This window comes from Aulonocara sp. 'chitande type north' Nkhata Bay, linkage group LG6, assembly GCF_057382095.1.
Source record: "Aulonocara sp. 'chitande type north' Nkhata Bay isolate Kocher_YH1m ecotype deep benthic linkage group LG6, A_spYH_male_GT1.1, whole genome shotgun sequence".
NCBI classification, from domain to species: domain Eukaryota; kingdom Metazoa; phylum Chordata; class Actinopteri; order Cichliformes; family Cichlidae; genus Aulonocara; species Aulonocara sp. 'chitande type north' Nkhata Bay.
The window spans coordinates 9,727,614-9,798,204 of record NC_141349.1 but is presented as its reverse complement, the minus strand read 5'-3'; the positions used below and the strand labels follow the sequence as shown (position 1 = coordinate 9,798,204).

General features: G+C 36.4%; 1 protein-coding gene and 1 pseudogene across 1 annotated transcript; both read right to left on the bottom strand.

Moving 5' to 3' along the window:
- Positions 1-45,206: 45,206 nt before the first annotated feature.
- Positions 45,207-46,631, bottom strand: LOC147327229 (ras-related C3 botulinum toxin substrate 2-like; annotated as a pseudogene).
- Positions 46,632-48,576: 1,945 nt separating this feature from the next.
- Positions 48,577-64,040, bottom strand: LOC147327228 (somatostatin receptor type 3-like). The gene is made up of 2 exons (XM_086294871.1): positions 63,948-64,040; positions 48,577-50,121 (listed from the first exon to the last, which is right to left on the bottom strand). The coding sequence occupies exon 2, from the start codon at positions 50,054-50,056 to the stop codon at positions 49,274-49,276; it is 783 nt and encodes a 260-aa protein (XP_086150997.1). The 5' UTR covers positions 50,057-50,121; positions 63,948-64,040; the 3' UTR covers positions 48,577-49,273.
- Positions 64,041-70,591: the final 6,551 nt, after the last annotated feature.

Below are 70,591 nucleotides of genomic sequence, written 5' to 3'. Positions count from 1 at the left end.
TGTACTTAAGTTTGGCCCCTCATCAAGAACCAGTTGCCTTGGGGAGACCATACCAGGGGACAGCATAGCTTCTCCTCCTCAACTGCGATCATTCACAGAAAGGAAAGGAGCCAGTGTAGGTGGTTTGACTGGCATCTGAAATAGGAGGCCTCCAGAATGTCTCCTAGACGAGCTGGTAAGGGCAGACCAAACACACACTGGACACATTATGTATCTCGGCCGGCTCGCCGTGGTATCCCAGTATTCGCTGCCTGTCTGTTGTCAGACGCATTTGTGTGACCATAAATACCACTTAAGTGGGAAAAGGAACTTCTGGACATCTCTGCTTGGACTGCTGACTCAAGTGTCAAAAAATGATTTGATAGAGGAACTTGTATTGGAAAAAAGAGGAGTAGGGTATTGATCCCTGTTGATTTACCCGTCAGTCTACAGTCATACCTTTACCTATGACTAAAATCTGACACAAATGAGCATCTTCTGAAGGATGTCTGACCTCTGCCTTAGAAACACGATGAAGAGCTGAGTTATTTGGAAAGCTACTCGTTTACACCGAAAGGCACCAGAGTGGCGGCTCACTGTTCTCCAGGAAGAGCAGGAGTAGGTGGCTGGGGAGGGGGACGTCTGGGCATCATGACCGGACTCAGATAAGCAGCAGAAAATAGATGGAAGGAAATCAGGTTTAGTAATATCAGTTTTATATTCTTTAATCTTGTACACCGTATAAATGCCTCACATTTTAATCAGGCTTCCTGTAGAAACAAGATGCTGCTGCGTCTCTGCTCACATGGAGAGGCAGAGGTTGAGGTTGTGTGTGAGAAATATATTACTATGAATTACTAGGCTAACAATTACACCAAACTGCCAGGCTTGACACCATCTGAAAAGTAAAATGAGCATAAAATGAGCAGCTTACCCAACCCAAGTTAAATAGTATCCCACAAGTAGCTCATTTTACTTTTGCTCCCCCAACTTATTTAATCAACCAGCCACAGTGTGGAGCTGACATTCCAATCAAGCTTAATCAAACAATTAAGCTCTCTCTTTCATAGATATAAATAACTGCTGCTAGCTATGACGTTTAAGGAGTGAATAGTGAACTTCTTTTAATGGTGTGTTTAATTAATTTTATTTAATAACTTGTGACCTTTGAGTCCCTTCCTTGCAAGAATTATGGCCAATGACGGAAATGTATGTATTACATTTAAATCAAATCAAATCACTTTTTATTGTCACATCACATGTGCAGGCACACTGGCACAGCACATGCGAGTGAAATTCTTGTGTGCGAGCCCCACAAGCAACAGAGATGTGCAAACACAACAACACAAACGAGCAAAATACAAGAATGGCCAACCTGAAACTAATAAATATATGCACAATATATAATAGTGTATGCATTTCTGGATGTGTATACTAAATATTTTCCTACGTGTGTGTGTGTGTGTGTGTGTGTGTGTGTGTGTGTGTGTGTGTGTGTATACACATTTTTACAAATTAAATAGTAAAAAAATAAAATAAAATAATAATAATAATAATAATAATAAAATATATAAAATATACAGAGTTGAATATGTGCAAAACAAGTGGCATTTATATACAGTGTGGAGTGCATAATGTTGAAGTTCCAGTAGTGAAGCTGAGGTGTCTATGACGTGTTCAGCAGTCTGATGGCCTGATGGAAAAAGCTGTCTCTCAGTCTGCTGGTTCGGGACCGGATGCTGCAGAACCTCCTTCCTGATGGAAGCAGTCTGAACAGTTTATGGCTGGGGTGACTGGAGTCCTTGATGATCCTCCCCGCTTTCCTCAGGCAGCGCTTCCTGTAGATGTCTTGGAGGGAGGGAAGCTCACCTCCAATTATCCGTTCAGAGCACCGCACTACTCGCTGGAGAGCTTTGCAGTTGTAGGCGGTGCTGTTGCCATACCAGGTGGTGATGCATCCAGTGAGGATGCTCTCAATGGCACAGCGATAGAAGGTCCTGAGGATGCGGGGGCTCATGCCGAATCTTTTCAGTCTCCTGAGAAAGAAGAGGCGCTGCTGCGCCTTCTTCACTGTTTTGTTTGTGTGTACTGACCACGTAAGATCCTCAGCCAGGTGTACGCCAAGGAACCGGAAGCTGCTCACTCTCTCCACAGCAGCGCCGTTGATGGTGATGGGGGTGTGTACTTCTCTGCACCTCCGGAAGTCCACTATCAACTCCTTTGTCTTTGCGACGTTGAGGGTGAGATGGTTGTCTTGACACCAGTGGGTCAGGGCGCTGACCTCCTCCCTGTAAGCCGTCTCATCACCGTTGGTGATAAGACCCACCACTGTAGTGTCGTCCGCAAACTTCACAATGATGTTGGAGCTGTTAGTGGCTGTGCAGTCGTAGGTGTAGAGTGAGTACAGGAGAGGGCTCAGTACACACCCCTGTGGAGCACCAGTGTTCAGTGTGATGGGGGATGAGGTGATGCTGCCCAGTCTGACCACCTGGCGTCTGTCAGACAGGAAGCTAAGGATCCAGCTGCAGAGGGAGCTGCTCAGTCCTAGATCCTGCAGTTTCCTGTCCAGCTTCGAGGGAACGATGGTATTGAATGCTGAGCTGTAATCTACAAACAGCATCCTCACATACGTGTCTCTCTTCTCCAGGTGTGACAGGGCAGTATGTAGTGTCAGGGCTATGGCATCATCAGTGGACCTGTTGTGGCGGTATGCAAACTGTAGAGGGTCCAGTGAGTCGGGTAGTGCAGAGCAGATGAAGTCCCTGACCAGCTTCTCGAAGCATTTGCTTACGATGGGGGTCAGGGCTACAGGTCGCCAGTCGTTCAATGAGGAGATGGTGGAGGATTTGGGTACAGGGACGATGGTGGCCATTTTGAAGCAGGCTGGGACTACAGACAGAGAGAGGGAAAGGTTGAAGATGTGCGTGAACACTCCAGCCAGCTGAGCCGCGCATGACCTGAGGACGCGGCCGGGAATCCCGTCCGGACCAGTAGCTTTGCGTGCGTTCACCTTCCTGAAGCACTTCCGCACATCCTCCTCAGACACAGTGTGCGCACTGACGTCATCCGCGGTGCGCACACTGTCCGGTCTCATGGTGTTCGCTGTGTCGAATCTAGCGTAGAATACGTTTAGATCCTCACACAGAGAGGCCGTGGTCTGCGGTGTGCTGGTTTTCCCTCTAAAGTCTGTGATCGTGTTTAGTCCCTGCCACATACTCCGAGGGTTGTCAAACTGTTGTTCCACCCTGTCCCTGTACTCACGTTTGGCTGCTTTGATCGTCTTCCGGAGTTGGTAATGTGCGTGTTTGTAGTCCGATGTGTTCGCGGAGGCAAAGGCGGTGTTCCGTGCCGCCAGTGCCGCGCGAACATCTCCGTTAATCCAGGGTTTTTGATTTGGGAAGGATTTGACTGTTCTGGATGGGACGACATCTTCCACGCATTTCCTGATAAATCCACAGACTGAGTCTGTGTATTCATCAATGTCTCTGGCGGCCACGTGAAACATTTCCCAGTCCGCGTGATCAAAACAGTCCCGCAGCGCAGACTCCGATTGGTCCGTCCAACAGTGCACCGCCCTCCGGGTTGGAGCTTCCTGTTTCTGTTTAAGATTGGAAAACAATGTTAATGCCACAAACGTGAGTTGTCATATACATCTGTGAGTTAATCTGCACAACCGTGTGCACATGTGCTCTGTGCATGTACACACACAAAGAATTGACCTTCGTTCCTTAAATTTGTAGCATTGCCTCTGTGCTGACTGATGGTGCTCAGTGGCTTTTGCTTCTTGCTTTTAAATCAGATGTCACTCTCAACATAAACACAAGCTACAGCAGCCAAGCAGTCTTAGCTGAGGAAACAAAGATACATTTCCTCATTTAATGTAAAATATTGTGGTGATGTTATGTTATATTAGGCAGGCAGCTGCCCAAATAACACTGTGACAATCAAAAGTATATCTATTTTGAACGCCTCAGCTGGAAAAATTCAAAATGGTTTGTAAAGTTGGCCACAGGTCTGTATGTAAATGGGAGTTAAAACATTGCTTCATATTTGGATATGTATGATGTTAGTGTTTCTAAAATACTAAAAAATGTGTTTATTAACAAAGTAAACTAAAAATAGACATTATTAAACTTTATACTTTTAACTACAGAATTGAACATAATATGAGATAATGTGTTTCCACTGTGGGAATGATGGATCCAATGACAAATAACTTTCAGATTAGTAAAGCTATATTTTTAATCTTTCTAGTTTTCCATTTCTATTTAGATGGTTTATATTTATATTTAAAAGGAACAGGATCATAACAAAATAACACCACTGCAAGTGTAACAAAAATATGTTGAAATCAAATGGTATGTTATTTGAAATCAATATGAAACAATGACACATGCATTTTATCCAATTTTTTTTATTTATTTAATTTTTCCCAATTGTCCAAATTAGTCTGTGATTTGCCTTATTGTCCAACAAATCATATTTATATACAAATATATGTGACTCTCAAATATGATTTAAATGGATCATTCCTCACTTGATGACGAATTATCCATTTAAATATTTGCAGAGTCCTAAACTTGATGCCAGTGAACTTATCAGCGGTTGGTTTTAAGAAAAAAAGCCCAAAAAATCCCCTATGAGCAAGCACTTGGCGACGGTGGGGAGGAAAAACTCCCTTTTAACAGGGAGAAACCTCCGACAGAACCAGGCTCAGGAAGGGGTGGCCATCTGTCGCTGCCGAGTGGGCTTAAAATGTTCACTGTCCATCCTCCTTCTGACAGGAACTTCCTACAGACCAGGTATGAAGGATGCCTGAGTGGATATACAAAACTCACAAGTTCCTGGCTCTCACGGCTCCTCTGCAGAGGGTTAGTCGAAGAAGGAGGGGCATCGCGAGGGGCGTCGGGGGACGGGGGACTGTGCCTCACTGCCCTCCCCTTCTCCAAGAAACCCGTCTTCAACCGAGCCGAGAGAGCCGGGAACTTGTGAGGTGTGCATGTCCTGGTGAGCCTCCACCGTTTTATGGGTGGGTGCAGCCTCGACTGTACAGAGACAGACCAGACCAGCTGCACCACACAGACACTTCAAACCTGATCTGTGGACAATAAACAGACACACACAGACAGACAGACACACATACACACAGACAGACACACATATATACACACACACACACACACACACACACACACACACACACACACACACACACACACACACACACACAGACAGACAGACAGACAGACAGACAGACACACACACACACACATACATACATACATACATCTTACTATTAAAAAAATAAATAAAGTTAGGGTTCCTAACAATTAGCAATACAAGACATACATACACACATAAACATTACAAGACGTAAAAACAAGTCAAAGATATTTGCAACAAACAGACCTCAGTGCAAGAAAGTTACTTAACAGCAATTGAAGACATACATACAGACATAAACATTATAAGACATAAAAACAAGTCAAAGATATTTGCAACAAACAGACCTCAGTGCAAGAAAGTTACTTACCAGCAATACAAGACACAAGTACAAATATAAACATTATAAGACATAAAAACAGGTCAAAGATATTTGCAACAAACAGACCTCAGTGCAAGAAAGTTACTTACCAGCAATTGAAGACATAAATACACATATAAACATGATAAGACATAAAAACAGGTCAAAGATATTTGCAATAAACAGACCTCAGTGCAAGAAAGTTACTTACTAGCAATCCAAGACATAAGTACAAATATAAACATTATAAGACATAAAAACAGGTCAAAGATATTTGCAACAAACAGACCTAAGTGCAAGAAAGTTACTTACCAGCAATCCAAGACATACATACACACATAATCATTACAAGACATAAATACACACATAAACATTATAAGACATAAAAACAAGTCAAAGATATTTGCAACAAACAGACCTCAGTGCAAGAAAGTTACTTACCAGCAATACAAGACATAAGTACAAATATAAACATTATAAGACATAAAAACAGGTCAAAGATATTTGCAATAAACAGACCTCAGTGCAAGAAAGTTACTTACCAGCAATCCAAGACATAAGTACAAATATAAACATTATAAGACATAAAAACAGGTCAAAGATATTTGCAACAAACAGACCTAAGTGCAAGAAAGTTACTTACCAGCAATCCAAGACATACATACACACATAAACATTATAAGACATAAAAACAAGTCAAAGATATTTGCAACAAACAGACCTCAGTGCAAGAAAGTTACTTACCAGCAATACAAGACAAAAATACACACATAAACATTATAAGACATAAAAACAAGTCAAAGATATTTGCAACAAACAGACCTCAGTGCAAGAAAGTTACTTACCAGCAATGCAACACATAAGTACAAATATAAACATTATAAGACATAAAAACAGGTCAAAGATATTTGCAACAAACAGACCTCAGTGCAAGAAAGTTACTTACCAGCAATGCAACACATAAGTACAAATATAAACATTATAAGACATAAAAACAGGTCAAAGATATTTGCAACAAACAGACCTCAGTGCAAGAAAGTTACTTACCAGCAATACAAGACATAAATACACATTTAACAGCAATACCAGACATAAATACACACATAAACATTATAAGACATAAAAACAAGTCAAAGATATTTGCAACAAACAGACCTCAGTGTAAGAAAGTTACTTACCAGCAATACAAGACATAAATACACACATAAACATTAGAAGACATAAAAACAAGTCAAAGATATTTGCAACAAACAGACCTCAGTGCAAGAAAGTTACTTACCAGCAATATAAGACAAAAATACACACATAAACATTATAAGACATAAAAACAAGTCAAAGATATTTGCAACAAACAGACCTCAGTGCAAGAAAGTTACTTACCAGCAATGCAACACATAAGTACAAATATAAACATTATAAGACATAAAAACAGGTCAAAGATATTTGCAACAAACAGACCTCAGTGCAAGAAAGTTACTTACCAGCAATGCAACACATAAGTACAAATATAAACATTATAAGACATAAAAACAGGTCAAAGATATTTGCAACAAACAGACCTCAGTGCAAGAAAGTTACTTAACAGCAATTGAAGTCATAAATACACACATAAACATTACAAGACATAAAAACAAGTCAAAGATATTTGCAACAAACAGACCTCAGTGCAAGAAAGTTACTTACCAGCAATACAAGACATAAATACACATTTAACAGCAATACCAGACATAAATACACACATAAACATTATAAGACATAAATACACACAAAAACATTAGAAGACATAAAAACAAGTCAAAGATATTTGCAACAAACAGACCTCAGTGCAAGAAAGTTACTTACCAGCAATACAAGACATAAATACACATTTAACAGCAATACCAGACATAAATACACACATAAACATTATAAGACATAAAAACAGGTCAAAGATATTTGCAATAAACAGACCTCAGTGCAAGAAAGTTACTTAACAGCAATTGAAGTCATAAATACACACATAAACATTACAAGACATAAAAACAAGTCAAAGATATTTGCAACAAATAGAGCTCAGTGCAAGAAAGTTTCTTACCAGCAATACAAGACATAAATACACACATAAAGATTACAAGACATAAAAACAAGTCAAAGATATTTGCAACAAACAGACCTCAGTGCAAGAAAGTTACTTACCAGCAATACAAGACATAAGTACAAATATAAACATTATAAGACATAAAAACAGGTCAAAGATATTTGCAATAAACAGACCTCAGTGCAAGAAAGTTACTTACCAGCAATACAAGACATAAGTACAAATATAAACATTATAAGACATAAAAACAGGTCAAAGATATTTGCAACAAACAGACCTCAGTGCAAGAAAGTTACTTAACAGCAATTGAAGACATACATACAGACATAAACATTATAAGACATAAAAACAAGTCAAAGATATTTGCAACAAACAGACCTCAGTGCAAGAAAGTTACTTAACAGCAAGTGAAGACATACATACAGACATAAACATTATAAGACATAAAAACAAGTCAAAGATATTTGCAACAAACAGACCTCAGTGCAAGCAAGTTACTTAAGAGCAATTGAAGACATACATACAGACATAAACATTATAAGACATAAAAACAAGTCAAAGATATTTGCAATAAACAGACCTCAGTGCAAGAAAGTTACTTACCAGCAATACAAGACATAAGTACAAATATAAACATTATAAGACATAAAAACAGGTCAAAGATATTTCCAATAAACAGACCTCAGTGCAAGAAAGTTACTTACCAGCAATACAAGACATAAATACACACATAAACATTATAAAACATAAAAGCAAGTCAAAGATATTTGCAACAAACAGACCTCAGTGCAAGAAAGTTACTTACCAGCAATGCAACACATAAGTATAAATACAAACATTATAAGACATAAAAACAGGTCAAAGATATTTGCAACAAACAGACCTCAGTGCAAGAAAGTTACTTAACAGCAATTGAAGACATACATACAGACATAAACATTATAAGACATAAAAACAAGTCAAAGATATTTGCAACAAACAAAACTCAGTGCAAGAAAGTTTCTTACCAGCAATACAAGACATAAATACACACATAAACATTACAAGACATAAGAACAAATCAAAGATATTTGCAACAAAAAAAACTCAGTGCAAGAAAGTTACTTACCTGCAATACAAGACATAAATACACATATAAACATTACAAGACATAAATACACATATAAACATGATAAGACATAAAAACAAGTCAAAGATATTTGCAACAAACAGACCTCAGTGCAAGAACGTTACTTACCAGCAATACAAGACATAAATAAACACATAAACATTATAAGACATAAAAACAAGTCAAAGATATTTGCAACAAACAGACCTCAGTGCAAGAAAGTTACTTACCAGCAATGCAAGACATACATACACACATAATCATTACAAGACATAAATACACACATAAACATGATAAGACATAAAAACAAGTCAAAGATATTTGCAACAAACAGACCTCAGTGCAAGAAAGTTACTTACCAGCAATGCAACACATAAGTACAAATATAAACATTATAAGACATAAAAACAGGTCAAAGATATTTGCAACAAACAGACCTCAGTGCAAGAAAGTTACTTAACAGCAATTGAAGACATACATACACACATAAACATTAAAAGACATAAAAACAACTCAAAGATATTTGCAATAAACAGACCTCAGTGCAAGAAAGTTACTTACCAGCAATATAAGACAAAAATACACACATAAACATTACAAGACATAAAAACAGGTCAAAGATATTTGCAATAAACAGACCTCAGTGCAAGAAAGTTACTTAGCAGCAATACAAGACATAAATACACATTTAACAGCAATACCAGACATAAATACACACATAAACATTATAAGACATAAAAACAAGTCAAAGATATTTGCAACAAAAAAAACTCAGTGCAAGAAAGTTACTTACCTGCAATACAAGACATAAATACACATATAAACATTACAAGACATAAATACACATATAAACATGATAAGACATAAAAACAAGTCAAAGATATTTGCAACAAACAGACCTCAGTGCAATAAAGTTACTTACCAGCAATACAAGACATAAATACACATATAAACATGAAAAGACATAAAAACAAGTCAAAGATATTTGCAACAAACAAAACTCAGTGCAAGAAAGTTACTTACCAGCAATACAAGACATAAATACACACATAAAGATTACAAGACATAAAAACAAGTCAAAGATATTTGCAACAAACAGACCTCAGTGCAATAAAGTTACTTACCAGCAATACAAGACATAAATACACATATAAACATGATAAGACATAAAAACAAATCAAAGATATTTGCAACAAAAAAAACTCAGTGCAATAAAGTTACTTACCAGCAATACAAGACATAAATACACATATAAACATGATAAGACATAAAAACAAGTCAAAGATATTTGCAACAAACAGACCTCAGTGCAAGAAAGTTACTTACCAGCAATACAAGACATAAATACACACATAAAGATTACAAGACATAAAAACAAGTCAAAGATATTTGCAACAAACAAAACTCAGTGCAATAAAGTTACTTACCAGCAATACAAGACATAAATACACATATAAACATGATAAGACATAAAAACAAGTCAAAGATATTTGCAACAAACAGACCTCAGTGCAAGAAAGTTTCTTACCAGCAATACAAGACATAAATACACATATAAACATTACAAGACATAAGAACAAATCAAAGATATTTGCAACAAAAAAAACTCAGTGCAAGAAAGTTACTTACCTGCAATACAAGACATAAATACACATATAAACATTACAAGACATAAATACACATATAAACATGATAAGACATAAAAACAAGTCAAAGATATTTGCAACAAACAGACCTCAGTGCAATAAAGTTACTTACCAGCAATACAAGACATAAATACACATATAAACATTACAAGACATAAATACACATATAAACATGATAAGACATAAAAACAAGTCAAAGATATTTGCAACAAACAGACCTCAGTGCAATAAAGTTACTTACCAGCAATACAAGACATAAATACACATATAAACATTACAAGACATAAATACACATATAAACATGAAAAGACATAAAAACAAGTCAAAGATATTTGCAACAAACAAAACTCAGTGCAAGAAAGTTACTTACCAGCAATACAAGACATAAATACACACATAAAGATTACAAGACATAAAAACAAGTCAAAGATATTTGCAACAAACAGACCTCAGTGCAATAAAGTTACTTACCAGCAATACAAGACATAAATACACATATAAACATGATAAGACATAAAAACAAATCAAAGATATTTGCAACAAAAAAAACTCAGTGCAATAAAGTTACTTACCAGCAATACAAGACATAAATACACATATAAACATGATAAGACATAAAAACAAGTCAAAGATATTTGCAACAAACAGACCTCAGTGCAAGAAAGTTACTTACCAGCAATACAAGACATAAATACACACATAAAGATTACAAGACATAAAAACAAGTCAAAGATATTTGCAACAAACAAAACTCAGTGCAATAAAGTTACTTACCAGCAATACAAGACATAAATACACATATAAACATGATAAGACATAAAAACAAGTCAAAGATATTTGCAACAAACAGACCTCAGTGCAATAAAGTTACTTAGCAGCAATACAAGACATAAATACACACATAAAGATTACAAGACATAAAAACAAGTCAAAGATATTTGCAACAAACAAAACTCAGCGCAAGAAAGTTACTTACCAGCAATACAAGACATAAATACACACATAAAGATTACAAGACATAAAAACAAATCAAAGATATTTGCAACAAACAAAACTCAGCGCAAGAAAGTTACTTACCAGCAATACAAGACATAAATACACACATAAAGATTACAAGACATAAAAACAAGTCAAAGATATTTGCAACAAACAGACCTCAGTGCAATAAAGTTACTTAGCAGCAATACAAGACATAAATACACACATAAAGATTACAAGACATAAAAACAAATCAAAGATATTTGCAACAAACAAAACTCAGCGCAAGAAAGTTACTTACCAGCAATACAAGACATAAATACACACATAAAGATTACAAGACATAAAAACAAGTCAAAGATATTTGCAACAAACAGACCTCAGTGCAATAAAGTTACTTACCAGCAATACAAGACATAAATACACATATAAACATGATAAGACATAAAAACAAATCAAAGATATTTGCAACAAAAAAAACTCAGTGCAAGAAAGTTACTTACCAGCAATACAAGACATAAATACACACATAAAGATTACAAGACATAAAAACAAATCAAAGATATTTGCAACAAACAAAACTCAGCGCAAGAAAGTTACTTACCAGCAATACAAGACATAAATACACACATAAAGATTACAAGACATAAAAACAAGTCAAAGATATTTGCAACAAACAGACCTCAGTGCAATAAAGTTACTTACCAGCAATACAAGACATAAATACACATATAAACATGATAAGACATAAAAACAAGTCAAAGATATTTGCAACAAACAGACCTCAGTGCAATAAAGTTACTTACCAGCAATACAAGACATAAATACACATATAAACATGATAAGACATAAAAACAAGTCAAAGATATTTGCAACAAACAGACCTCAGTGCAAGAAAGTTACTTACCAGCAATACAAGACATAAATACACACATAAAGATTACAAGACATAAAAACAAGTCAAAGATATTTGCAACAAACAAAACTCAGCGCAAGAAAGTTACTTACCAGCAATACAAGACATAAATACACACATAAAGATTACAAGACATAAAAACAAGTCAAAGATATTTGCAACAAACAGACCTCAGTGCAATAAAGTTACTTACCAGCAATACAAGACATAAATACACATATAAACATGATAAGACATAAAAACAAATCAAAGATATTTGCAACAAAAAAAACTCAGTGCAAGAAAGTTACTTACCAGCAATACAAGACATAAATACACATATAAACATTACAAGACATAAAAACAAGTCAAAGATATTTGCAACAAACAGACCTCAGTGCAATAAAGTTACTTACCAGCAATACAAGACATAAATACACATATAAACATGATAAGACATAAAAACAAGTCAAAGATATTTGCAACAAACAAAACTCAGTGCAATAAAGTTACTTACCAGCAATACAAGATATAAATACACATATAAACATGATAAGACATAAAAACAAGTCAAAGATATTTGCAACAAACACACCTCAGTGCAAGAAAGTTACTTACCAGCAATACAAGACATAAATACACACATAAAGATTACAAGACATAAAAACAAGTCAAAGATATTTGCAACAAACAGACCTCAGTGCAATAAAGTTACTTACCAGCAATACAAGACATAAATACACATATAAACATGATAAGACATAAAAACAAATCAAAGATATTTGCAACAAAAAAAACTTCAGTGCAAGAAAGTTACTTACCAGCAATACAAGACATAAATACACACATAAAGATTACAAGACATAAAAACAAGTCAAAGATATTTGCAACAAACAGACCTCAGTGCAATAAAGTTACTTACCAGCAATACAAGACATAAATACACACATAAAGATTACAAGACATAAAAACAAGTCAAAGATATTTGCAACAAACAAAACTCAGCGCAAGAAAGTTACTTACCAGCAATACAAGACATAAATACACACATAAAGATTACAAGACATAAAAACAAGTCAAAGATATTTGCAACAAACAGACCTCAGTGCAATAAAGTTACTTACCAGCAATTGAAGACATAAATACACATATAAACATGATAAGACATAAAAACAGGTCAAAGATATTTGCAATAAACAGACCTCAGTGCAAGAAAGTTACTTACTAGCAATCCAAGACATAAGTACAAATATAAACATTATAAGACATAAAAACAGGTCAAAGATATTTGCAACAAACAGACCTAAGTGCAAGAAAGTTACTTACCAGCAATCCAAGACATACATACACACATAATCATTACAAGACATAAATACACACATAAACATTATAAGACATAAAAACAAGTCAAAGATATTTGCAACAAACAGACCTCAGTGCAAGAAAGTTACTTACCAGCAATACAAGACAAAAATACACACATAAACATTATAAGACATAAAAACAAGTCAAAGATATTTGCAACAAACAGACCTCAGTGCAAGAAAGTTACTTACCAGCAATGCAACACATAAGTACAAATATAAACATTATAAGACATAAAAACAGGTCAAAGATATTTGCAACAAACAGACCTCAGTGCAAGAAAGTTACTTACCAGCAATGCAACACATAAGTACAAATATAAACATTATAAGACATAAAAACAGGTCAAAGATATTTGCAACAAACAGACCTCAGTGCAAGAAAGTTACTTACCAGCAATGCAACACATAAGTACAAATATAAACATTATAAGACATAAAAACAGGTCAAAGATATTTGCAACAAACAGACCTCAGTGCAAGAAAGTTACTTACCAGCAATACAAGACATAAATACACATTTAACAGCAATACCAGACATAAATACACACATAAACATTATAAGACATAAAAACAGGTCAAAGATATTTGCAATAAACAGACCTCAGTGCAAGAAAGTTACTTAACAGCAATTGAAGACATAAATACACACATAAACATTAGAAGACATAAAAACAAGTCAAAGATATTTGCAACAAACAGACCTCAGTGTAAGAAAGTTACTTACCAGCAATACAAGACATAAATACACACATAAACATTACAAGACATAAAAACAAGTCAAAGATATTTGCAACAAACAGACCTCAGTGTAAGAAAGTTACTTACCAGCAATACAAGACATAAATACACACATAAACATTAGAAGACATAAAAACAAGTCAAAGATATTTGCAACAAACAGACCTCAGTGCAAGAAAGTTACTTACCAGCAATATAAGACAAAAATACACACATAAACATTATAAGACATAAAAACAAGTCAAAGATATTTGCAACAAACAGACCTCAGTGCAAGAAAGTTACTTACCAGCAATGCAACACATAAGTACAAATATAAACATTATAAGACATAAAAACAGGTCAAAGATATTTGCAACAAACAGACCTCAGTGCAAGAAAGTTACTTACCAGCAATGCAACACATAAGTACAAATATAAACATTATAAGACATAAAAACAGGTCAAAGATATTTGCAACAAACAGACCTCAGTGCAAGAAAGTTACTTACCAGCAATACAAGACATACATACACACATAATCATTACAAGACATAAATACACACAAAAACATTAGAAGACATAAAAACAAGTCAAAGATATTTGCAACAAACAGACCTCAGTGCAAGAAAGTTACTTACCAGCAATACAAGACATAAATACACATTTAACAGCAATACCAGACATAAATACACACATAAACATTATAAGACATAAAAACAGGTCAAAGATATTTGCAATAAACAGACCTCAGTGCAAGAAAGTTACTTAACAGCAATTGAAGTCATAAATACACACATAAACATTACAAGACATAAAAACAAGTCAAAGATATTTGCAACAAATAGAGCTCAGTGCAAGAAAGTTTCTTACCAGCAATACAAGACATAAATACACACATAAAGATTACAAGACATAAAAACAAGTCAAAGATATTTGCAACAAACAGACCTCAGTGCAAGAAAGTTACTTACCAGCAATACAAGACATAAATACACATATAAACATGATAAGACATAAAAACAGGTCAAAGATATTTGCAATAAACAGACCTCAGTGCAAGAAAGTTACTTACCAGCAATACAAGACATAAGTACAAATATAAACATTATAAGACATAAAAACAGGTCAAAGATATTTGCAATAAACAGACCTCAGTGCAAGAAAGTTACTTACCAGCAATACAAGACATAAGTACAAATATAAACATTATAAGACATAAAAACAGGTCAAAGATATTTGCAACAAACAGACCTCAGTGCAAGAAAGTTACTTAACAGCAATTGAAGACATACATACAGACATAAACATTATAAGACATAAAAACAAGTCAAAGATATTTGCAACAAACAGACCTCAGTGCAAGAAAGTTACTTAACAGCAATTGAAGACATACATACAGACATAAACATTATAAGACATAAAAACAAGTCAAAGATATTTGCAACAAACAGACCTCAGTGCAAGAAAGTTACTTACCAGCATTACAAGACATAAGTAAAAATATAAACATTATAAGACATAAAAACAGGTCAAAGATATTTCCAACAAACAGACCTCAGTGCAAGAAAGTTACTTACCAGCAATACAAGACATAAATAAAAATATAAACATTATAAGACATAAAAACAGGTCAAAGATATTTGCAATAAACAGACCTAAGTGCAAGAAAGTTACTTACCAGCAATACAAGACATAAGTAAAAATATAAACATTATAAGACATAAAAACAGGTCAAAGATATTTGCAATAAACAGACCTAAGTGCAAGAAAGTTACTTACCAGCAATACAAGACATAAGTAAAAATATAAACATTATAAGACATAAAAACAGGTCAAAGATATTTGCAATAAACAGACCTCAGTGCAAGAAAGTTACTTACCAGCAATACAGGACATAAATACACACATAAACATTATAAAACATAAAAGCAAGTCAAAGATATTTGCAACAAACAGACCTCAGTGCAAGAAAGTTACTTACCAGCAATATAAGACAAAAATACACACATAAACATTATAAGACATAAAAACAAGTCAAAGATATTTGCAACAAACAGACCTCAGTGCAAGAAAGTTACTTACCAGCAATGCAACACATAAGTACAAATATAAACATTATAAGACATAAAAACAGGTCAAAGATATTTGCAACAAACAGACCTCAGTGCAAGAAAGTTACTTACCAGCAATGCAACACATAAGTACAAATATAAACATTATAAGACATAAAAACAGGTCAAAGATATTTGCAACAAACAGACCTCAGTGCAAGAAAGTTACTTACCAGCAATACAAGACATACATACACACATAATCATTACAAGACATAAATACACACAAAAACATTAGAAGACATAAAAACAAGTCAAAGATATTTGCAACAAACAGACCTCAGTGCAAGAAAGTTACTTACCAGCAATACAAGACATAAATACACACATAAACATTATAAGACATAAAAACAGGTCAAAGATATTTGCAACAAATAGAGCTCAGTGCAAGAAAGTTTCTTACCAGCAATACAAGACATAAATACACATTTAACAGCAATACCAGACATAAATACACACATAAACATTATAAGACATAAAAACAGGTCAAAGATATTTGCAATAAACAGACCTCAGTGCAAGAAAGTTACTTAACAGCAATTGAAGACATACATACAGACATAAACATTATAAGACATAAAAACAAGTCAAAGATATTTGCAATAAACAGACCTCAGTGCAAGAAAGTTACTTAACAGCAATTGAAGACATAAATACACACATAAACATTACAAGACATAAAAACAAGTCAAAGATATTTGCAATAAACAGACCTCAGTGCAAGAAAGTTACTTAACAGCAATTGAAGACATACATACAGACATAAACATTATAAGACATAAAAACAAGTCAAAGATATTTGCAACAAACAGACCTCAGTGCAAGAAAGTTACTTACCAGCAATACAAGACATAAGTACAAATATAAACATTATAAGACATAAAAACAGGTCAAAGATATTTGCAATAAACAGACCTCAGTGCAAGAAATTTACTTAAGAGCAATTGAAGACATACATACACACATAAACATTACAAGACATAAAAACAGGTCAAAGATATTTGCAATAAACAGACCTCAGTGCAAGAAAGTTACTTACCAGCAATACAAGACATAAATACACACATAAACATTACAAGACATAAAAACAGGTCAAAGATATTTGCAATAAACAGACCTCAGTGCAAGAAAGTTACTTACCAGCAATACAAGACATAAATACACACATAAACATTACAAGATATAAAAACAGGTCAAAGATATTTGCAATAAACAGACCTCAGTGCAAGAAAGTTGCTTACCAGCAATACAAGACATACATACACACATAATCATTACAAGACATAAATACACACATAAACATTAGAAGACATAAAAACAACTCAAAGATATTTGCAACAAACAGACCTCAGTGCAAGAAAGTTACTTACCAGCAATGCAACACATAAGTACAAATATAAACATTATAAGACATAAAAACAGGTCAAAGATATTTGCAACAAACAGACCTCAGTGCAAGAAAGTTACTTAACAGCAAGTGAAGACATACATACAGACATAAACATTATAAGACATAAAAACAAGTCAAAGATATTTGCAACAAACAGACCTCAGTGCAAGCAAGTTACTTAAGAGCAATTGAAGACATACATACAGACATAAACATTATAAGACATAAAAACAAGTCAAAGATATTTGCAATAAACAGACCTCAGTGCAAGAAAGTTACTTACCAGCAATACAAGACATAAGTACAAATATAAACATTATAAGACATAAAAACAGGTCAAAGATATTTCCAATAAACAGACCTCAGTGCAAGAAAGTTACTTACCAGCAATACAAGACATAAATACACACATAAACATTATAAAACATAAAAGCAAGTCAAAGATATTTGCAACAAACAGACCTCAGTGCAAGAAAGTTACTTACCAGCAATGCAACACATAAGTACAAATATAAACATTATAAGACATAAAAACAGGTCAAAGATATTTGCAATAAACAGACCTCAGTGCAATAAAGTTACTTAGCAGCAATACAAGACATAAGTACAAATACAAACATTATAAGACATAAAAACAGGTCAAAGATATTTGCAACAAACAGACCTCAGTGCAAGAAAGTTACTTAACAGCAATTGAAGACATACATACAGACATAAACATTACAAGACATAAGAACAAATCAAAGATATTTGCAACAAAAAAAACTCAGTGCAAGAAAGTTACTTACCTGCAATACAAGACATAAATACACATATAAACATTACAAGACATAAATACACATATAAACATGATAAGACATAAAAACAAGTCAAAGATATTTGCAACAAACAGACCTCAGTGCAAGAAAGTTACTTAGCAGCAATACAAGACATAAATACACATTTAACAGCAATACCAGACATAAATACACACATAAACATTATAAGACATAAAAACAAGTCAAAGATATTTGCAACAAACAGACCTCAGTGCAAGAAAGTTACTTACCAGCAATGCAAGACATACATACACACATAAACATGATAAGACATAAAAACAAGTCAAAGATATTTGCAACAAACAGACCTCAGTGCAAGAAAGTTACTTACCAGCAATACAAGACATAAATACACACATAAACATGATAAGACATAAAAACAAGTCAAAGATATTTGCAACAAACAGACCTCAGTGCAAGAAAGTTACTTAACAGCAATTGAAGACATACATACACACATAAACATTACAAGACATAAAAACAGGTCAAAGATATTTGCAACAAACAGACCTCAGTGCAAGAAAGTTACTTAACAGCAATGCAAGACATACATACACACATAATCATTACAAGACATAAAAACAGGTCAAAGATATTTGCAACAAACAGACCTCAGTGCAAGAAAGTTACTTAACAGCAATGCAAGACATACATACACACATAATCATTACAAGACATAAAAACAGGTCAAAGATATTTGCAACAAACAGACCTCAGTGCAATAAAGTTACTTACCAGCAATGCAAGACATACATACACACATAATCATTACAAGACATAAAAACAGGTCAAAGATATTTGCAACAAACAGACCTCAGTGCAAGAAAGTTACTTACCAGCAATGCAAGACATACATACACACATAATCATTACAAGACATAAATACACATATAAACATTATAAGACATAAAAACAAGTCAAAGATATTTGCAACAAACAGACCTCAGTGCAAGAAAGTTACTTAACAGCAATTGAAGACATACATACACACATAAACATTAAAAGACATAAAAACAACTCAAAGATATTTGCAATAAACAGACCTCAGTGCAAGAAAGTTACTTACCAGCAATGCAACACATAAGTACAAATATAAACATTATAAGACATAAAAACAGGTCAAAGATATTTGCAACAAACAGACCTCAGTGCAAGAAAGTTACTTAACAGCAATTGAAGACATACATACACACATAAACATTAAAAGACATAAAAACAACTCAAAGATATTTGCAATAAACAGACCTCAGTGCAAGAAAGTTACTTAGCAGCAATACAAGACATAAATACACATTTAACAGCAATACCAGACATAAATACACACATAAACATTATAAGACATAAAAACAAGTCAAAGATATTTGCAACAAATAGAGCTCAGTGCAATAAAGTTTCTTACCAGCAATACAAGACATAAATACACATATAAACATTACAAGACATAAATACACATATAAACATGATAAGACATAAAAACAAGTCAAAGATATTTGCAACAAACAGACCTCAGTGCAATAAAGTTACTTACCAGCAATACAAGACATAAATACACATATAAACATGAAAAGACATAAAAACAAGTCAAAGATATTTGCAACAAACAAAACTCAGTGCAAGAAAGTTACTTACCAGCAATACAAGACATAAATACACACATAAAGATTACAAGACATAAAAACAAGTCAAAGATATTTGCAACAAACAGACCTCAGTGCAATAAAGTTACTTACCAGCAATACAAGACATAAATACACATATAAACATGATAAGACATAAAAACAAATCAAAGATATTTGCAACAAAAAAAACTCAGTGCAATAAAGTTACTTACCAGCAATACAAGACATAAATACACATATAAACATGATAAGACATAAAAACAAGTCAAAGATATTTGCAACAAACAGACCTCAGTGCAAGAAAGTTACTTACCAGCAATACAAGACATAAATACACACATAAAGATTACAAGACATAAAAACAAGTCAAAGATATTTGCAACAAACAAAACTCAGTGCAATAAAGTTACTTACCAGCAATACAAGACATAAATACACATATAAACATGATAAGACATAAAAACAAGTCAAAGATATTTGCAACAAACAGACCTCAGTGCAATAAAGTTACTTACCAGCAATACAAGACATAAATACACACATAAAGATTACAAGACATAAAAACAAATCAAAGATATTTGCAACAAACAAAACTCAGCGCAAGAAAGTTACTTACCAGCAATACAAGACATAAATACACACATAAAGATTACAAGACATAAAAACAAGTCAAAGATATTTGCAACAAACAGACCTCAGTGCAATAAAGTTACTTACCAGCAATACAAGACATAAATACACACATAAAGATTACAAGACATAAAAACAAGTCAAAGATATTTGCAACAAACAGACCTCAGTGCAATAAAGTTACTTACCAGCAATACAAGACATAAATACACATATAAACATGATAAGACATAAAAACAAATCAAAGATATTTGCAACAAAAAAAACTCAGTGCAAGAAAGTTACTTACCAGCAATACAAGACATAAATACACACATAAAGATTACAAGACATAAAAACAAATCAAAGATATTTGCAACAAACAAAACTCAGCGCAAGAAAGTTACTTACCAGCAATACAAGACATAAATACACACATAAAGATTACAAGACATAAAAACAAGTCAAAGATATTTGCAACAAACAGACCTCAGTGCAATAAAGTTACTTACCAGCAATACAAGACATAAATACACATATAAACATGATAAGACATAAAAACAAGTCAAAGATATTTGCAACAAACAGACCTCAGTGCAATAAAGTTACTTACCAGCAATACAAGACATAAATACACATATAAACATGATAAGACATAAAAACAAGTCAAAGATATTTGCAACAAACAGACCTCAGTGCAAGAAAGTTACTTACCAGCAATACAAGACATAAATACACACATAAAGATTACAAGACATAAAAACAAGTCAAAGATATTTGCAACAAACAAAACTCAGCGCAAGAAAGTTACTTACCAGCAATACAAGACATAAATACACACATAAAGATTACAAGACATAAAAAGAAATCAAAGATATTTGCAACAAACAAAACTCAGCGCAAGAAAGTTACTTACCAGCAATACAAGACATAAATACACACATAAAGATTACAAGACATAAAAACAAGTCAAAGATATTTGCAACAAACAGACCTCAGTGCAATAAAGTTACTTACCAGCAATACAAGACATAAATACACATATAAACATGATAAGACATAAAAACAAATCAAAGATATTTGCAACAAAAAAAACTCAGTGCAAGAAAGTTACTTACCAGCAATACAAGACATAAATACACATATAAACATTACAAGACATAAAAACAAGTCAAAGATATTTGCAACAAACAGACCTCAGTGCAATAAAGTTACTTACCAGCAATACAAGACATAAATACACATATAAACATGATAAGACATAAAAACAAGTCAAAGATATTTGCAACAAACAGACCTCAGTGCAATAAAGTTACTTACCAGCAATACAAGACATAAATACACACATAAAGATTACAAGACATAAAAACAAGTCAAAGATATTTGCAACAAACAGACCTCAGTGCAATAAAGTTACTTACCAGCAATACAAGACATAAATACACATATAAACATGATAAGACATAAAAACAAATCAAAGATATTTGCAACAAAAAAAATTCAGTGCAAGAAAGTTACTTACCAGCAATACAAGACATAAATACACATATAAACATGATAAGACATAAAAACAAGTCAAAGATATTTGCAACAAACAGACCTCAGTGCAATAAAGTTACTTACCAGCAATACAAGACATAAATACACATATAAACATGATAAGACATAAAAACAAGTCAAAGATATTTGCAACAAACAGACCTCAGTGCAAGAAAGTTACTTACCAGCAATACAAGACATAAATACACACATAAAGATTACAAGACATAAAAACAAGTCAAAGATATTTGCAACAAACAAAACTCAGCGCAAGAAAGTTACTTACCAGCAATACAAGACATAAATACACACATAAAGATTACAAGACATAAAAAGAAATCAAAGATATTTGCAACAAACAAAACTCAGCGCAAGAAAGTTACTTACCAGCAATACAAGACATAAATACACACATAAAGATTACAAGACATAAAAACAAGTCAAAGATATTTGCAACAAACAGACCTCAGTGCAATAAAGTTACTTACCAGCAATACAAGACATAAATACACATATAAACATGATAAGACATAAAAACAAATCAAAGATATTTGCAACAAAAAAAACTCAGTGCAAGAAAGTTACTTACCAGCAATACAAGACATAAATACACACATAAAGATTACAAGACATAAAAACAAGTCAAAGATATTTGCAACAAACAGACCTCAGTGCAATAAAGTTACTTACCAGCAATGCAACACATAAATACACATATAAACATGATAAGACATAAAAACAAGTCAAAGATATTTGCAACAAAAAAAACTCAGTGCAAGAAAGTTACTTACCAGCAATACAAGACATAAATACACATATAAACATGATAAGACATAAAAACAAATCAAAGATATTTGCAACAAAAAAAACTCAGTGCAAGAAAGTTACTTACCAGCAATACAAGACATAAATACACATATAAACATTACAAGACATAAAAACAAGTCAAAGATATTTGCAACAAACAGACCTCAGTGCAATAAAGTTACTTACCAGCAATACAAGACATAAATACACATATAAACATGATAAGACATAAAAACAAGTCAAAGATATTTGCAACAAAAAGACCTCAGTGCAATAAAGTTACTTACCAGCAATACAAGACATAAATACACATATAAACATGATAAGACATAAAAACAAGTCAAAGATATTTGCAACAAAAAAAACTCAGTGCAAGAAAGTTACTTACCAGCAATACAAGACATAAATACACACATAAAGATTACAAGACATAAAAACAAGTCAAAGATATTTGCAACAAACAGACCTCAGTGCAATAAAGTTACTTACCAGCAATGCAACACATAAATACACATATAAACATGATAAGACATAAAAACAAGTCAAAGATATTTGCAACAAAAAAAACTCAGTGCAAGAAAGTTACTTACCAGCAATACAAGACATAAATACACATATAAACATGATAAGACATAAAAACAAATCAAAGATATTTGCAACAAAAAAAACTCAGTGCAAGAAAGTTACTTACCAGCAATACAAGACATAAATACACATATAAACATTACAAGACATAAAAACAAGTCAAAGATATTTGCAACAAACAGACCTCAGTGCAATAAAGTTACTTACCAGCAATACAAGACATAAATACACATATAAACATGATAAGACATAAAAACAAGTCAAAGATATTTGCAACAAAAAGACCTCAGTGCAATAAAGTTACTTACCAGCAATACAAGACATAAATACACATATAAACATGATAAGACATAAAAACAAGTCAAAGATATTTGCAACAAACAGACCTCAGTGCAATAAAGTTACTTACCAGCAATACAAGACATAAATACACATATAAACATGATAAGACATAAAAACAAGTCAAAGATATTTGCAACAAAAAGACCTCAGTGCAATAAAGTTACTTACCAGCAATACAAGACATAAATACACATATAAACATGATAAGACATAAAAACAAGTCAAAGATATTTGCAACAAACACACCTCAGTGCAAGAAAGTTACTTACCAGCAATACAAGACATAAATACACACATAAAGATTACAAGACATAAAAACAAATCAAAGATATTTGCAACAAACACACCTCAGTGCAAGAAAGTTACTTACCAGCAATACAAGACATAAATACACACATAAAGATTACAAGACATAAAAACAAGTCAAAGATATTTGCAACAAACAGACCTCAGTGCAATAAAGTTACTTACCAGCAATACAAGACATAAATACACATATAAACATGATAAGACATAAAAACAAGTCAAAGATATTTGCAACAAACAGACCTCAGTGCAAGAAAGTTACTTACCAGCAATACAAGACATAAATACACACATAAAGATTACAAGACATAAAAACAAGTCAAAGATATTTGCAACAAACAAAACTCAGCGCAAGAAAGTTACTTACCAGCAATACAAGACATAAATACACATATAAACATGATAAGACATAAAAACAAGTCAAAGATATTTGCAACAAAAAAAACTCAGTGCAAGAAAGTTACTTACCAGCAATACAAGACATAAATACACATATAAACATGATAAGACATAAAAACAAATCAAAGATATTTGCAACAAAAAAGAACTCAGTGCAATAAAGTTACTTACCAGCAATACAAGACATAAATACACATATAAACATTACAAGACATAAAAACAAGTCAAAGATATTTGCAACAAACAGACCTCAGTGCAATAAAGTTACTTACCAGCAATACAAGACATAAATACACATATAAACATGATAAGACATAAAAACAAGTCAAAGATATTTGCAACAAACAGACCTCAGTGCAAGAAAGTTACTTACCAGCAATACAAGACATAAATACACACATAAAGATTACAAGACATAAAAACAAATCAAAGATATTTGCAACAAACAAAACTCAGCGCAAGAAAGTTACTTACCAGCAATACAAGACATAAATACACACATAAAGATTACAAGACATAAAAACAAGTCAAAGATATTTGCAACAAACAGACCTCAGTGCAATAAAGTTACTTACCAGCAATACAAGACATAAATACACACATAAAGATTACAAGACATAAAAACAAGTCAAAGATATTTGCAACAAACACACCTCAGTGCAAGAAAGTTACTTACCAGCAATACAAGACATAAATACACACATAAAGATTACAAGACATAAAAACAAATCAAAGATATTTGCAACAAAAAAAACTCAGTGCAAGAAAGTTACTTACCAGCAATACAAGACATAAATACACACATAAAGATTACAAGACATAAAAACAAGTCAAAGATATTTGCAACAAACAAAACTCAGTGCAATAAAGTTACTTACCAGCAATACAAGACATAAATACACATATAAACATGATAAGACATAAAAACAAGTCAAAGATATTTGCAACAAACAGACCTCAGTGCAATAAAGTTACTTACCAGCAATACAAGACATAAATACACACATAAAGATTACAAGACATAAAAACAAGTCAAAGATATTTGCAACAAACAAAACTCAGCGCAAGAAAGTTACTTACCAGCAATACAAGACATAAATACACACATAAAGATTACAAGACATAAAAACAAATCAAAGATATTTGCAACAAACAAAACTCAGCGCAAGAAAGTTACTTACCAGCAATACAAGACATAAATACACACATAAAGATTACAAGACATAAAAACAAGTCAAAGATATTTGCAACAAACAGACCTCAGTGCAATAAAGTTACTTACCAGCAATACAAGACATAAATACACACATAAAGATTACAAGACATAAAAACAAGTCAAAGGTATTTGCAACAAACAAAACTCAGCGCAAGAAAGTTACTTACCAGCAATACAAGACATAAATACACACATAAAGATTACAAGACATAAAAACAAGTCAAAGATATTTGCAACAAACAAAACTCAGTGCAATAAAGTTACTTACCAGCAATACAAGATATAAATACACATATAAACATGATAAGACATAAAAACAAGTCAAAGATATTTGCAACAAAAAGACCTCAGTGCAATAAAGTTACTTACCAGCAATACAAGACATAAATACACATATAAACATGATAAGACATAAAAACAAGTCAAAGATATTTGCAACAAACAAAACTCAGTGCAAGAAAGTTACTTACCAGCAATACAAGACATAAATACACACATAAAGATTACAAGACATAAAAACAAGTCAAAGATATTTGCAACAAACAGACCTCAGTGCAATAAAGTTACTTACCAGCAATACAAGACATAAATACACATATAAACATGATAAGACATAAAAACAAATCAAAGATATTTGCAACAAAAAAAACTCAGTGCAAGAAAGTTACTTACCAGCAATACAAGACATAAATACACACATAAAGATTACTAGACATAAAAACAAGTCAAAGATATTTGCAACAAACAAAACTCAGTGCAATAAAGTTACTTACCAGCAATACAAGACATAAATACACATATAAACATGATAAGACATAAAAACAAGTCAAAGATATTTGCAACAAACAGACCTCAGTGCAATAAAGTTACTTACCAGCAATACAAGACATAAATACACATATAAACATGATAAGACATAAAAACAAGTCAAAGATATTTGCAACAAACAGACCTCAGTGCAAGAAAGTTACTTACCAGCAATACAAGACATAAATACACACATAAAGATTACAAGACATAAAAACAAGTCAAAGATATTTGCAACAAACAGACCTCAGTGCAATAAAGTTACTTACCAGCAATACAAGACATAAATACACATATAAACATGATAAGACATAAAAACAAATCAAAGATATTTGCAACAAAAAAAACTCAGTGCAAGAAAGTTACTTACCAGCAATACAAGACATAAATACACATATAAACATTACAAGTCATAGAAACAAGTCAAAGATATTTGCAACAAACAGACCTCAGTGCAATAAAGTTACTTACCAGCAATACAAGACATAAATACACACATAAAGATTACAAGACATAAAAACAAGTCAAAGATATTTGCAACAAACAAAACTCAGTGCAATAAAGTTACTTACCAGCAATACAAGACATAAATACACATATAAACATGATAAGACATAAAAACAAGTCAAAGATATTTGCAACAAACAAAACTCAGTGCAAGAAAGTTACTTACCAGCAATACAAGACATAAATACACACATAAAGATTACAAGACATAAAAACAAGTCAAAGATATTTGCAACAAACAGACCTCAGTGCAATAAAGTTACTTACCAGCAATACAAGACATAAATACACATATAAACATGATAAGACATAAAAACAAATCAAAGATATTTGCAACAAAAAAAACTCAGTGCAAGAAAGTTACTTACCAGCAATACAAGACATAAATACACACATAAAGATTACTAGACATAAAAACAAGTCAAAGATATTTGCAACAAACAAAACTCAGTGCAATAAAGTTACTTACCAGCAATACAAGACATAAATACACATATAAACATGATAAGACATAAAAACAAGTCAAAGATATTTGCAACAAACAGACCTCAGTGCAATAAAGTTACTTACCAGCAATACAAGACATAAATACACATATAAACATGATAAGACATAAAAACAAGTCAAAGATATTTGCAACAAACAGACCTCAGTGCAAGAAAGTTACTTACCAGCAATACAAGACATAAATACACACATAAAGATTACAAGACATAAAAACAAGTCAAAGATATTTGCAACAAACAGACCTCAGTGCAATAAAGTTACTTACCAGCAATACAAGACATAAATACACATATAAACATGATAAGACATAAAAACAAATCAAAGATATTTGCAACAAAAAAAACTCAGTGCAAGAAAGTTACTTACCAGCAATACAAGACATAAATACACATATAAACATTACAAGTCATAGAAACAAGTCAAAGATATTTGCAACAAACAGACCTCAGTGCAATAAAGTTACTTACCAGCAATACAAGACATAAATACACACATAAAGATTACAAGACATAAAAACAAGTCAAAGATATTTGCAACAAACAAAACTCAGTGCAATAAAGTTACTTACCAGCAATACAAGACATAAATACACATATAAACATGATAAGACATAAAAACAAGTCAAAGATATTTGCAACAAACAGACCTCAGTGCAATAAAGTTACTTACCAGCAATACAAGACATAAATACACACATAAAGATTACAAGACATAAAAACAAGTCAAAGATATTTGCAACAAACAAAACTCAGCGCAAGAGAGTTACTTACCAGCAATACAAGACATAAATACACACATAAAGATTACAAGACATAAAAACAAATCAAAGATATTTGCAACAAACAAAACTCAGCGCAAGAAAGTTACTTACCAGCAATACAAGACATAAATACACACATAAAGATTACAAGACATAAAAACAAGTCAAAGATATTTGCAACAAACAGACCTCAGTGCAATAAAGTTACTTACCAGCAATACAAGACATAAATACACATATAAACATTACAAGACATAAATACACATATAAACATGATAAGACATAAAAACAAGTCAAAGATATTTGCAACAAACAGACCTCAGTGCAAGAACGTTGCTTACCAGCAATACAAGACATAAATACACACATAAAGATTACAAGACATAAATACACATATAAACATGATAAGACATAAAAACAAGTCAAAGATATTTGCAACAAACAGACCTCAGTGCAAGAAAGTTACTTACCAGCAATACAAGACATAAATACACATATAAACATGATAAGACATAAAAACAAGTCAAAGATATTTGCAATAAACAGACCTCAGTGCAATAAAGTTACTTACCAGCAATACAAGACATAAATACACATATAAACATGATAAGACATAAAAACAAATCAAAGATATTTGCAACAAAAAAAACTCAGTGCAAGAAAGTTACTTACCAGCAATACAAGACATAAATACACATATAAACATTACAAGACATAAAAACAAGTCAAAGATATTTGCAACAAACAGACCTCAGTGCAATAAAGTTACTTACCAGCAATACAAGACATAAATACACATATAAACATGATAAGACATAAAAACAAGTCAAAGATATTTGCAACAAACAAAACTCAGTGCAAGAAAGTTACTTACCAGCAATACAAGACATAAATACACATATAAACATTACAAGACATAAAAACAAGTCAAAGATATTTGCAACAAACAGACCTCAGTGCAATAAAGTTACTTACCAGCAATACAAGACATAAATACACATATAAACATGATAAGACATAAAAACAAGTCAAAGATATTTGCAACAAACAAAACTCAGTGCAAGAAAGTTACTTACCAGCAATACAAGACATAAATACACACATAAAGATTACAAGACATAAAAACAAGTCAAAGATATTTGCAACAAACAGACCTCAGTGCAATAAAGTTACTTACCAGCAATACAAGACATAAATACACACATAAAGATTACAAGACATAAAAACAAGTCAAAGATATTTGCAACAAACAAAACTCAGTGCAAGAAAGTTACTTACCAGCAATACAAGACATAAATACACACATAAAGATTACAAGACATAAAAACAAATCAAAGATATTTGCAACAAACAAAACTCAGCGCAAGAAAGTTACTTACCAGCAATACAAGACATAAATACACACATAAAGATTACAAGACATAAAAACAAGTCAAAGATATTTGCAACAAACAGACCTCAGTGCAATAAAGTTACTTACCAGCAATACAAGACATAAATACACATATAAACATGATAAGACATAAAAACAAATCAAAGATATTTGCAACAAAAAAAACTCAGTGCAAGAAAGTTACTTACCAGCAATACAAGACATAAATACACATATAAACATTACAAGACATAAAAACAAGTCAAAGATATTTGCAACAAACAGACCTCAGTGCAATAAAGTTACTTACCAGCAATACAAGACATAAATACACATATAAACATGATAAGACATAAAAACAAGTCAAAGATATTTGCAACAAACAAAACTCAGTGCAATAAAGTTACTTACCAGCAATACAAGACATAAATACACATATAAACATGATAAGACATAAAAACAAGTCAAAGATATTTGCAACAAAAAGACCTCAGTGCAATAAAGTTACTTACCAGCAATACAAGACATAAATACACACATAAAGATTACAAGACATAAAAACAAGTCAAAGATATTTGCAACAAACAGACCTCAGTGCAATAAAGTTACTTACCAGCAATACAAGACATAAATACACACATAAAGATTACAAGACATAAAAACAAGTCAAAGATATTTGCAACAAACAGACCTCAGTGCAATAAAGTTACTTACCAGCAATACAAGACATAAATACACATATAAACATTACAAGACATAAAAACAAGTCAAAGATATTTGCAACAAACAGACCTCAGTGCAATAAAGTTACTTACCAGCAATACAAGACATAAATACACACATAAAGATTACAAGACATAAAAACAAATCAAAGATATTTGCAACAAACAAAACTCAGCGCAAGAAAGTTACTTACCAGCAATACAAGACATAAATACACACATAAAGATTACAAGACATAAAAACAAGTCAAAGATATTTGCAACAAACAGACCTCAGTGCAATAAAGTTACTTACCAGCAATACAAGACATAAATACACATATAAACATGATAAGACATAAAAACAAATCAAAGATATTTGCAACAAAAAAGAACTCAGTGCAATAAAGTTACTTACCAGCAATACAAGACATAAATACACATATAAACATTACAAGACATAAAAACAAGTCAAAGATATTTGCAACAAACAGACCTCAGTGCAATAAAGTTACTTACCAGCAATACAAGACATAAATACACATATAAACATGATAAGACATAAAAACAAGTCAAAGATATTTGCAACAAACAGACCTCAGTGCAAGAAAGTTACTTACCAGCAATACAAGACATAAATACACACATAAAGATTACAAGACATAAAAACAAATCAAAGATATTTGCAACAAACAAAACTCAGCGCAAGAAAGTTACTTACCAGCAATACAAGACATAAATACACACATAAAGATTACAAGACATAAAAACAAATCAAAGATATTTGCAACAAACAAAACTCAGCGCAAGAAAGTTACTTACCAGCAATACAAGACATAAATACACACATAAACATTACAAGACATAAAAACAAGTCAAAGATATTTGCAACAAACAGACCTCAGTGCAATAAAGTTACTTACCAGCAATACAAGACATAAATACACATATAAACATGATAAGACATAAAAACAAATCAAAGATATTTGCAACAAACAAAACTCAGCGCAAGAAAGTTACTTACCAGCAATACAAGACATAAATACACACATAAAGATTACAAGACATAAAAACAAGTCAAAGATATTTGCAACAAACAGACCTCAGTGCAATAAAGTTACTTACCAGCAATACAAGACATAAATACACATATAAACATGATAAGACATAAAAACAAATCAGATATTTGCAACAAAAAAAACTCAGTGCAATAAAGTTACTTACCAGCAATACAAGACATAAATACACATATAAACATGATAAGACATAAAAACAAGTCAAAGATATTTGCAACAAACAGACCTCAGTGCAATAAAGTTACTTACCAGCAATACAAGACATAAATACACATATAAACATGATAAGACATAAAAACAAATCAGATATTTGCAACAAAAAAAACTCAGTGCAATAAAGTTACTTACCAGCAATACAAGACATAAATACACACATAAAGATTACAAGACATAAAAACAAGTCAAAGATATTTGCAACAAACAGACCTCAGTGCAATAAAGTTACTTACCAGCAATACAAGACATAAATACACACATAAAGATTACAAGACATAAAAACAAGTCAAAGATATTTGCAACAAACAAAACTCAGCGCAAGAAAGTTACTTACCAGCAATACAAGACATAAATACACACATAAAGATTACAAGACATAAAAACAAGTCAAAGATATTTGCAACAAAAAGACCTCAGTGCAATAAAGTTACTTACCAGCAATACAAGACATAAATACACACATAAAGATTACAAGACATAAAAACAAGTCAAAGATATTTGCAACAAACAGACCTCAGTGCAATAAAGTTACTTACCAGCAATACAAGACATAAATACACATATAAACATGATAAGACATAAAAACAAATCAAAGATATTTGCAACAAAAAAAACTCAGTGCAAGAAAGTTACTTACCAGCAATACAAGACATAAATACACATATAAACATTACAAGACATAAAAACAAGTCAAAGATATTTGCAACAAACAGACCTCAGTGCAATAAAGTTACTTACCAGCAATACAAGACATAAATACACATATAAACATGATAAGACATAAAAACAAGTCAAAGATATTTGCAACAAACAGACCTCAGTGCAATAAAGTTACTTACCAGCAATACAAGACATAAATACACACATAAAGATTACAAGACATAAAAACAAGTCAAAGATATTTGCAACAAACAGACCTCAGTGCAATAAAGTTACTTACCAGCAATACAAGACATAAATACACATATAAACATTACAAGTCATAGAAACAAGTCAAAGATATTTGCAACAAAAAGACCTCAGTGCAATAAAGTTACTTACCAGCAATACAAGACATAAATACACACATAAAGATTACAAGACATAAAAACAAGTCAAAGATATTTGCAACAAACAGACCTCAGTGCAATAAAGTTACTTACCAGCAATACAAGACATAAATACACATATAAACATGATAAGACATAAAAACAAATCAAAGATATTTGCAACAAAAAAAACTCAGTGCAAGAAAGTTACTTACCAGCAATACAAGACATAAATACACATATAAACATTACAAGACATAAAAACAAGTCAAAGATATTTGCAACAAACAGACCTCAGTGCAATAAAGTTACTTACCAGCAATACAAGACATAAATACACACATAAAGATTACAAGACATAAAAACAAGTCAAAGATATTTGCAACAAACAAAACTCAGTGCAATAAAGTTACTTACCAGCAATACAAGACATAAATACACATATAAACATGATAAGACATAAAAACAAGTCAAAGATATTTGCAACAAAAAGACCTCAGTGCAATAAAGTTACTTACCAGCAATACAAGACATAAATACACATATAAACATGATAAGACATAAAAACAAGTCAAAGATATTTGCAACAAACAGACCTCAGTGCAAGAAAGTTACTTACCAGCAATACAAGACATAAATACACACATAAAGATTACAAGACATAAAAACAAGTCAAAGATATTTGCAACAAACAGACCTCAGTGCAAGAAAGTTACTTACCAGCAATACAAGACATAAATACACATATAAAGATTACAAGACATAAAAACAAATCAAAGATATTTGCAACAAACAGACCTCAGTGCAATAAAGTTACTTACCAGCAATACAAGACATAAATACACACATAAAGATTACAAGACATAAAAACAAGTCAAAGATATTTGCAACAAACAGACCTCAGTGCAATAAAGTTACTTACCAGCAATACAAGACATAAATACACATATAAACATGATAAGACATAAAAACAAGTCAAAGATATTTGCAACAAACAGACCTCAGTGCAATAAAGTTACTTACCAGCAATACAAGACATAAATACACACATAAAGATTACAAGACATAAAAACAAGTCAAAGATATTTGCAACAAACAAAACTCAGTGCAATAAAGTTACTTACCAGCAATACAAGACATAAATACACATATAAACATGATAAGACATAAAAACAAGTCAAAGATATTTGCAACAAACAGACCTCAGTGCAATAAAGTTACTTACCAGCAATACAAGACATAAATACACATATAAACATGATAAGACATAAAAACAAGTCAAAGATATTTGCAACAAACAAAACTCAGTGCAATAAAGTTACTTACCAGCAATACAAGACATAAATACACACATAAAGATTACAAGACATAAAAACAAGTCAAAGATATTTGCAACAAACAGACCTCAGTGCAATAAAGTTACTTACCAGCAATACAAGACATAAATACACACATAAAGATTACAAGACATAAAAACAAATCAAAGATATTTGCAACAAACAAAACTCAGTGCAAGAAAGTTACTTACCAGCAATACAAGACATAAATACACACATAAAGATTACAAGACATAAAAACAAGTCAAAGATATTTGCAACAAACAGACCTCAGTGCAATAAAGTTACTTACCAGCAATACAAGACATAAATACACACATAAAGATTACAAGACATAAAAACAAGTCAAAGATATTTGCAACAAACAGACCTCAGCGCAAGAAAGTTACTTACCAGCAATACAAGACATAAATACACACATAAAGATTACAAGACATAAAAACAAATCAAAGATATTTGCAACAAACAAAACTCAGCGCAAGAAAGTTACTTACCAGCAATACAAGACATAAATACACACATAAAGATTACAAGACATAAAAACAAGTCAAAGATATTTGCAACAAACAAAACTCAGTGCAATAAAGTTACTTACCAGCAATACAAGACATAAATACACATATAAACATGATAAGACATAAAAACAAGTCAAAGATATTTGCAACAAACAGACCTCCGTGCAATAAAGTTACTTACCAGCAATACAAGACATAAATACACATATAAACATTACAAGACATAAAAACAAGTCAAAGATATTTGCAACAAACAGACCTCAGTGCAAGAAAGTTACTTACCAGCAATACAAGACATAAATACACATATAAACATGATAAGACATAAAAACAAATCAAAGATATTTGCAACAAAAAAAACTCAGTGCAAGAAAGTTACTTACCAGCAATACAAGACATAAATACACATATAAACATTACAAGACATAAAAACAAGTCAAAGATATTTGCAACAAACAAAACTCAGTGCAATAAAGTTACTTACCAGCAATACAAGACATAAATACACATATAAACATGATAAGACATAAAAACAAGTCAAAGATATTTGCAACAAAAAGACCTCAGTGCAATAAAGTTACTTACCAGCAATACAAGACATAAATACACATATAAACATGATAAGACATAAAAACAAGTCAAAGATATTTGCAACAAACAAAACTCAGCGCAAGAAAGTTACTTACCAGCAATACAAGACATAAATACACACATAAAGATTACAAGACATAAAAACAAATCAAAGATATTTGCAACAAACAAAACTCAGCGCAAGAAAGTTACTTACCAGCAATACAAGACATAAATACACACATAAAGATTACAAGACATAAAAACAAGTCAAAGATATTTGCAACAAACAGACCTCAGTGCAATAAAGTTACTTACCAGCAATACAAGACATAAATACACATATAAAGATTACAAGACATAAAAACAAGTCAAAGATATTTGCAACAAACAAAACTCAGTGCAAGAAAGTTACTTACCAGCAATACAAGACATAAATACACATATAAAGATTACAAGACATAAAAACAAGTCAAAGATATTTGCAACAAACAGACCTCAGTGCAATAAAGTTACTTACCAGCAATACAAGACATAAATACACACATAAAGATTACAAGACATAAAAACAAGTCAAAGATATTTGCAACAAACAAAACTCAGCGCAAGAAAGTTACTTACCAGCAATACAAGACATAAATACACACATAAAGATTACAAGACATAAAAACAAGTCAAAGGTATTTGCAACAAACAGACCTCAGTGCAATAAAGTTACTTACCAGCAATACAAGACATAAATACACACATAAAGATTACAAGACATAAAAACAAGTCAAAGATATTTGCAACAAACAGACCTCAGCGCAAGAAAGTTACTTACCAGCAATACAAGACATAAATACACACATAAAGATTACAAGACATAAAAACAAATCAAAGATATTTGCAACAAACAAAACTCAGCGCAATAAAGTTACTTACCAGCAATACAAGACATAAATACACACATAAAGATTACAAGACATAAAAACAAGTCAAAGATATTTGCAACAAACAAAACTCAGTGCAATAAAGTTACTTACCAGCAATACAAGACATAAATACACATATAAACATGATAAGACATAAAAACAAGTCAAAGATATTTGCAACAAACAAAACTCAGTGCAAGAAAGTTACTTACCAGCAATACAAGACATAAATACACATATAAACATGATAAGACATAAAAACAAGTCAAAGATATTTGCAACAAACAGACCTCAGTGCAAGAAAGTTACTTACCAGCAATACAAGACATAAATACACACATAAAGATTACAAGACATAAAAACAAGTCAAAGATATTTGCAACAAACAAAACTCAGTGCAATAAAGTTACTTACCAGCAATACAAGACATAAATACACATATAAACATGATACGACATAAAAACAAGTCAAAGATATTTGCAACAAAAAGACCTCAGTGCAATAAAGTTACTTACCAGCAATACAAGACATAAATACACATATAAACATGATAAGACATAAAAACAAGTCAAAGATATTTACAACAAACAGACCTCAGTGCAATAAAGTTACTTACCAGCAATACAAGACATAAATACACATATAAACATGATAAGACATAAAAACAAGTCAAAGATATTTGCAACAAAAAGACCTCAGTGCAATAAAGTTACTTACCAGCAATACAAGACATAAATACACATATAAACATGATAAGACATAAAAACAAGTCAAAGATATTTGCAACAAACAGACCTCAGTGCAATAAAGTTACTTACCAGCAATACAAGACATAAATACACATATAAACATGATAAGACATAAAAACAAGTCAAAGATATTTGCAACAAACAGACCTCAGTGCAAGAAAGTTACTTACCAGCAATACAAGACATAAATACACACATAAAGATTACAAGACATAAAAACAAATCAAAGATATTTGCAACAAACAAAACTCAGTGCAAGAAAGTTACTTACCAGCAATACAAGACATAAATACACACATAAACATTACAAGACATAAAAACAAGTCAAAGATATTTGCAACAAACAGACCTCAGTGCAATAAAGTTACTTACCAGCAATACAAGACATAAATACACATATAAACATTACAAGACATAAAAACAAGTGAAAAATATTTGCAACAAACAGACCTCAGTGCAAGAAAGTTACTTACCAGCAATACAAGACATAAATACACATATAAACATTACAAGACATAAAAACAAGTGCAAAATATTTGCAACAAACAGACCTCAGTGCAAGAAAGTTACTTACCAGCAATACAAGACATAAATACACATATAAACATTACAAGACATAAAAACAAGTCAAAGATATTTGCAACAAACAGACCTTAGTGCAAGAAAGTTACTTACCTGCAATACAAGACATAAGTACACATATAAACATTACAAGACATAAATACACATATAAACATGATAAGACATAAAAACAAGTCAAAGATATTTGCAACAAACAGACCTCAGTGCAAGAAAGTTACTTACCAGCAATACAAGACATAAATACACATATAAACATTACAAGACATAAAAACAAGTGCAAAATATTTGCAACAAACAGACCTCAGTGCAAGAAAGTTACTTACCAGCAATACAAGACATAAATACACACATAAACATTACAAGACATAAAAACAAGTGAAAGATATTTGCAACAAACAGACCTCAGTGCAAGAAAGTTACTTACCAGCAATACAAGACATAAATACACATATAAACATGATAAGACATAAAAACAAGTTATTAGATTATTCTGTTATTATATGTTACCTTATATATGTAATCAAAGTAGTTGAATTAGAATACTGCTGTAGATCACATTATACCCTTTAATATAGAGTGTGTGAGCTGTATGTAGTTTAGTTCTCATTATACTTTTGAGTTAACAGAACATATTCACATATTAGTTCATTAGATAAATGTGCATCACTCTGTATCCTTGATCTGCTGGGAATGTGTTACACTGTTTTCTTGACATGCTTAATTGTTGAATCATGAAGAGAAGGTTGTAAGCAGGAGACTCTGTGTCTAAAGACAGGGGAGATAGACAGACCACATTCCACACCCCCACCTTACAGAAAGCAGAGAAACAACTGCCGAGGTCATAACTTAGGCGCTGTAACAGAGAAAAAATGTGATGTTTTGGCTTTTACGACTAGCTGGGGGCCACTAGAGAGTATAAAAAGCTGAGCAACCCGTCACCATTCTGAGACATGTGCCTCTGGTAGCATCTCTCCCGTCCGGACGTTGTAATGCTCTTATTGTTGAATTGTATGGAAATAAATGATTGTTGATTGAGCATTGATACACCGAGTATTGTCCTTCCTTCAGCCCAAAGATTCAAAGAATTGGGAGAATTCAACAAAGTGAAAAATATTTGCAACAAACAGACCTCAGTGCAAGAAAGTGGGGACGGGGGACTGTGCCTCACTGCCCTCCCCTTCTCCAAGAAACCCGTCTTCAACCGAGTCGAGAGAGCCGGGAACTTGTGAGGTGTGCATGTCCTGGTGAGCCTCCACCGTTTTATGGGTGGGTGCAGCCTCGACTGTACAGAGACAGACCAGACCAGCTGCACCACACAGACACTTCAAACCTCATCTGTGGACAAAAAACATATACATATATATATATATATATATATATTTACACACACAAACACACACACACACACACACACACACACACACACATATATTCAAACCTCAAGGACAAAAACCAGAGGACAAAAACTACAAGAACAATATAAATATGGAGAAAACTAACCTTAGAAACATGCAGGGTGACAGGAGACAGCAGCACTGCAGACATGAGGACAGACAGACAGTTAAGGCTGTGTGAGAGTCAAGTTCACTCCTATATATGACCTCCTATCGCAGAATGCGTTACTGTGACAACGCAGGCTTTGTGCTTTGAAGTGTGGTGATTGGTGACGTCATTGGAACGGCCTGTGATCTTACGTCACACTAGGCCGGATCAATTTGAAAAAGGTGTTTTTGTCTGAAAATGCTCGTGTCCAAACTACCGTTTTGACAGAGTTGTTCCAGCACTGCGCATGCGTGAAACGCAAGGTGACTCGACCTGCCTCATTTCTGTCTGCCGTTTATTTACTTTCCGGCTCTTTGAAACATGCAGCAAAATGAAAAGGAAAAGCGACTAGTTTTTTAAATGGACTAACAATGAGGTGGAGTTGTTGCTGCAAGTAATACAAAAGTACAAAGTTACAAAAGCGATTGAGAATTAAAGAATTTGAAGAAAAGCTATCTGGAGGATGTACAAACTGATATTAATCTTTAACGGGGCTGTCACAATTTATCACATGATTGCATCACTTGACTAGGCTATGTCCACATGTATGGGTATTTTTGAAAACGTAGATTTATCTATGCGTTTGTACCTTTCGTCCACTGAAAACGGAGAGTTTTAAAAATTCCTGCCTGGGTGGAGATTTTCAAGAACTCCGTTTTTGCGTTTACTATGGACAAGGAAAACGGAGAAAACGCAGGGTCAAAGGTGTGCACCTTTTTTGACGTCACACTGTGCGCCAAGTTATTGTTTCGGTGAAATTAATTTCTACAATGGCGGACTTAGACAAAATACTGTTAATTTTACTCTCTGTAGTGTTTAAATGCTTACATACACAGACAGTTACGGTCCCTCCACACATAGTACTCAGTTCTGCTTCTTTGCGCCGCCATCTTTGTTTACTCTTTCCCGCCCAGGTGTCTAGACATCTGATTGGCCAACATTTCTACACGGTTAGGAATATAGCGCCACCTGTTGCTTTGGCATGCTCCTGGCAGCATTTTCCTTCGTTTTTGGTGTTGAGGTGTGAATGGGATTTTTTAAAAAAACGAAAAATCTCAGTTTTCAGAAATACCCGTGTATGTGTGGACGTAGTCTACAATGTGTCATTGTTTTTAAAAAGGCTCCAGTTCGCTTTCCACAATGCTATGCGAAAACGGCGTCAAATGTATACGCTTTGGAGAGCGTTTTCAAAACGCTGCGCTTTCCTTGACCGAAAACGCTGTCTCAGTGTGGACGGAAGGCCAAAACGGAGAGAAAAAGATGCGTTTGAGTGATGAGTCATGATAGCATTATAGGCTGTTCACTTTTAAGTGTGGTAATTAGAAATATTGCAAAATAAAATACACACAAATATACTGTAAGAAAAGGCTTTATTTTTTAGTATATGCTGAATTATCAGTTTCAAAGCTACTCTACCAGAGTTTCACTAAAAAATGAAACAAAGGATATGTTTTAACCCTTTCATGCATGAATTATGACAACCTCTCAGCGAATAGCTTCTCTAAAATCAATAGAAACCCAACATTAAGTTCAGCTGAAGGTCAAACTGCAACAAAAAACTCTATAATCAACAGTTTACGTTAAAAACAGCTTCTTCTTTTGGAAAATAAAAACAAAAACGAACAGAAATCCCAGTACAGTACAGTTCCTTTGTATCGTGCTGCTGCCACCTGCTGCTCTGGGGTGGGAACAACAACACTTTGGATTTGCGTTCGTTATCAGCAACAAATGAGTTTTACTTTTGAGGCTGCAGTTTTTAGTTATGTTTATTTGTTGGATTCCATCAGTTTTTCTTCGAAGAGCCGAAAGACTTTCAGTTACTTATGATAAACTGTTTGTCTTATACAAACAGATAAATACAGAAAACAAGGAAGAAAACAAAGCTTGTATTCTATTTGATTTTCAAGATATTGAACTTTATTTTTTCCATTTCACCGAGTTCTTTTTTCCATGTACTTTTTGTCCAATAATTTTTTTTAATAATCAGATTAATGTTTATTTTAAAATTAAGAATTATTTATATTTTTTCTATTTGCTATATACTGAGCTGAAACATCCTTCTGTGTAGTCATGTAACACATTATTTTAAAATAATATATTTTAAACAGGTGGATGCAGGAATTAAGTGTTAAAACAGAGTCTTGTTCCATTTAAGCTATCTTTATTTCACATTTATTTGTACGCAATAAATACAGTTAAACAGCCATGGGTGTGTAAATACGACGCCTGGCAGCCTCCGCATAGCCGACGCTGTAAAACGTGGGAGTTTTTACGTCCTTTTAAAAAAAAATGAATTTCAGATTCTGACTTGATGCATAATCAAGACCAGTAAACAGGTTAACAAAAAATTCTCTAATGGAAAAGAAACTTTAGGTATTCTTTTAATACAACAGGGTAAATGCAAACTTCAAAAATAAGTTTGATGTCATTCAGATCTCAAGGAGATCAACGAGAACGCAGCGTCACAGCTGACGGATACCTCTTTTCCTCTGATCAGATTCAGCTACGGTTTAATTGTTTTTCTTTTCTTAAAATCTTAATTCTAAAAACAAAAAAGGGGAAAAAAGCTGTGCCATTACTTACACAGATATCCATCTCTAAGCTCTCCGTAAATTATCAATACGATCGATAAGTCATATCTCAATCAAAGACACTACAATGGCTATTTACGGCTAAATAACAGGAAGTATTGATACCAATACGGCTGGTAAACAAACATCAAAAAGGAAATATTGAACAAAACATCCACAATACTGAAAAGGAATAAGAAGACATCAGAAAGTGCTTCACTATAGATTTTAAACTGGACAGCTAGCAGCTCAGGATGGTTTCCTCCTTAAAAATAAAAGGCATCTTTAAACTGCACATGCTCAGTGTAAACTGTCCTCCCCAACAGCGACTGTTACTGGCATCATTAGTGTCGTAAAAACAGTTTTTCTCTGTATTATGCAACATAAAAACAAAAGAGTTAGACTGTGTGTTGCCTCTTTCATATCAGATTTTGTATGTTAACTGAATTTTTTTGTGTCCTTTCTTAAACCGATGGTGATTTGCTAATAGGGTCATTTTGTCTCAACTCAAACAATTTTTAGAATTTTTCCTGGTCCTTCCAACCATGAAATTAAATCAGGATCTGTCATCAGGGAAATGTACCACAAAAAAATTCTAGGTATGGTCTAGTTAAATTATATTATTAAAAAAAAATTATTTAAGGTCCCATATTTGAGCAAACACCAAAAAGAATTTGAAAAGTACTCTACATGCTTTATTTTGTCCATTCGTCCATTGTCTTCTGTGTATCCTTAATAGGGTCATAACTATAAACCATTCAGAAAAGATTACCAAATGTTTTGCAGTGTGGCGGTCCACGTCCATGTTGATTTCTTGTCTATGGAATTAATTTCTGTTACTGTCAGTCTCCTGAAAATTACAATACCACTACAATACAATACTAACTGGCAAGAGAAAATATTTTGTGAATGAAACATAATTCATGTTCATTATTATTATTATTATTATTATTATTATTACATGAATGCCTATACTTTCATTGATATTTGGAAAGTAGTAAAATATTTTTTACTACTACTGTATAGTTAAGAGTTTAATGATAATGTATTATCATATATCATTGCTTATTTATTTTTACAGTATCCACTAGAACAGCGGCATATGGAGCCTCTTGCAGAAAGGCAGAGAGGTGACAGTCATCATCCTGGCAAACTAACCACAAAATATCAAAGTTAACCTAATAATTCAAGAGGAAAATATTCCACATCAGTTTTATATGGACTAACATTACTGTTCTGTTATGAGTTTAAGATTGAGCTTCTTTTAAATGCTTTATATTCAGTTTAATCTTCAGTCGCACTGGGGATTAATAAAGTAAACAATCTCTCTGTATGCCTGTGTAGCTATCTATATTATAAGACATTAAACTGTATTAATTAAATAACAAATAAAATCACAGCTGAGCACCATGTGACATGATTAACTGTTCGCAGGATTACTAAAATGATTGAAACATGAAGGTGTTTTGGCAAAAAAGCTGGTCAAACATTAAACTGCAAAACTGAAAGTGCTGTTTGAGTCTGAACATTTTCAACTCACCACCAGAAAAAGATGCTGTTCTCCACAATATGTAAATAAGGATAGAGTATAGGCGATATCAGCAGCTGTATCAAAATGAGAATTTTATATCCCCCATAGTTGAGTATAGGCATTCAATCCAAAAGGTCACATGTTGTGGAGAAATAATGTGAATCTTTTGTGCAATCAAATGTTTTATTTTTATTTTAATAGCACAACAAATAATACATTTGTTAATAAATCTTATTCAGACACAAGTTTGCTTGTTGCTTGCTTCCTCACAAACGACCATTTCTGCTCCTTACATTCATCACCCTGAAAACAGCACAGTGAACAAATCATACTGAAACACTGTGTTTATTTCAGTTACAAAAGTTATTTTTATTTTAGGTTTCATGAAACACATATATATTGTTGGCAGTACTTTAGATGAAGGCAGCATGCTGCTCTCAGACTTACACTTAAACTCAAAGGGTCTATAATCTCTAAACTGATATATTTTACAAAGAAATCCTGTCTGGGCAGCGTCTGGATTTGGACTTAAGAGCTCGTTGGCATTTCTAAAACAATAGCAAACCTGCACACCATACATTGTTTTGTTTTTTGTTTTGTTTAAAGTTGTAGATATACATTAGAGACATGGCAGATTTGCATATATTCTTCAGGGTCTGCAGTCCTTTTCTCTTCTTCTGTGCTCCTGTGAGAGTCTAAAACAAAGGTCACATAAATCATGGGGTTAAATTGATGCCTGTGGGACAAAATTACTCCAACAATATTCAGGACAAATTTATTTTTCCTCTGCAAAAAAATGAAATTGAGTACAAAGCATGTGAAACTTTTCTGTCTTGTGTTGTGTTCATTTATGTCTTTTCTTTTCTCTTTAATGTTTCTGTCCATTATATGTGCAAGAACAAACTTCTGAATCACCTCTTAGTGATAAGTGTCTACAGTTTCCTTTCTCGTTTGGCTCTGGATGAAGGCAGTCGCACTTTTCTCCTCTCCCTCTTCCTTCTCTTTCCTGCTTGGCTTCTCAATGTCCTTGTCTAGTCTCGTCTACTTTTCTACTTTTGCCCTGGATGACTCTCACGGTCTGTTACAACCTAAAAGAGGAATTATGGATTTGAACAACTGGTCCCTGATTGCAAGTGACACCCTCTTCTCAACGAGAAGCCTGGGCTTGAGTAAGTCCGAGTGTCCTTTCCTGCCGGATACACAATGGACGGGTGGAGGAACTGGAGGGTCGTGTGCCTGGCGGGACTGTCAATCGAGAACATTGTAGACATCTACCTTTTCGGAACCACGATAACAGGGTTCTTGTTGTTCGGAGTTGGCTTGGCCCTGGCTTATCAAAGATAGCAGAATTGGCTTTTCAAAACCCCACAAGGCTGCCCGCTATGATGGAAATGATGGGACGGGTCGTGACTTCTCAAAATGGGCTCATTGAACGCAGCACGGATAAGATCTTGGAGAAGCTCACGGCAGTCTCTGCTCTCTGAGCACAAGATTGATAACATCTCAGAGAAGCTCTCCAACGGGAGACTGAGAGACCAGTGACGGACTGTTAGACCAACTGTGAAATTGACATGCAGTTGTTCGCACTAAAGGAAAACCACCATCATTTCATGCAGCTACCGTATCGGTGTCAGCTGTGGTCTCAAGGCTGGAGCTGATATGTATGTATGTTCAGGGGGGGGGGGGGGGGGGTCCAATTTCACTGCAGATGTAAACATTGCATGTGACAAATAAAAGGCTTGATTGAATAGCTTCAGACTTATGTTCAAAGAAAAGAAAAGAAGCCCTCAAACCTCTACTCTACTTTATGTGTTGATTTAATGAGCGAGTTCACTTTGTTTCTCTCTTCTCTCAAACGTCTAATCTCTCCTCCTCCTCTTCCTCTGTGTTTTATTCAGTCGTACCGTTTACAGCAGCGAGCAGGGCTTCTTCTTGACCTTGGCGGGCTGAGGGCAGAGGACGGCACGAATGGCCTCATCAAACACAGTCTTCAGACCACGCTGGGTCAAGGCTGAGCACTCCAGGTATTTGACTGCATCTATACATGCGAAGACACATATATGTTAATAAAAGAAGAGAAAGAACTACAAAGACAAAGTAAGAGAAGAAAGGTTTGCTGGTAGTGGAGAAGAATAAGTTCAACTTTCAAAGAACACTATAGTCAACTACAGCTACTATACTTTTACTGTGATGCCAGGAAATGAGGGGAATAACAAAAATTTGCAGAGGCAGTCAGGCTACAAAGTTCTCTAGCATCTTCATCTGCTAGTTTCATATCTTCACTGGTGAGGAGAGCTTCAAATCTTAAAGTGCTTTTCAAGCAAATAAAGTAAGAGTGACTGACCTATCTCCTTAGCCAGAGCTAGGCCCTGTGGATAGGTGATAGGCGCCAGCTTCTTGTCCTTCAGTTTCTCAATGGTATCCTTTTCATCCCTCAGATCCAGCTTAGTGCCAACCAGGATGATGGGCGTGGAGGGGCAGTGGTGACGGACCTCAGGGTACCACTGGCAGAATACAGAGTAAAGGAAAACTAAATAAGAGGCAAGAAAGGGGAACACGCAAAATCAAGGAACGTGTTAGAGGCAAAAAACAGAATCAAAGGTGGAGGGAGATGAAGCTCTGATGCCAGGTGTTACAGAAAGGTGGATGAAGGCATGAAAAACAAATGATATGCTGTAGCTATTAAAGATGAGAGAAATACATCATCCAACTTTCACCCACAGCATCAATCATTCATTCACATCAATTATTAGACCTGTTTAGGCTTTTTCTCCATTTTGTAATCCAAGTACCTATTTTTTTTCTCTATAATAAATTCCTGCTTTTGTTCCGTTTGTTCTTTTTTACATTTTGTTCCTCGGCAGCTGAGAGACAGGCCTCATAAAAAACAGCCAAAACTCACCTTAGCTCTGACGTTCTCATAGGATGCCGGGCTAACCAGGGAGAAGCAGATTAGGAAAACATCCTGGATGGAGAGACAAGGAGACAAAGAATTAGAATTGCTGCTGCAGTTTTAATTAGCTGACATGTTATATAAGTTCTGTCTGTGTAACTTTATGTCCATTAGTTACTGTGTGTGCCTGTGTGTGTATGTGTGATTCTGTACCGTCTGTGGCTAGATCAGTGGGCGGAGCCTGTCATAATCTTCCTGTCCAGCTGTATCCCAGAGGCCCAGGTTGACCGGCTTGCTGTCCACCATCACATTAGCTGAATATTTGTCGAATCTGTGGGGAGAGTAGAGAAGGTCAGCGATCAGCCAACAAGTCATAGGCAACCTTTCATTTCATTGGTTATTCATTCATTCAACAATCTTTCAATTCACTGATTGTTTAACCAGTGAAACTCCTGTAATGGAGAAAAAAAACAGGACCATACTTGAAATACCACTGTTCACAAAAACATTAACCAACAACATTACTTTGGTTAGTTTGACACAAAAGCCATCCTAACCATGTCTAGTAAGAGAGAATAATACATAATAAGGCAGGGCTGCCCCCGTGTGGTCTCATAGTAGAATAACAGTTTAATTTCTCATTTTTAAAAACTTGAGAAATTTCATCCAAAATGTATTCAGGCTCAAATGAAACTGATAACACAAATGTTTGCAGACACAGATGTTTTTTTACAGAAAGAAAGAGACTAGTGTACCAGATTAATCCTGTTTTATGGCCTGTCCGAGGTCTACCCCACCCTTTGCCTAATGACAGCTGGGATGGGCTTCAGTCTCCTTAATGACCCAGTAGTTAAAAAGATGGATGGATTTCCTGAAATAGAAAAGTCACTGAAATAACGTAAACTGTCAAACATAGAACTATGGCAAACAGTCAACACGATCTGAGATCCTGCTGGTGGTTAGGGAGGATATACGTGATTCTGTTTGTTGTTTAAACATATTTATAGAGTTAAGAGTTCAGATTGCTGGAAGAACAACATTCACGCAGTCTGATTGCTGTTTTTCTCCCAAAATGTAGAAACACCTGCTAACCATGGCACACTCTGCTTTTCCATTAGGTCTGTGCAAATACTACTTAAGTACACTCATCCTCCTGTGCCATTAGTGATATTAACAGAGTGTAGTCCATTTACGTTGGGCTTCAGCATCTACGCACATGTTGGCAGATTTTCTGAGTAATGTAAGTTTAGGAGGACGTCACTGTGGAGAGGAGTGAGGTTCTTTTTTTTAAACAAAAATAACCGAGACAGAGTTTTAGTGTGGAAGGAGCCATTATGTTCCCAAAGTTCATTTATGTTTCCCACAGATGCAGCAACATGATTCACAATGAGTCAACATGAGCAATGTTAATCATGACTGCAAAAAGATTAGCAACTGTGAAAGTGGAAGATGAAAAGTTATAACCTTGTTTACATATAAACAAGTTACAGTAACAGTGTACACACACACTCATGCAGCTACCGATCAGGGATAACATTATGACCACAGGCCACAGGTCCCCCTTTTGATACCAAAACAGCCCTGAAGAATGGACTCCACTGGAGCCCTGAAGGTGTGCTGTATCTGCAACAAGATTCTAGCAACAGATCCTTTAAGTTCTGGAAGTTGCGAGGTGGGGCCTCGGAGCTTCTCAACCTTAAACATGTTGTTGTACTCTTTAAACCAGTCCTGAAACATGTTTGCGTTGCTGAAAGACGGCACAGCTTTAGAGGCCATGTATTTCTGTTGCTCCGTGGTTCAGTTCTGATGCTCATGTGCCCATTTTTGGTGCTTTCATGAATGGACAGAGGTCAGCACGGGCACCCTGACTGGTCTGCAGCTATGCAGCCTCATGCGCTGCACATGACCCTGTTGCTGGTTCACCACTGCGCCTTCCTTGGACCACTTTTGATAGATACTACTGCAAGCCGGGAACCCCCCACAAGAGCTGCAGTTTGGAGATGATCCAGCCATCACAATATTAATATTATTAATATTGCAGACTTACTCAAATCCCTGTGCTCGCCCATTTTTCTGCTTTTAACTCATAAACTTTGACTACAAAATGTTCAGTTGCTCTGTAATACATCCCACCCACTAACAGGTGCCCCGATAAAGAAATAATCAGTGTTATTCACTTCACCTATCAGTGATCATAATATTAAGCCTCATTGGTGTATACTGTTAAAATTAGATACTCATGTTAAACATGGCCCAAATTTGTAAACCTTGTGGCCAATGCATGTGCAAGTAATCGCTGTGCACAGTGAGGTTTAGGACAGTGTTTACTGCTTGTTTATCTGTGTAATATGTGGGGACATCGTTAATATGGTCATCTCATGCTCACAGCTCTGGCTGTGAACACAGCCACCGCCTGCTCTTTCAACCTGTTTATAATGAACAGAAGAAAGCTGGCTTAAAGTGAGGGTGGCTGTTATAACCCTAGCAGGCTCCCACAGGTTCAGCTGCCGCCCATTTCTCCTGAGGAGCCAGTGTATAGCTGGATACAAGCTTGTGAAGAGCTCCTCGGTGTACGCCAGTGTCAGTACTGTGGTGACCTTAGGTGTTTGTTTCCCAGCCTGCAGAGGCTTGTGTAGTGATGTGCTTTGACGTATTTGACGATGAGTTTATCGCTGTGTTTGAGCTAGTAGTGAGCAGCCAGTGCCCTATGTGAGAGTGAAGTTTTTCTTTGATTACCCATTTCTTGTCTTTTCAGCAGATTCTAGTCTGTTGACATCCTTTGTTGGAGTGATATAACAGTATAGTTGACTCGTTATCTGTCCCCTGAGCTTATCATTGTTAATCCCCTCATCCCCTAGCCCTTTCCTGAGGGTGTAAGAGTGGCCTTAAAGGAAATGGCTTTTTTTAGACAGTGGATGAACAGTTAAATGTCAATCATAAAATGTCAATCAAGTACATCAACATTAGTTGACTGCAGCCACAATACTCTTAAAACAGTTTGCAGCCTCATACTTCCTCCTTTATCTTAAAAACTCAAATTATTTCAGTGTTACTCTAAAAGTCATACCTTGATGACGATCAGCAGGTAGCACAAGCAGATGACCAGCAGGGGGCAGAAGAATCCAACAGTGCACGTGTAGACAATAAACGATGTCTTCCACACTTCTGCTGGTTCAGGCCACACGATGCTGCAGTTCCCATCATCCTTCAGCACATCCGCGAACACCACTACCGGCAGCACCACCACAAAGGACCCCGCCCAAACGGTGCCACTGATAGCCTTAGCCACGTGGGGGCGCCGCCACCAAGAAGAGCGGATGGGATGCACCACAGCCAGGTATCGGTCCACTGACATCACAGTTAGACAAAAGATGCTGGTAAACTGGTTGATGGCATCCACTGTCATAACCACTCGGCACATCAGAGAGCCGAAAGGCCACGAGAGCAAAGCGTTCTGTACCGCCAAGAAGGGTAGGCCCAGCATGAAAAGCTCATCTGCAATGGCTAGATTGAGGATGTAGATGTTTGTGACTGACTCGTGTTTTGTGTAGTTGACAACAACATGGATGACCAGAGTGTTTCCCACCAAGCCAACGACACAAACGATGCCATAAATGAGTGGGATGAAGATTCCAGCCAAGCCAGGGAGGGATCCTGGTTTACTTTTGGTGCAATTTTGACAGGAGCTGTTAAGGAGAAACGAAGTGTCATCTTGGTTGAAGCTGTGAAGCGGTTCGGAGGGAGTAGAAAGGAGCAGGAAATGAGAGTAGGAGGGGGCAGAGGTGTTGCTCCAGGTAGCTGTAGGGACTTCCTGAGGCAGCAAAGCAAACTGGACGAGCTCCATCGAGGCGTTAACGACTATCAGGCAACAGTTGTTGGTAAGCTCACATCAGTAGAAGATCAGCAGCCCTACAGAAAGCAAAGTTAATTAATTTAGCACACTTCATGTGGACATGAAATATAAAGCAATTAATGCATTAAAGGTGTATTCTAACATTTCGGAGATGTCCAGTTAATCAACTCTTCCAACAAATCAGCCGTGTTGGTTGTTCGTCCACTGAAATGTGTCTGTAAAGCTATAAAGTTTCTTCTGGGACCTTTTCTGAGTTCTGTTTTCAGTTTCTGTTCGAGCAGATCTGTTGTTGGAGAAAATGCTTCATCCTTTGTAGCATCCTTTACATCAGGGGTCCCCAATCCCAGTCCACGAGGGCCGGTGTCCCTGCAGGTTTTAGATGTGTCCTTGATCCATCACAGCTGATTTAAATGGATAAATTACCTTCTTAACATGTCTTGAAGTTCTCCAGAGGCCTGGTAATGAACTAATCATGTGATTCAGGTGTGTTGACCCAGGGTGAGATCTAAAACCTGCAGGGACACCGGCCCCCGTGGACTGGGATTGGGGAACCCTGCTTTACATGGTGGAATAGACACAGCACACAGTTTGCATGCAATTATACACACTGCAGCAAACTTGTTGCTTAACTTTAAAATATAAATATAGTACATAATAATAGTTTTTGTCAAAGTATAGAATTTATGTAAAACCCTTAGGAGTAAGAAAGGTGCTCGGTGTTATTTAGCACCTGGATTATCATTAATGTAACGTTAATCCAGGTCCATGAAACTTCAACTAAACTGCATTATAATTGTGTTTTAGAGTTTTAGAGGAAACATCTAGGCTGACTGTGTAAAGGTAACAGATTTCCCATCACGTCTTAGATTGTTCTTTGCTAGTATGGACTTTAAATTATTATTGGATAGACAGCAACTTGGGAAGTCTTGTTACCTTGAGGTTGCCTGGAGACAGCCGGCACTCAAGTGCTGTATTGTTCTTGGTTTCAAGTGGGCAGGAGACTTTTGCTGCATGTTTAGTGTTTATGTCTTCTCTGTAAAACTCACAAGTGACATTTTTTTGCATCTAGACAACAATACTATATAACTAGCTAATGTGAGCTTTAGGGGTATTTAAATGTTTTAACAGGCTTCTGTCAAAAATAGACGTGCAAGCACTATTACATTTTTCATCTTACTATTGGCAAGAGAATGAGTGAGCCAGTTTAATAAAATATAAAACTGTGTCTCTAAAAGATATGTAGCAAAGAAAGATAAAACATAGAAAACAATGGCATACACAGCAGTAAGAGAGAATGAACAGGCAACAACATGTATTGACAAAGACACACTTTTCTATGTACACATAACGTTGACTGCTGCTGATGTTGGACAACACCTAAAAGTTTCAAAAGTTTGGCCATATCTGCCCAGTGGCTTGATGAATACTAAGCTATTAATAAACATAACAACCTTCCTTCCGTCACAACAAAGCAAGCGAGCACCAGAACACAGACATAAGGTATTTAGTTTTATTAGTACGAGACTTGTTTATGAAGCCATCCCAGCTTCTTAATCACCACTGTTCCACACACAGGCACACCCTCATCCCTCACAGCGATGGTTAATAATTGGTGGAACAAAATGCACTGACCTATGGGGGAAAAATAGCAGAGGCATATCTTCTGCGACCTCAACTGAGTAAAGTACATTAATGCAGATGTGAAGATGAGCGGAAGAGCGGGGAAGGTAAGGTGAATTATATACACCACTAAAGAATCCCCCAGAGACAGTTACTTTAGATTAAAATAAGTACAAATATTGGCAGCACACAGGAAATGTACACACTTTGAAGCATGACTGAATTCTCTTTCAGTGTTTGGAGATTTTTTTTGCTTTGCTTTAATTACATTTCATTCATTACAACCTAAAGGGCACCAGTACCACCAGTGGAGAATAAGACCACAGTGTTCACTGGTCAAACACGTGATCAAATCATGGTGAATGTCAATCCTTATGTACAGTTTTTAGACCAAACCTAAGAGCCATCCATAGGTCATGACCTCAGTTACTAAATGTGAATGCCAGAGGATGGTATATGCCGTGGATCTCAACTGCTTAATGCTGCTACTGCTTTTATGAAGCAACAGGGTAAAGACAAGAAGTCGATAAATATAGAAATATTAACTTGTACCTAATATCGAATTACACTTATACTTGGGGTTATTTAGGCTTTTAAAACCTCATGTTTAAATCAGAAATTATTCAAATGAAAGAAGGCTAAGATGGATTTTTTTATAATGTGTGCACATTGTGTAAGGAGTCTTTAGTGAAGAGATCCTATTGTGACATCATCATATAAGGGAGTAGTGATATATTGAGCTGTACTGGAAAAATCCCCTGGAGGGAGTCTAGACGGTGGTGATAGCAGCGCAGGGGTGAAGGATGATGCTGGAGATCTGGATGGATGTGATGTGGAGCATGACAAATGGTGAGATTAATGGATGGACCTGAGGACAGAGGTCCTGATTAAAAGTGAGGATGAATGGGGTGGAAGAGTTTTCCATCAATCTGACAAGGAAATGACCACAGAGAGCAGCAGAGGCTTAGACATTTTTTAAATGACCACAGTGCAAAAAATTGGATAAGAGACAGAAACTATGATAAACACAGAGAGGAACATCATCAGTCAGTCGCCTTTATAAACTAGGTGCTGTGTGAGAGGGAACATGAATGGGTGGTATAAACGTGAGACAGTCTTCTTGACTAACCTTTGACAGGCTTCGTATCACAAACAGTGCTGTGATTGTGAATATGGAGTTGTACAACGTTCAGGTGTCACACTGTACAAAGACACGGAGCTAAAATGGTTCAACAGATTAAATCGAGGCACCAATTATTTCTCTGGCCTCAGTCATTGATTTTTTTTTCCAGTCAGTGAACTTGAGTGACGTATAAAGTCTCAATAAGTCCTTTTCAATAAAGCGTATCAGGAGTACACAAAAGAAAAGAATGTTGTAATGCAGTAAAAGTGGTTCAGCAAAATATTAAAAATCAGCTGAGGCACAAGAGCCAGTGCTCACTCTTAAATCCTGTCTCCTTAAATAAAAAATATAAAAAAAATTATCGTTCTGGTTTTTATGGTTCCAAAATTTATTAAAAAAACAGTTTTGGATAGATAATGAACAAATAGTAGGAAACCAAAACCTTTCTGTGGTTACACATTGTGACTATTTGGAGTGCATTCTCTTTGTAATCCAACCTTGTGGCTAGTATGTGCATCATTTATTAAGCTTAAAAAAATCCACAATTACCTTCAAGTTCTGTCCTTGTCTCTCTATGCTCCCTTTTCCTCCTTCTCTTTCCTCTCATTCAGCAGCCAGTCACAGCACAAGGCTGCCCCTTCCTGAGCCTGGTACTGCCACATGTTGCCTCTTATTAAAATGAGTTCTTCCTCCCCTCTGTTGCCATGTGGTTGCTCACAGTGAATTGCTGGGTTTTTCTCTATGATTTTGTAGGATCTTTGTCTTGTGATAGAAAGCGCCTTGAGGCAACTGTGGCTGTGAATTGGCACTATAATAATAAAATGGAATTGAACATATAAAAACTATAGTAATGCAATTCACATCCATGGTTAGTGAAGACAAATGATTTTCTAACATATCACTGTCATAACGAGAATATCTGTTAATTAATATATAAAAGGGGAAATAAGAAGTTTAATGGTTCCATAACACAAACAGGAGTGGTTGCAGGTATCTTTTGTTTTGTTTTTTACTCACACCATACATTAGATAGTCACTGAATGTCCCACTGAGATGTGAACAGTCAGCAAGGCTAACCTAATCACACACACACTCCCCTACACTCTCCTCATTTTGCCTTTGCTATTGCCTCCCACCCTAATCTCTGATAAACACAATAAGAGCAGACTGACAATTTTTCTTCCTGAAGTGCATCACTTCTCTTGTCTGCCATTGCACGAGCAGCTCTGTGAAAACCCTCCCAGGAGGTGTTGCTATGGTAACATAAGGTCAAGACAAGGCTTAAAGGTCCCTGCATGGAGCAAATTGACGAGATAAGTGAGAGTCTGAATGACTGCTGATTGAAGAGTCCTTGCATTTACATTCAAATACAAAGAGTATTGTGTGTGAGAGGCCAGGTGTGTGACAAATGCATTTGTGCATGTGTGTACACAAAACCTGCCCTCTGTGCATCTGCAGAGTGAAGATAATATAGTCTTAGAGATCTCAGGGTAAATTTATGTTAACTGGTTGTTATTTAAAGTCTGATGCTAGCTGAAGTGATGATTACAATTCTAAATGTTCACTTGTTTGCTATACATATCTATATTTATCTGCCATTTGTGGCATAGAATGGAATATGTATAGTTTTCAAAGCAAATCTTAAAATAATAGGCTCAACACAAAATATGATTGAGCTGCTGGTTTGACAAATTTTGCATAGTCTGTTCTCTCCTAATGCAGACATCCGGAGAAACAGAAGCTAGAAAGTTTGTTAAAAATAGGAAGGTACTTACTTTTTTATTATTTCACATCTCAAGGATTACTCTATCATTCTGGCAAACAAGGTTATCCAGTCATATGGCTTACTAATTCAGTGTTCTGGTTCACTTTCCCCACTTTTTACCTCATTTTGTGGCTGCAGCAGGGAAAAGCAAATGCCAAGCATACAAATTTGAATATCAAACACATTTGGAAAAGACTCAAGACTGGATCGAGAGCGTGAAACGGTAATCTTCTGTGGTTTCGTAACCTTATCATTCTGTGCAAGCAGGAAAAAACTTAAATGACGTTGAAGCTGTGCTGAAAAAAATAAATGTAGAAAAAAATCTCATGTGTAACTGAAATATGTATTTTGCCTGATCATTAAACTTTAATGGTAACTTACTGGTTGTCATTTACAGTAATTTAACTATTAATAATAAGTGAATGCCATATGCCACATATGAGACTGAATAAAAAATATAATATATATTAATTTTACAAAGTGACACAATGAAAAAGAATAAAAAATTAAATTTAAAACCTTGATTTCTGATTTTTTAAAATTAATAAATTGAATGTAAATATATTTAAAGAAAAAAACCCTGTTTAAGTGAGACAGCACAGGGTTTACAAATGAACTGGTGAAATTGTACCTATTTGCTGAGGCAGTACAATGAGAGGCCTGGGTGGGGTGACTGCAGCTCCGGAGGTAGAGCAGATCACCTACTGATCGGAAGGTTGGTGGTTCGATCCCTGGCTCATGTATCCTTGGGCAAGATACTAACCCCAGGTTGCTCTCCGATGCATCCATTGGAGTATGAATGTGTGTGAATGTCAATAGAAAGCACTCAGTTTAGAGACAGTGCTTGTGAGATTGGGTGATTGTGGCATGTTGTATAGAGCGCTTTGAGTACTCCGGGAGAGTAGAAAAGTGAAAGCTATGTAAGAATCAGTCCATTTGTACAGTATAATTTGAGGCAGCAGTTCATAACTTACCGAAATTATGCAACGCTTTCAAACTGTCGGTGGTCTAAGCAGCAGTCCTTTCTATCCACTTGTTCACTACACACTTTAACGACATTACAGTTCAATGTGTTTTTTCTTAATCTCATCAGTCCCATGTTTTCCTGTGCTGGCTTGAACACCTTTAGGCTTTCACGTCAGAGACTTTCTCACTGCTCTAATTCAACTCTGACTAAACTCAATGCTGCAAACTCAGTTTGTGATTACCAACAAATGCATGTCACTTTGTTCCTCATGAATCAGTAGAAAATAAAATCCACTTTCACTGAAGCCTCAGTGTATTTCAGCATAGGCTTTACAGTTAGCCTTTGAATTAGCTGAAGCCAAGATGTCATCTTGAGATTTTCAGAGCCTTTTCCAGAGGAAAGACTATTATACTGAGTCATGCACCACCTCAGCAGTTATTGTGCCTCGATGGAATTCACTGAAGGTGTGTGTACTCATAACTGGATGCCACGGCTGACACTGCAGGACAACACACTTCTCTACTCCCATATCGATCATTCCAGCTGTTCATCCACAACATCACTGAATCCCAAATTCAGTTCGCATACCGCCACAACAGGTCCACTGATGATGCCATAGCTCTGACACTACATACTGCCCTGTGACACCTGGAGAAGAGAGACACGTATGTGAGAATGCTGTTTGTAGATTACAGCTCAGCATTCAATACCATCGTTCCCTCGAAGCTGGACAGGAAACTGCAGGATCTAGGACTGAGCAGCTCCCTCTGCAGCTGGATCCTTAGCTTCCTGTCTGACAGACGCCAAGTGGTCAGACTGGGCAGCATCACCTCATCCCCCATCACACTGAACACTGGTGCTCCACAGGGGTGTGTACTGAGCCCTCTCCTGTACTCACTCTACACCTACGACTGCACAGCCACTAACAACTCCAACATCATTGTGAAGTTTGCGGACGACACTACAGTGGTGGGTCTTATCACCAACGGTGATGAGACGGCCTACAGGGAGGAGGTCAGCGCCCTGACCCACTGGTGTCAAGACAACCATCTCACACTCAACGTCGCAAAGACAAAGGAGTTGATAGTGGACTTCCGGAAGTGCAGAGAAGTACACACCCCCATCACCATCAACAGCGCTGCTGTGGAGAGAGTGAGCAGCTTCCGGTTCCTTGGGGTACATCTGGCTGAGGATCTTACGTGGTCAGTACACATAAACAAAACAGTGAAGAAGGCGCAACAGCGCCTCTTCTTTCTCAGGAGACTGAAAAGATTTGGCATGAACCTCCGCATCCTCAGGACCTTCTATCACTGTGCCATTGAGAGCATCCTCACTGGATGCATCACCACCTGGTATGGCAACAGCACCGCCTACAACTGCAAAGCTCTCCAGCGAGTAGTGCGGCGCTCTGAACGGATAATTGGAGGTGAGCTTCCCTCCCTCCAAGACATCTACAGGAAGCGCTGCCTGAGGAAAGCGGGGAGGATCATCAAGGACTCCAGTCACCCCAGCCATAAACTGTTCAGACTACTTCCCTCAGAAGGAGGTTCTGCAGCATCCGGTCCCGAACCAGCAGACTGAGAGACAGCTTCTTCCACCAGGCCATCAGACTGCTGAACACGTCATAGACACCTCAGCTTCACTACTGGAACTTCAACATTATGCACTCCATACGGTACAGTAATGCCACTGTTTTGCACATGTCTCAACTCTGTATATTTTTATATATTTTATTTTATTGTTTACTCTATTTAATTGTAAAATATGTGTATACACACACACACACACACACACACACACACACACGTAGAAAAACATTTAGTATACACATCCAGAAATGCATATACGATTATATATTGTACATATATTTATTAGTTTCAGATTTAGCCATTCTTGTATTTTGCTTGTTTACGTTATTGTATTTTGCACAACTCTGTTGCTTGTGAAGCTCGCACACAAGAATTTCACTCACATGTACTGTACCAATGTACCTGCACATGTGATGTGACAATAAAAGTGATTTGATTTGATTTGAGTTATTTCCATAATGATGCTTGCTCATAACTGCAAAGCGACACTAGCAGTATTGTACTTAGAGATTAGCTGGTGAAGCGACAATTGCTTGGCACATAATAACCCTGGATACTATTGTTGTGGTTTCTGCTAATGAAAATAGCTTGCACCTGCTGTGAGCTTCAGCTGTTGTGTCTTTCAAAGGGACAAGCTGAAAACTTTAAAAAATCCACATTCATGCTGACAGCGGTTTGGTGCACGATGCTTTAATAAACACTTTTAACATCAGTTTCCATGTTTTTTTTTAATGTTTTTGTTTTTTTCCTATCACCATTACGTGTTGTACAACCATCAATTTGGCTTTAACCTCTCATATTTCTGGTGTGATTAACCACTCATAAAGACAAAAGAGAGCATAAGAGACGAAAAAGAGATGTCCTTGAATAAATTTCAATAGTTGAATTTTTGGAAAGCATTTATACTAACATTAATGGTGACTCTCTTTATAAGAGGCCTGGTGATGATTACATGGTTGATACTGGTGGTAAATACATGTTTCCTCCTCACTGAAAACTCTGTTGACGCCTGCGTAATACCTCGTAATTGTTCAATCCACAGCTTGGAACAAACAACCTCCTGATGCAATCTAGAGGCCACAAGGTACCCATTAACACAGACGCCTGTCTGGCAACTGTTTCGTTGGGGAAGTGAATGCCTGCTGATTGCCCAAAGGGCCGCTCATTATTGTTACATTCACTAAGTGCATTTTAGGGCATTTCTATTGTTTCTTTTAATGTCAGTCTGGTCTTTTCTTTTTTTGCCACCCTTATTCCTAGCATATAAAAAATAGGACAGGAAAAAGCAAAGACTGTTGGTGGTGTGGCCACCAGGCTGCAGAGGGTATCTCATAAAGGGTAATGGGGAAGAGTAACCATCACTCACTGCACAAAATAGATTTCAAAGCCTTACTCATCAAGCTGTCATTAAGAAGGTGCCAAGGAATTGCAGCATAAATTATATACATTTATGTGCATCTGTCCATTTATTTCATATGGTTTATAATGTTAGTTATAATTGTGGATACAACTGATCATCACACGACGATGATGCTGCACAAAATCATCACTTGAATTCCTTGCTGCGACGCTTTGAGCTTGGACATGAACACACCTAAGTATATGTACACTTCGTGTAGACAAAACATTTAGAGACTGGAGCTTGAAACACACTCCTGCATCTGTGAATTTGCATTATATGCCAATAAAATACAACAATAATGCTAATGACACACACATTTAAAAAAAGCTTACCAAAGTCAGTACATTCTAGGTTGGCAGCAGTCTCCAGGGTTAGGGTCGCTAAAGCTGCTAGCAAATGCTAGGTAACACCTCAGCTAGTTAAAAATCACTGAACATGTTTGTGCTATTTTGGACCATTTTAACGAGTTTATCTGGCAAATTATATGTCTTCTGTCACAAAAAGGTCTGTGACTTAAATTGTAATACTGTATGAATATGCTTCAGTCTATGTATGCAAGTTGCTAATCAAGATAAACCACATTAGCTTCTAACTAGCTGCTAGCACTACAGCCTCTCATCCAAATATGGCCATTGTTTACTTCCAAAGAAAAACAATGGTGACAGCCAAAATGACAAACTTGAAGCTTCAAAGCAGTAGTCCACAAAAGAGTATGTGCTCTTGTTGTGATTGGGTCCAAATTTTATGTAGAGTGTTTGACTTTAGGTAACATTTAAATAGTGATAATATTATCAGTGTGAAATATTGTACTTTTTGTTTACTAAATTTCGCCTATTCAATATCTACAGTTACTAAAGCCCCATCTTTGCAAGATAGACCAGTAAACATTTGTGAGTTACTTTAGCCCAAAGTACAAAGATCCTAAGCTTGTATTTTCACAAAAACACATATATGCTTTCAGCAAGGCAAATATTTGGACTATAAATATTCATTTGTGATATTTCTTTGGGGAAAATAGTGGGTTTGTGATGTGTGTACACTGTTTATGACATGTAATACACAGTAATGTTCTTTTTTTTTCCATCCATCCATCCATCCATCTTCATCCGCTTTATCCGGAGCCGGGTCGCGGGGGCAGCAGCCTAAGCAAAGAGGCCCAGACCTCCCTCTCCCCAGCCACCTCCTCCAGCTCATCCGGGGGAACACCAAGGCGTTCCCAGGCCAGCCGAGAGATATAATCTCTCCAGCGTGTCCTGGGTCTGCCCCGGGGCCTCCTCCCGGTGGGACATGCCTGGAACACCTCACCCAGGAGGCGCCCAGGGGGCATCCTTGTCAGATGCCCGAACCACCTCAGCTGGCTCCTTTCGATGTGGAGCAGCAGCTGCTCTACTCTGAGCCCCTCCCGGATGGCCGAACTTCTCACCCTATCTCTAAGGGAGAGGCCAGCCACCCTTCGGAGGAAGCTCATTTCCGCCGCTTGTATCCGCGATCTCGTTCTTTCGGTCACTACCCACAGCTCGTGGCCATAGGTGAGGGTAGGGACGTAGATCGACCGGTAAATTGAGAGCTTCGCTTTTACACTCAGCTCCCTCTTCACCACGACGGACCGGTGCAGCGTCTGCATTACTGCAGCCGCAGCCCCAATCCGTCTGTCGATCTCCGGCTCCCTTCTCCCATCACTCGCGAACAAGACCCCGAGATACTTGAGCTCCTCCACTTGGGGCAGGAACTCATCCCCGACCCGGAGTGGGCACTCCACCCTTTTCCGGCTGAGAACCATGGCCTCAGATTTGGAGGTGCTGATCCTCATTCCCGCTGCTTCACACTCGGCTGCGAACCGTTCCAGTGCGAGCTGGAGGCCCTCACCCGATGAAGCCAACAGAACCACATCATCTGCAAAAATCAGAGATGAGATTCTGAGGCCACCGAAGCGAAAGCCCTCCGCCACTTGGCTGCGCCTAGAAATCCTGTCCATAAAAATTATGAACAGAACCGGAGACAAAGGGCAGCCCTGGCGGAGCCCATCACCCACCGGGAACGAGTCCGACTTATTGCCGGCAATGCGAACCAAGCTCTTGCAACGGTTGTATAGGGATCGAATGGCCCGTAGCAATGGGCCAGACACCCCATACTCCCGCAACACCTCCCACAGGACACCCCGAGGGACACGGTCGAATGCCTTCTCCAAGTCCACAAAACACATGTAGACTGGTTGGGCAAACTCCCATGCACCCTCAAGTATCCTGGAGAAGATAAAGAGCTGGTCCAGTGTTCCGCGACCAGGACGAAAACCGCATTGTTCCTCCTGTATCCGAGGTTCGACTAGCGGACGAACTCTCCTTTCCAGCACCCTGGCATAGACTTTCCCAGGGAGGCTGAGGAGTGTGATCCCCCTGTAGTTGGAACACACCCTCCGGTCCCCCTTCTTAAAGATGGGGACCACCACCCCGGTCTGCCAGTCCACAGGTACTGCCCCTGATCTCCACGCAACATTGCAGAGGCGTGTCAACCAGGACAGCCCTACAACGTCCAGAGCCTTCAGGAACTCGGGGCGGACCTCATCAACACCAGGGGCTCTGCCACCAAGGAGTTGTTTAACTGCCTCAGTGACCTCGCCCCCGGAAATTGGCGGGTCATTCCCCTCATCCCCAGACTCTGCTTCCTCCTCGGAAGACGTGTCAGTAGGATTAAGGAGGTCCTCGAAGTATTCCTTCCACCGCCTGACAATTTTCTCAGTCGACGTCAGTAGCGCTCCGCCAGCACTATACACAGTGCAGGTAGAGCACCGCTTTCCCCTCCTGAGACGCCTGACGGTTTGCCAGAATCTCTTCGAGGCAGTCCGAAAGTCTTTTTCCATGGCCTCTCCGAACTCCTCCCACACCCGAGTTTTTGCTTCAGCCACTGCCCGAGCCGCATTCCGCTTGGCCTGTCGATACCTGTCCGCTGCCTCCGGAGTCCCACAGGCTAACCAAGCCCGATAGGACTCCTTCTTCAGCCTGGTGGCTCCCTTCACCTCTGGTGTCCACCATTTGGTTCGGGGATTACCACCGCGGCAGGCACCAACCACCTTGCGGCCGCAGCTCAATGCAGCAGCTTCGGCAATGGAGACGCTGAACATGGTCCATTCGGACTCAATGTCCCCAGTCTCCCTCGGAATGCTGTTGAAGCTCTGCCGGAGGTGTGCGTTGAAGATCTCGCGGACTGGGGCTAGACGTTCCCAGCACACCCTCACTACGCGTTTAGGTGCACCAGGTCTGTCCAGCGTCCTCCCCCGCCACCTGATCCAACTCACCACCAGGTGGTGATCAGTTGACAGCTCAGCCCCTCTCTTTACCCGAGTGTCCAGAACATATGGTCGCAGGTCTGCTGATACGATTACAAAATCGATCATCGACCTACGGCCTAGAGCGTCCTGGTGCCACGTGCACTTATGGACACTCTTATGTTCGAACAGGGTGTTCGTTATGGCCAAACTGTGATTAGCACAGAAGTCCAATAACAAAGCACCGCTCGGGTTCAGATCAGGGAGGCCGTTCCTCCCAATCACGCCCCTCCAGGTCTCGCTGTCGTTACCCACGTGAGCATTGAAGTCTCCCAGCAGGACAACAGAGTCTCCAGGTGGAGCACCCTCCAGCACCCCCCCCCCCCCAGGGACTCTAAGAAGGCTGGGTACTCTGAACTGCCACTCGGTGCATAAGCGCAGATGACAGTCAGGACCCGTTCCCCGACCCTAAGGCGCAGGGAACAAACCCTCTCGTCCACCGTTCTTTTTTTTTTTTTAAAGCAATTTCACTCGAAGCAGGAGAGCATAGATTGAGCAGAGATACACCATCAGCTAATTGGCTATCCATTAGTCCTACTCCCTCAGGGAATCTACTTCCTCTGTTGCGGTTTAATAAACAGATTTGGACTGGATCCAGTCACCTCCACACCGCTGCCCGCCTCCACACTTTTTATTACAAAGCTGACAAGTGCTCACAGATTGCACAGAGTGTGATCAATAATCTTACAAGCATGTCATGTGGATCAAAGATCTGCAAATGCAAACATGGTCACAGAATGGTTTTGGTTGTATTTCAGTTTTTCCGAACGACACATATGGATGGACTTATCTATGGATAGATAAACACGCAGGGAGGTGTTCGTGTGCACACATGAGTCATTTGGCCCTAAGGCAGTGACTGAAGTTAAAAAACACAGGAGACTGCAGCACCCACAGTGTCACACTGCTTGTGGAGGGTAGATTTTTGGGAAGGTATACAGGAATTTGTGGGGGGTGCATTAATGCTTACATGCATTGCCACAGTTCTGCTAAAACCAATATCAGCAACACTTTTATCCTCTTCCTACACAGCGTGCAGGACACATGCAGTTTATGAAAAAAAAAACGTACCACAGGTGAACAGACGAGAATGAAAAGCTTTAAAAGCTAAAGAGTGGTGACCAATTAAATTAAAAGCTCTGTTTCCTCGGACAGTGAAAGAAAGAGAAAACAAAGGGTCACGTAGAGGTTAATTTTTTTTTTTACTTGTTTCACAGCAGTCCATTAATTCAAGCAGCAGGGCTTCAATAACAGTGTTCTAAACCTTATCAGTGATAGTGGAGCAGATTTCATATTCCTTCCTCTTCTTTCCTCTTTCTTTTATTTCCTCTCTACCCTGTTGTTGTTTTCCCCTCATCTCTTCTTCTATCTCCTACACTGCATGTCACCCTTCTTCATCTCACTTGGTTTCTCCTCATCTCTTCTCTCGTGACTCCTATTCCTCTTAATTCTGCATTTTTTGTTTTTAGTTTGAGTTCAATTTCTATTCCAGTCCCCTTTTTGTATGTGTGACCCTTTAGAGCAAATCAAGGCCTCCACTTCCACCTGTATCGTTTTTAAAAGCCACATACACAAAAATCCTCATTTTTACAGTAATTCCAGGAGTTCTGTATCAGCAGCAGACAGATGAGCACCGTGACTGATAATGTTTTTGGCTTGCTGCACCTCCAGAGACACGACGCGAAATATATCTCACATTAATAAAGAGTATTAGAGATTAAAATAAATCCCACCAATACACAGCAACAACTAGGACAAAACAGAAAGACACGAGCAACACACAAAGCACAGACTGCTGAAGTGAACCTAAACACGACACCAGCGACCTTCACCTGATGTATTTACATGTAAGCACGAGTTTATGGCTGTGTGCTGTCCGCTATCACAGGTGAATTCTGCAAATAAAAATGTATCCAGCTGACGGCAATGGCTGCTGTTGTTTGGACGAGCCATCAAGTTTATGTTACTAAGTAAGACAAACTTAACGACGCTTCATTTTCACAGGCTTGTGTTAGCGGCAGTGTGGATTAAAAAGGCTGTCCTGCACACTCTAAACAGAGACTAAAGACATGACGAAGGGAAAAAAATACTTACAACTATCCGCTCACTGTGTTTCACCGGTCTGCACTTCAGCTGAGAACAGACTCACTCGGAGCCGTGAACAGCGGAGACTGTCTCAGAGCTCTGAGAGCTGAGGGGGTTTGTAAGAACAGCCTCCACCTACAATACCCACGCGCGCACACACGCGCCCGTGTTTCTTTTTTTTTCTTTCTCTCTGTTTTTTGTTGGAATTTCGAGGACCCTGCAGACACGACGTATTAGCAACTCTCTTAACCAATAGAAACCACAACCCTAGTTCTAGAAACAGTTTTAGATGTTTTATATATACATTATATTATAATGGTTATGCTCGGCTTAATCACATCCTGTATTATCCTCTCTCGTAGCTGAGCGCAAATGTTGTGGAAATCTGAAATAAATCAGGTTTTCTCTGCGACTTTAATTTGACTTTGCATTGGTTCAAATTACCAGCAGGTCCATGTGCTTTTTTACAAAGCACCTCCAATATTTACACATCACTGCCACGATCACACAATACGGTCAGAACGCTGTGTGCGAAAGATAACTGATGCATGAGCGTGTGGTATACCTGAAAGATTATTCTTTGCCCTCATAACACAAAACAATACTTTAATTCAACTGAAATAAATAAAATCTGTTTATTTATTCAAATTATTAGGAAGATATGCTCATAATAAATTGAATACATACCAATCAAGTACATTTCTTTTGGCCAGATTCCATTAAACTTTTTTCATGGACTTAAAAAAACAAAGACACAGAAAGTTGACATGTAATTAAATTAAAATCAGCATTTTGAGCATAAATATTTTCTGAGTGCATGAAGACAGAATGACAAAACATGGAGCCTTTCACTGAGTCAGGTCAGCTTCACACAGTCTTAAAATTTCCCATTACACTAATCAGTTGTTAATACCTTTGCGGGGAGTGCACAAATGAACAAACAGCTAAGCACCTGAATCTCTGGAGCCATTACTCATAGCAGCAGCTTTGGAAAACCATCACTTTATGCTTTTTAAACAAGTGCCATTAACATGGGTTCATTTTTTACTTTTTGTGCACTTAAATTTGAGTCCTCAAGACAAATTGGCGGTAAGAAGTACTGTATAACAAAGTACAGGGATAGTGCAATCACAGTGTCACATATTTTACACAAAGCAATTTTAAAATGCTGTGTTTGTTTAGACATTTAATTCTGATTCAGAAATGCAAACAAAGTGTTCAAAAATAGAGATTCATACGAACATAGCAGGCACTTTGCTTTGCTCTCTCATCTTTCTGCCTCTGTGAATAGCTGTAAGTAAAAATGGAGGGGCCATTGACTAACAGTCCATGTTCAGACCAGACTTTTTAACTGAACGAGGCAGTCACTTTACGACCGTCAGCCAGTGCATTTCACCTTCCTCCTTAGCAATAACTAAGGCAAAAATGCAGTTCAACCCAAGGCATAGTGAGAATGGGCTTCATGAACATGGCTGAAGCAAATGTCATGTTCACAGTGTGAGATATGCTGAGTGGTGCATAAGTAGTTTGGGTCTCCTTAGAGAGTACTCTGAAGGTGTGCCTGCATGTGTGTGTTCTTCTATTGTCTGTCATTCCAGCACACAGTTCCAACATTGTTACTTTTCAAGCACCTACACCTGTGCGGCAGACTCACACCCAAGCTCCTGCAGTGGGAACTCTAACCTTTAGTACGTGTGTCCCCACTCAGCCAGGTGAGATATAACAGAACCATCAATTCAGAGTCTGACAGTAAGGGTGAAGACGAGCCTGACTGTTGGTCTGCTCCAAACAAGCCCATAAGCAAGCTTTGAAATATTATGTTACAAAATTGTGAAACTGGGACATGAAATTTGATTTGAAAATGAAATTCATCCTGATCAGGAGCTGTTATGATCTAAATGGTGTTCTAGATCCAGTAAGCAAACAGGAAGAGCTGCAATGTGTGTGCTTTTTCAAAATAATACAAAGCTATAGTGCAGACTACAGCGCCATCCAGTTGGTGTTCGCTCTCTCTGCGGTAGAGTATCACTTCCTGTTCCAACACATAGTGGTGTTTTTGTGTAGCTTATATGCGTAGCAGTTTAATTATAACCTTATAGATAACGTCCTATTTCACAGGGTTAGGGTTAATCGTCCTGCTTGAAAATGACGTGCTCAAAGTGAATTGACTATTTCGCTTTGGACGTCTGCTTTCAGCACCTGACGGCATGTCCGGGTGAATGAGCCGCGCTTTGTGTTTACATCTTTTTGCGGATTCTGTTTACACATTCAAAATAAAGAGAGAGAAGTTTGTTTGTTTGTTTTTTGTTTCTTTAACTTTCATCAAAGTCAGAAGTATGCATACACTTCCTTATTATTTGGTAAAATTGCCCCAAAATTGTTTCACTTGGGCCACACGCTTCAGGTGTCCTTCCACAAGCTTTCTGCAACAGTTTGCTGGAATCTTGGCCCACTGCTCTTGACAGAACTGGTGTAACTGGGTCAGGTTTGTAGGTCTCCTTCCTGAGCGGTATGATGGTTGTACGTTCCTGTACTTTTTATTCTCTCGTATTATTGTCTGAATGGATGAATGTGGGACCTTCAGGCATCTGAAAATTGCACCTAAAGATGAGCCACACTTGTGGAGTCTACAATTCATTTCCTGATGTCTTGGTTGATTTTCCTATGATGTCAAAGAAAGAAGCTCTGTGTTTGGGGGTGTGGTTTTACATGCATCCACAAGTGTGCCACAAATGAACTCAAATGGACTTAATTAACCGATCGAATCATCTTAAGCTCAAAATAGAAAATATCTGGAGTTTAGCTTTTGTTTAAAGACACTTGCTTTTACTTTACTTGAGAGATACTGACCTCAACAAACAGCTTGGGTTCTTCAACTGTATCTTATGGACACTTAGGTGAAGAACAGAGCTGAGCTATGAACTGATGGTCACCTGATGGTGAGTTGGGTCAGGTGGTGGGGGAGGATGCTGGACACCCTTTAACTGCCAGTTTGACAGCATTCTGAGGGAGGCTTTGGACACATTCAAAATCCTGCTCCTCACATACAAGGCCTTAAATAATCAGGCCCCATCTTAACTTAATGACCTTGTAGTACCATCACCCTATTAGAGCACTTCACTCTCACACTGCAGGCTTACTTGTTGTTCCTAGAGTATTCAAAAGTAGAATAGAGAGACAGCCTTCAATTTTCAGGCCCCTCTTCTGTGGAACCAGCTTCCTGTTTGGACAGACACTATCTCTACTTTTAAGATTAGGCTTAAAACTTTCCAAAATATATAATTAGGGCTGGACCAGGTGACCCTGAATCCTCCCTTAGTTATGCTGCAATGCGGTGGGCTGCTGGGGGATTCCCATGATGCACTGAGTATTTCTTCTTCAGTCACCTTTCTCACTCACTATGTGTTAACAGACCTCTCTGCACTGTATCATACTTGTTATTAATCTGTCTCTCTTCCACAGCATGTCTTTATCCTGTCTTCCTTCTCTCACCCCAACCGGTCGCAGCAGATGGCCCCGCCCCTCCCTGAGCCTGGTTCTCCTGGAGGTTTCTTCCTGTTAAAAAGGAGTTTTTCCTTCCCACTGTCGCCAAAGTGTTTGCTCACAGGGAGTCATGTGGTTATTGGGTTTTTCTCTGTATGTATTATTGCAGGGTCTACCTTACAATACAAAGCACCTTGAGACGACTGTTGTTGTGATTTGTTTTCTGTATAAATAAAAATGAAATTGAAATAATATAATAATATAGTTTAATAAGATTACAGTCACATGGAGACATAGGGCACTATTAATTCCTTTAGTACGTTTTCATGACAATATAGTCATATTTTTAGTTTATGTGCAGAGAACAGAGACAGTTTGCTGAAGTACAGATGATGGTGTTGGGCCATCACCAGAAGAGCTTCACTTCATTTGGCTGTGATTGGTCCAACTATCAGGAACTGTAATTATATGATGAAACAAAATTCTTTCACGCTGGCCTGAGATCTGACATCTGTGAAGACTATATCATATAAATAAATCCTTTTACGAGTCCACAAGAAACACCACAAATCACAGGGCAGTCTGTGATCTTTCAGGACAGAGACATCAACAACAGTGACAGGACCCTCAGCGTCTTTCTACTGAAGCTGTCAGGCCCTGCTCAAATTTGAGCCACAAGCCTTTGGATGAAATTTAATTCAGGTCTTGACCAAAATACATTTATGGTCAGTTCATACTGTAGATCTTCTATAATAAATCGACGGTTTACACAATACTCAAAGTTTCATTTCTCAGCTTCATTTCCCTCCCAGCACTTTATGAAAGGCAAAAGCAAAAACTGCTGATGAGTAACTTTGCATCAATGTGTGGAGTATTGCAGCTTTTCATGCAGCATGATAAGGCTTCATCATGACACTGGTGACTATACAATGGTCACCATTCAGACAGAAAGGCAGTTGTTAGAGGGTGAATGGCAGGAACACTGTGTCTGCTGCCTCTTCTCTTGCCTCTGTGTATCAGTGAGTATTCAACAACAGTTTCTATATTTAACTGCTGGTTCTTACTGCATAATTCTGTCTGTATAATATAAAAATGATTCAATGCATCGAGTTATGCCAAACCTCACAGAAACTGTGCACGGTGGGTATTCTGAATTGCTGCTCGGCACATATATGCAGACCACAGTCAGAGCCTTACCCTCTGCTGCTTGAAGTCACACAGAGGTAACCCACTCGCTCTCTGTCAGCACGCAGTCGCAGACTCGTGAGTGAGGTTGTTTTTTTCTCGTTTTGCTCTTCTACTCTTAAGAGCTCCATTAGCCACACAGAGGGCACAATATGTTCTGCATTGCTTCTCAAAGTTAGCATTGGTTAGTGATCATGAGCTGTTTTAGGTTTATAAATCATTGGTTTACACCACATTCCTCTGAATTAATGTCACAAATTGACAAACTGACAGTGAGATACAGTGAAGTGTGTAGAACATGTAATTCAAATCAGAGCACGAGCAGAACAAGAGCATGAAGCTGAGATCAAACTTCATTTGCTTCCATCTATAAGGTGCAGGTCACTGAGGTCTTCTGACAGAAACCTGCTGGTGGTTCCTCGTTCTAGGCTGAAAACCAAAAGAGACTAAGTGTGTCTTCAAGGCTGTTGGCTGATAATCTATGGAATGCACTAATATTACATTTGATCTCTGCGGTCTGAACATTTTTTTTTTCCATTTTTGAAAGTTACTGCATGCACAGGTTTTTATTCCCACTTGTAATACAGTTAAATATATTGGAAATATCAGATATCATAGAAGTTGTTTTTAGTCAGCATATAGTTCAAAGTAAAAATTCACTGTGCTTTTATATTAAAATTCATAGATCGATAAGGCTAAGCTAGACAGGCTTTGCCTTCACATAGTTGTTTGGTAGTTATGTTGGTTGGCCTCCTCTATTTCATTGCTCTGGATAAGTGGTTGTCTTTCAGGGAGAGCAAATGCATGTTTCCAGCTTCTAGCACGCAACCAGGATGATCCTTTGTACCATCGTTTTGTAGTTAGGACCGCAGCAGCTATGGCTATTGTCAAAATTCCTCCACAAAGCCCTGCAAGAAGCAGCCACGGCCACACGTCCCGCAACTCATCGAGGGAAGGGTGCAATGATTCTGCTAGCTTTTGACTAGCATCTAGCAGGTGGGTGTATTCATATCCCAGGTCTTTGCTGGAAATGAAGAAGTCTCTGTTCCTATGCAGAGGTAGGAATGGTGCCATGTGGTATTCACTGCTATGGCCTATAGGAGCATTTGACTCTGGATACTTGCATTTGCAGAAAAAAGAAAACAAGCAGAAGAAAACGAGAGCAATAGAATAAACAACATCACGATGATATATGGGAATATAACTGTAAATACTAAATATTAAACATTACTGTGCAGCACGTAAGATCGACAGCGCACAGTGTGCTTTGAGGTAGGAGCCAAAAAAGGGTGTAAAACACCAGTCAGTGTCACGCCGCCGGGTATATCAACTTCTCTTTTAAGCTGTGCTTTCTGCTTCACGCTCCGTGCCCACACATGTAACAAGGGCTGCTACAAGGCCCTTTAAAACAGGAAGTAGCATGTGCTGCAGTGAGCTTGAATGGTGTCCCAATGCGCTGAGCAAGCACAGTCCAAGCATGCTAGCCAGGTGTGGTGCGTGATGATAAAGTGGTGACTAAAACTCTATAAAGGACATAACTAATATAACAGCAGGTCAGGGTTACTCTTACAATTTTCTCTGGTAAGAAGTCAAAATCCTTCATATAGAACTCTGAAGTTACCTGGAGAGATGAGATCCTGCTTCATAGTACAGGCCTCAGGGCAACATTTCAAAGTTAACGTGCAAAACAATCAATATATGTATTTGTATGTAACTGACAAAAAAAGGAGAGAAAAGTGTCCAAACACTTCTTGTGTCATTCCAGAGTTGAGGTCGCAGGTTATGGTGCCACCACTGGACTAGCTAATGAGAAAAGAAGGAAGATGATTTTTAACAAATTTGTTGTATTAAGAAAAAAGAAAACAAACCATCCAAACTGTTACTTTATTAGTAAAGAGATGTTGCAGATATTTGTACTGAAATTGTATTTTGCTTCATTTCTAATGTGTTCAAAGTAAAAACAAGCTTTTCCTGTGAGCTCAGAC

Excerpts from the sequence above, each read along its gene's own strand:
- LOC147327228 (XM_086294871.1), bottom strand. The coding sequence starts at position 50,056 with ATGGAGCTCGTCCAGTTTGCTTTGCTGCCTCAGGAAGTCCCTACAGCT.